The sequence below is a fragment of the Sceloporus occidentalis genome, unplaced genomic scaffold, assembly GCF_023333645.1.
Source record: "Sceloporus occidentalis isolate IW3139 unplaced genomic scaffold, rSceOcc1.0.p SCAF_4, whole genome shotgun sequence".
Classification (NCBI taxonomy): domain Eukaryota; kingdom Metazoa; phylum Chordata; class Lepidosauria; order Squamata; family Phrynosomatidae; genus Sceloporus; species Sceloporus occidentalis.
The window spans coordinates 62,637,686-62,698,633 of NW_028316984.1; the positions used below are offsets into that span (position 1 = coordinate 62,637,686).

At 38.7% G+C, this 60,948-nt stretch overlaps 1 protein-coding gene across 3 annotated transcripts; it reads right to left on the reverse strand.

Moving 5' to 3' along the window:
• Positions 1–13,382: 13,382 nt before the first annotated feature.
• Positions 13,383–60,307, reverse strand: LOC149313918 (solute carrier family 35 member F5). 3 transcript variants are annotated; one of them, XM_089520154.1, is made up of 18 exons: positions 60,263–60,307; positions 53,883–53,936; positions 50,580–50,653; positions 49,447–49,527; positions 45,539–45,680; positions 42,004–42,147; positions 39,167–39,229; positions 37,714–37,795; positions 35,459–35,649; positions 33,536–33,617; positions 31,826–31,913; positions 28,818–28,882; positions 28,383–28,487; positions 25,015–25,174; positions 23,509–23,599; positions 18,870–19,024; positions 18,035–18,126; positions 13,383–17,163 (listed from the first exon to the last, which is right to left on the reverse strand). In XM_089520154.1, exons 5-17 carry the CDS (start codon positions 45,671–45,673, stop codon positions 18,042–18,044), a joined length of 1,446 nt encoding a protein of 481 aa, XP_089376280.1. In that variant the 5' UTR covers positions 45,674–45,680; positions 49,447–49,527; positions 50,580–50,653; positions 53,883–53,936; positions 60,263–60,307; the 3' UTR covers positions 13,383–17,163; positions 18,035–18,041. The 3 variants fall into 3 exon arrangements, with proteins under 3 accessions (XP_089376280.1, XP_089376281.1, XP_089376282.1); XM_089520155.1 differs by lacking the exon at positions 60,263–60,307 and adding an exon at positions 60,095–60,187; XM_089520156.1 differs by lacking the exon at positions 60,263–60,307 and adding an exon at positions 55,184–55,293.
• Between the last annotated feature and the right edge of the window lie 641 nt (positions 60,308–60,948).

Below are 60,948 nucleotides of genomic sequence, written 5' to 3' on the forward strand. Positions count from 1 at the left end.
AAAGGTTATGTAAAGAAAGATATTGTATAGCTTGCAAGTCTCACCCCAGGTAACAACAGCTGCTTCTATATCACAGCCCCCTAAAGAAAGAGCTAGTCCTCAGAAGGCCATCTGGACCATTTTTCATCATGCCCAACTGGGACCCAAGTCAGCAACACTTCATCTGGAAAAGCCTCCCTGCAATTAATAGGAAGTTAACAACTTTGGCCTTCAACATGTTATTGAACTGTAGCTTGGAAGCCACCTCCTCAGTACTGCTGTGGGCTATGTGTGTGTTTTGACATCTGCCACTTTAGGTGAGACCTTTGCCACAAGTCTGCTGTCTGCAAAGGATGTTTTACAAATAATTCAAATCACATTGAACATTCAGACTTGTGTCTAAAGGTCGGCGCACTGTGCTGATTATCTCAAGAACTAAGGTCAGAGGGGCAGATGACTCACAGTCTTGCTGTGGCTTAATGCTATTGAGGAAGGCACACAAATGTGCTGCAGTCACCCCCTCTGCTGGCTATATCGAGGGAAAACATTGAAGGCACCTAGCAAGCAGTGAGAAAAAAAATCAAGAGGGATTAACAGTGCAATCCCAACACAGGTTTATTTGGAAAGAAAATCCATTTCATTCAGTGAGACAGACACATCTGCATAAAGATTGGAGCCTAAAGGTTTTGCTTTTTGGCTTTGTGAATTCAGTCTCTCACCTGCGCCCATCTCTTTTCCATTAGCTCCTGCTGCTGCTAGGTTGCCACAGGGGTTGGCATTCAGTATAATTGGTTCAAATAGAAATATTTTAGTAGCTTCATGAAAGAAAGGGTGGTTATCAATTCAATCAAACTGGTAAAATTTATTAGAGGTGGCACAATGAAGAGATGTCAGATTGAGGATTAGTTTTAATCAGGTACACTTTTCTGGATTTTCAGAACTGGAAAGGGGTGGATCGCCTGAATCACACATAGGTTAAATGTATGAAGCTTTAAGCCCTTGACATATGGGGAACTCTATTTTTAAAACGTGTGTGTTGCCTGCTGGATTTTTAAAAAGTCAGCAGTTTACACAAAAAATACAGCAATGAAACTTGACAATTAAATTTAACATTCTAAAATTAAGAACCAAATGGAAACATTAGCAATATAAAAACCCATAACAGCTACATTTTATTTCATTTAAAACATTTGTATAATGTTGTTCATCAAAACTGTTCAAGGGGAGTAAAAAGTGAATGAAACAAATCAAGGTTAACTCCTATTAGTCCTACCTAGAGCAGACCCATTGAAATAAATGGAACTTGTTAGTCACAACTAACCCGCAAGTCTTTTTGACTTAAATAGATCTATGTTAGATAGCACTAATAATGTATTTAGCTCGGTTTTTAAAAACAGGATTAAAATATACAGAAAGGCAAAATAACAATAATAAATATCATGGGCCTGAGACTGCAAGACCTGGGCAGAGCAGTAGAGAATAGGAGGACTTGGAGATGTCTCATTCACAGGGTTCTCATGGGTTGAGATCCACTCCAGGACAGCTAACAACAAACAATAAAGTCACTGGCCATTGACAAGACACTGAGGTCAGTAGGATGAGTACCAACAGTAGCAAGATTATCTCTGTCTGTGAGTAGTTGCAGCTGATGAACAACCATAGTTGCTAATAGGTACAACATGCCATAGCTGCCAAAAGGCACACAAAGGCTGCCTCTACACTGCAGAATGAATGCAATTTGACACCGCTTTAACTGTCATAGCTCCATGCTATGGAATTCTGGGATTTGTAATTTGTGAGATATTTAGCCTTCTCTGTCAAAGCTCTAGTGCCACAACAAACTACAAACCCCAGGATTCCATAGGTTAGAGCCATGACAGTTAAAGTGTTGTCAAACTGCATTAATTCTAGAGTGTGGCAGCACCCTAGGCCATTGGGATCTCTAAAGCTAGAACTAGGAGCACCCTTACTTTTGAGTGCCACTCTTTCAGACATTTAGCCATGTCAAAAACTGCCTGGGTAATGTCTTCTAAAAAGGGGGGGACACTATCCAGTCAAAATACACCCTGTTCAGATGGAGTTTAGGGGCTACAGTCCTCCATAAAGTTAGGCACCAAAACAACATTTACACAGCCGTACCTAACTCAGATTATTTGGAGAAGCAAAGCTGAGTGCCACCAGGATACTGCTAATATTTTACCCCAAATCCCTGGCTGTGTCCACCAAATAATGAATTACAGATGTTATGAAGGATGAAGACCAAGATGGAGTCCTGTAGGATCTCAACACAGAAATGAAACAAACCCAACATAAGTCTCCCAGAACTGCCATCTGGAACTAAATCTAAAAGGAAGACAGGAGATATGGTGATAAAATGTTTCCAAATCCTAATTTACTAAGAGAGTCTAAATTAGTTATTTTGGTGTTAAAAACAATTGAGGAAATTATAAAAATCATCAGGGTCACACTGCCTCTTCATACTCTCTCCTGAGGAAAAAACATCAACCATCAGGCTGTTTCTATACTGTATTGCAACAAGTTTGGAAACCTGATACTGATACTGTATCATGATTTATTCTCATTAAAGATCATGAATACACACATCAGTCTACTGAAAAATTGATTTTTATCAACTTGCTGTAATGGGGTAAAAAAAATTCAAGGGGGAATAAAATTTTGGAGAAATTCACATAGGCGGGTTTAGGATTTTTGTAACTTACATAACTTAGGGCTGCATGTGAATGTTCTGTCTTTTACAATGCAATCATTTCTAGGGTTTTCATCCTCCCCAATTTACCAGTTCAGTTAAAACCCAGGAGAAGACATAAAGTAACTCCTCTCACCCATGGCATCACTAAGGTTGGCATCACCCAGTGCAGTAACTCATGGTGTTGCTTCTCTAATGACCTCCTACCATACCACACTATACAGAACCCTTAGTAATTTTTTTGTACTAATGTTACTCATAAATTGTAATTCCCATGTATCACTGAATGTAATGGCAATAATTGTGACATAAATAACTGGCAAAATTAAAATTATACGTATAAATTAGAATACCATACAAACAGACTAATTGTATTTACATGTACATAGTTTCATGTGGTTAAACTGAAAACTTGCTAAGATGTGATGTTTTTTAAAGAAAATTTAAAAAGGATAAAATTTAATGCAACAAGTTTGGAAAGCTGACTGATACTGATACTGTATCTTGATATGGTTGTTCTCAATAAAAATCATGAATACATATATCAGTCTACTGAAGAATTCACTTTTATCAGCTTACTGTAATGAGAGCCATCACTTGTTTCCTAAAGACTATAACTGGATGAGCCTATAATAAAACTTACTCTCTTTTTAAAAAAAAAAAAAACTGAAGGTTTTCCTCTCTTCTTCCACTGAGCTTCATTCCACTCATCCCATCTCTTCCACTGAGCTCCAGCATTTTAAAGGGATGGCCTGTTTTTGTCCAAAGGCAGATGTTTGGGGAAACAGTGGTGTCACTCTCCATCTGGTGCTACTTGGTGTAGCCCACACTCCCCGCATCTCCTCATGATATCCATGCCTCTCACAGGTTTTTTTTTCAGGCCAAGAAGTATAGGAAGCCAGCTACAGAGTGATAAAACATACCCAGGGGTAGCCTGTTGGCCATACAGCAAAATACGACAAAATACAAAATCCACAAAAGAGTGACACCTTTATTAGCCAACAAAAATGTATACAGGAGGGGGGAAAAGATGAAGATGTCAGAGTCACAAGTCCACATTCTGTCGGCGATATTACTCTGTTGTTAGTTAAGATGGAATTGAGGGATTCAATGCAAGCAAGAGGCCACTCCTTCTTGGAGATGGGAGGACTAACTGGCCGAACCCAAAGGGTGCTCAACAATGGCTCCTTTTCATCCTGGAGAGAAGTGACCTGTGGGGTCCCACAGGGTTCTGTCCTGGGCCCAGTGCTATTCAACATCTTTATCAGTGACTTGGAGGCCAGAATTGGGGGCATACCTATCAAATTTGCAGATGACACCAAACTAGGGGGAGTAGCTAATACCCCTGATGTCAGTATCACAATTCAAAATTACCTTAATAGTTTAGAAAGCTGGGCAAAAGCTAACAAAATTAACGTCAACAGGGAGAAATGTAAGGTACTGCAACTTAGGATGGAAAAATGGCATGCACAGATATAGGATGGGGATACCTGGCTGAATGAAACAACATATGAAAGGGATCTGGGAGTCCAAGTAGACCACAAGTTGAACATGAGTCAACAGTGCGATGCGGCAGCTAACAAGGCCAATGTGATTTTAGGCTGCATCAATAAAATTATAGTGTCTATCTAGATCAAGGGAAGTAATAGTGCCACTCTATTCGGCTTTGGTCAGTCCCCACCTGGAATATTGTGTCCAGTTCTGGGCACCACAATTCAAAAAGGATGTTGAAAAACTGGAGCATGTCCAAAGGAGGGCAACTAAAATGGTGAAAGGTCTGGAAACTGTGCCCTATGAGGAACGACTTAGGGAGCCGGGAATGATTAGCCAGGAGAAAAGAGGGTTAAGAGGTGATATGATAGCCCTGTTTAAATATTTGAAGGGATGTCATACTGAAGAGGGAGCAAGCTTGTTTTCTGCTGCTCCAGAGAACAGGACCCAGAACAATGGATGCATGCTACAGGAAAAGAGATTAGGAAGAACCTCCTGACAGTAAGGGCTGTCCGACAATGGAACACACTCCCTCGGAGTGTAGTGGATTCTCCCTCCTTGGAGGTCTTTAAGCAGAGGCTGGATGGCCATCTGTCGGGGATGCTTTGATTGAGAGTTCCTGCATGGCAACGACTGGATGGCCCTTGTGGTCTCTTCCAACTCTATGATTCTATGACTACAAACAAAGGGACAAAGAACAATGAAAGATTACACAGTGATGAAGTGTGATAGAAACAAAGAAAGCAGGAGAGAGCCTTATCAACCTACACTTACAGCACTATATTCCACTTTAATTGTCATGGCCATATCCTGTGGAAGTCTGGGGTTTACAGTTTAGTGAGGCTCAATCCTTCTGGCTGAAAGCTCTAAATACGCATCCCTAAACTATAACTACAATTGAGCACTAAAGTTAGAATTGTATGAGCAATTGTTTCCCCCATTATCATGTAGGCATGCAAGAGCTGGACAGTGAAGATAACAGATAAGGAGAAAATCAATTCATTTGAGATGTGGTCTTTGAACAGATCATACCTGAACTCTCACTAGGAGCCAAGATGATTATAGCTCAAGTAATCAGAGGTTAGAGAAATGTACATATTAAAAGAAAGTTGTTCATGACACAGCCTGTGATGGTCCTGAAAGGGTTACATTGCTATTTATAGAGTAGTTAGATATACAAGGGAAAAAAGTCATGCTGGCATGGCATCCAGAAAGAGGAGGCACACTCCACACCCTACCTGGAACTGGTCTCCCACATCTCTGTTTTGCAGCCACACCCCAGCTTCCCTCAGGGCAAAGGAATGCACACATGTGCCTGGGGATATGTGGGAATCCAAGGGCATGCACCAGCTGGAGTAGGGCTCTCCACACTAAACTTAACAATGAGCTCTGTTTGCTATAAAGTACCTGCTGCGTCCATATGTCATCAAGATCTTTTTTCACTGCAGCGGCTTATATTATTCCTGGCTATGTTGTGATCTGTTGGCGAGGTCCGAGATGGATCCAGTCCAATTCAACACATTCAGCTGCCATTTTTGGTGCCCAACTCATTCTAAGACGTTCTGGGCTGAAAGAAAATTGCATATGTAGCAACATAAAGCATAAAGAATTGTGTATGTCTTCTGAACATATCATATCATACCATAACCTCTTGGGACAGATGAACAAGGAAATGGAAAATTTGTTGTCTACCTCAGAGATACAGATTAGTATTGGTAGTACAGTGAGCTTTGAAACTGGAGTTTATCAGACAAGGGAAATTGGAAGTATAATCCGATGGCAATCTGAATGCAATCATGGGGTTTAACGTTATTGCGTGATAACTCACTACACACAAATTCGGGCAATGGGAAGTCAGTCCGAATGCAATCATGTGGTTTCATGTTATTGCGTGATAGACTGCCACACGCAAATTCAGGAAATGGCATGCTATTTTTGGGCAATGGGGAGCCAGTTTGAATGCAATGCATATTCACGTAATTGTGCGAAACTAGCGACTTTAAGTGAATGCATTTTGGCCCCTTTCTTTTCATTCGAATTTAAGAGACATTCCTCCTGTTTGATAAACTTCTATCTTCTTAGTGCTCCTTTACAGCAGGCAGGGCTCGAGTTCAATGGTTTTCACAAAGAAAACCTCTGGGTTTGCTAACTGGCATTCCTAGTTGAACCATTATGTGTATAAGGGCTGGGCAAAGTCCTCGGCTGTAGACACTGGAGAACTAGCACTGTCATTTCTGGGTAAACAGGCTAATTCCTACATTGGCAGAAAGGTTGTATGTACTATGTGTGTTAACACCAAACCAGTAATAGCAAGTACATGCCCAAGTACCGAATGCCAAAACCATGTGCCATCCTTAACTGTACAGGCACAATCTGATCTATCTGCACATAAGCTTCCTTCACTGTATGTACCCAATTATATGCAGTTATGGCCAAAATTTAAATTCCTTATGTGTACTGTATATATATTTAAGTCTGATCACAGTAAAAATATAAAGTAATTATCTTGTCCTTTTTACTTTGAACTCCATCATCTCTATACTCTTCGCTGAACTAAAGTCACTATGAAAATTAATGGAAGGTGACATTAAACAATTGTCTCATGTTAAAGCCAAATTCTATTTTAAGAGCCAGTTCTTTATCATTTCAAGTGTGTATCAAAAGGCTGTAGGGAAAGAAGGGCAAGGTGGAAGTCTATGAAGACTGGGGAAGTATTTTTCCCAAGCTGGTAAGTCCATTTATTTCAAAATTACTATATCAACACTGCTATTTCCATGTTTTGGAAAACTTTGCAGGGCATCACGATCAGCCCATGATTCTCTACAGGCACGTCTTGATTAAAGAATGGAAGCCAGAAGATAACACGGCATCCTGTTCCTCATACAAATGTTTGACAAGGATTTGAGTATCACGGTTTTAGAAAATTCAGTTGTACCCTGCAATAGGGAATGGCGATTTAAAATAATGTTTGTAAAGGATTTTTAAAAATTGTATATCTGCTATACCACATAGACACATGCCCTTTTGAACCACAAACATAGAGACGTGAACAATCACATCCTGATGAAATGAATGTATCGAAAGACACCAAACTCATCCTTGTATGAATGCGCCTGCTTGTCCAAATGTCTAAAATGGGGGATCTCCCCCTGTATTTCATTGCTTTGGGCCACACCAGAGTATTGGATAGAATTTTACAAAATGAGATCCCCAAATGGATTTGTAACACTAATCAGAGCATTTGCTTTTTGAATGACTTCCTGTCTGATGTGATTTCTCCACTTCAGAAATTATTTTTAGCCATGGTAACACAATTATTGTACTCCTCTGCTTCTCACCTTGAAGGGTGGAGCTCATATGAACAAACGTCTTCCCACTTAACCTTGAATATAAAGAGTATTTCTAAAGATCAGCAGTGCAGCAAGGGCAACTATTCATTTAATGCAATTAAAATAAACAGCCAAACTATGAAATTGGAATTAATAGAGTATGCCACAATATCAAGATGAGAGTTGGATTACGTTTTCAGATCCTCAGAATCAAAGGATTAGGGGGAAATGTCCCTTAATAGAATGAAATAGACTATAAAAACCCATATAAAATTGAATGTGTAAATGGAATGGCAAGTGACTGGCAATTAATCTTCAAATCATATTGCTAAACCTAATTGATAAACTCATCATATTATACAAGACCATCCACCCTGACAGATTAAATATAAGAGTCAGCATTAATGAAGTATCAGTAGGTAGAAATATTTCATGCTAGACAGTGCATAACATGGATGATGGGACCAAGGTGAGTAACATTACTGCAGCGTCCTTTACATATCTACTCAGATATAGGTCCTACTGATTTCCATGGGGTTTACTACCAGAAAAGTATAACTAAAGTCCCAAACACACTATAGAAATAATCCAGTTTGAAACCGGCCTTAACTGCCCTGGCTCAGTGCTAGGGAATCATGGGAACTGTTGTTTATTGTGGCACCAGAGCTCTCTGACAGAGAAGGCTAAAGTTCCCAGAATTCTCTAGCACTGAACCAGGGCAGTTAAAGCAGTCTCAAACTGGATTATTTCTGCAGTGTCATTTGGACCTAAAACTGCACCTGAAGTCCAACAAAATTGATCACAATACTAAATTGGCTGTAGTTAAATTCACAGAACCGAATAGAATTGAAAGCCAGCAGGGATTAATAAATAGGTTCAAACCTACCGGCTGTGTTCTGAATCAAGACAACCACTATCACTGTCAACCAGTTTGCTCAAGACATTTATGTTACTAGCAGTTTTGCAACTGGTGATTATACGTACATCTTCATCTAAGCTTTAATGTAATTTACTGACTATATATTTTGCATTTTATTTCACCCTAACTCACACTGCTTCTCTGGAAAAAACAACCACATCCATCAGAGACAGGCAGTAGATTTTGGATTTTGACCTGCCAACTCCTATCATCTCTTACCACTGGATAATTCTCACAAGAGCTGCAGTCCAAATATATATCTCTGTGTGTGCAGATTGTCTGCCTGTATCTGAACAAATAAATGCAAACCCATATAAACTTGTGCCACAAGAGCCAGTGTAGCATACTGGCTCTGGAAGATGATGCACATAACAACAAGATGATACGGATAACCATAGAACTAGATGGAACATTTTGTGAGTCACTAGGAATCCCAGTGGTGCATATGGGGCAAAAATGAGCATCATGGAAAGTGTAAGCTGCCTTTAAGAATCTGCACAGGATTTTAGCTGATATGTACTGGCCTGTTACAGACTGCCAAAATAAAGCTGCTTTGGGTCTCTTTGGAGGTATGCTATTTAAATGATGCTTGGGTCCTAAGAATCCAGAAGCTGCACCAAAGCTGCACTCCAGTCCTTAGGAATGGAGTGTGGCTTTGGCGCGACCTCCGGACTCTTAGGACCCATGCATCATTTAAATAGAATACCTGCAAAGAGACCCGAAGCAGCTTTATTTTGGCAGTCTGTAACAGGCCACTGTTTCCAAATTTCTATATATTTCAATGATAAGGCACACTCAGCACATATATTTATCAGTCATAAAGGGAACATATAAAGGGAACATATAGTCCATATTTATTGGATTATCTTAATGTTTAAATGTGTTTTAGGGGGGAGGGTATAATTGGGATTATTATTGTATTCTATGGACTTTTATTGTAAACCGCCTCGATCTGGATGGATAAAAATAAAGTATCATCATCATCATCATCATCATCATCATCATCATCATCATCATGGCTAACAATGAAAAGACAGTAATTGCGAGGTTCATAAATATATATTTAGGGCCCAAACAGACAGCTCAAAATAAAGCTGCTTTGGGTGACTTTGGAGGTATGATGTTTAAATGCTACATGTGTCCTAAGAGGCTGGAAGCCACGCCAAAGCCACGCTCCTGTCCTAAGGACTAGAGTGTAGCTTTGACACAGCTTCTGGCCTCTTAAGATGTGCTTGTCATTTAAACAGCATACGTCCAAAGTGACCCAAAGCAGCTTTATTTTGGCCTGTCTGTTCAGGCCCATATTTAGCTTGAAAGCTGGTCTATAGATATTTCTCTTAACTCTCATTAAAAATCTCCAAGAACCTGATCAGAATTAGAATTCATCTCACCATTGAGTTATCCATACAAGTTAAAGTATTGCTGCTTAGCTTTAGCCTGATGTCTTGGAAGGATTCTTGAACAGAATCCCATAGTAAAGTTACTAAAGTTCAGGTGAAATGGATTTACCAAGTAATTTCTGAATTATGTAGATTTACACAAATGGCTCAGTGAATCCCACTATTCAATGTGTGTTCTGGTTTTTCTCTGCACTGTCAAAAAGCATACAACACTTCGAAAAACTAACTACTATGTTCCTGACAACCAAGGTGAATTTTGCACACTGTCATTTTGTTTTACCACTACATACAAATGCTGAAAGTAAATTTGTGTTAAGAGCCAGTGTGATATGGTGGTTTTAGTACAGGACTACAACTCTGAAGACCAGGGTTTGAAACACTGCATGGCCATGGAATCCCATTGGGTGACCTTGGGCATGTCACATTCTCTCAGCCTCAGAAAGGCAAAAGCAAACCCTGTCTGAACAAACCTGGCCGCGAAAACCCCATTGTCGCAAGTCAAAAACAACTTGAAGGTACACCACCAACATTTTTTTTGTTTAGCTACATTCAGGAAAGATACTGTGCCTTTTAGAGTGTCCACCTGTTTTTTTAATGTTTGATTTTTCTGATATTTTCTTGTAATGATCTACTACTCATGAAGGCCATTTAAAAGGGCAATGACCCCACTTTTTTATGGCAGGGTTGGCAAAGTGCAGTTCTCCACTGCAACTCCCAACACTCCTAGTTACTGGTTATACTAGTTATGGCTGATAACTACAGTTGAATAACATCTGGAGGAACATACATTTCACACTTCTGGGTCTGTGAGCCAACTCCAGTGTTAGCTACAACTTGAATAAACCCATTGAATCAATGGGACTTGTATGTGTTTACTTAACAAATTCTATTAACTTTGTGGGTTTATTTTAGTGGGTTTGGTCAACTGTTTTGTTTTGTTTTTGAAATTGCCAATACAAAAAACGCTACATGGCTCAAGACCAGTGCAAGTGATTCTAATTTCCTAGAAAATGGAGGTGATAAAAATGTTTCTTTTTATTATGTTTTCTTCCAAACCTGTGAATATCCAGGCATTCACCTACAATGTTTTTTTTTAAGTAAACCTTGGTCTCAGATGCTCTTACAAATGCTAATTATAACAACACAAAAAGTTCTGGCCTTGGGGAGGCCAGAAATCTTAATCAAATATGCAAACCCAGAGACAGAGGCACATATTGCAATCAAGGTCATATTCTACAGAAACACTCTGGTGTAAGAAAAAGCATGAATAAAAGAAGGCAGGTGGAGACCAGAGAAGCAATACAGATGAAACACCTATGAAGGTTTTTTTTTAACATGAGAAGCAAGTAAACAATCAAGGGGGAAAATCATTATCATATACCCAGCAAGGGAAAGAAAAAACATGGACATTCCCCTTGCTAAGTTACTGCTCTTGGGAGGCATCTCTCAACTTGGCAGTCAGCTTGTTAAAACTTTGATCCAATCTGTTTTAACCTGGGAAAGACCAATGTGAAATACTTGAGGTATGAGTGAATCTTTAAAAAGTTGACTTCCTTTTATATTTTATAGAAACTATTTTCTATAAATGGCTTGGGCCCAGGGTACTTGGAGGACCGCCTCTCTCCATACAATCCGTCCCGCACACTCAGGTCAGCTGGGAAGCAACTGCTGAGAGTTCCAGAAGCTAGATATTCTACCACAGCACAGAGGGCCTTTTCCATCTCGGCCCCTAAGCTCTGGAACTCGCTTCCCGGCGAGCTCCGCTCGGCCTCCTCCCTTGACCAATTTAAAAAGGGGCTAAAAACATATCTTTTTCAGCAGGCATACCTCTAATGCAGGGGTAGGCAACCTTTTTGAGCCGGGGGCCGGGTTGCTGTCCCTCAGACAACTGGGGGGCCGAAGCCAAAAAATAAATAATTAAATATATATTTTTTAAAAATTAAATAAGTAAATAAACCGGGACAAATGTAGGACAAAATTTTCAAATGGAGGACACTGTTTTTTTAAAAATGGAGGGCACGCTAAAAATTTGCTGATTTTTAAAAAAATGTTAATATAAATGCATGTTTTGGAGGCTTCTATAGACAATTGCTCCCCTTGCCCACCGCTTGCCCCCCTTGCCTGCTGCTTGCCCCCCCTTGCCCACCTCCTCCTGATATGCCAAAGGCCCCACACCCTCACGTGAGAGGCCAAAGGCTCTGGCAGCAATCGGCAGCAGGACTGGGCGGGGGCCGGTCCCAAGGCCTTGCCGGGCCGCATTCGGCCCGCGGGCCGCAGGTTGCCTACCCCTGCTCTAATGCCCCGATGTAGCTTCTTCTCTCCCCTTCTGCTGCTTTACTAGTGGTAATTGGATATTGCTATGTGTATTTTTAATCTGTATAATTGTACTTTGTTTGCTGCTTTTATTATGTGTTATGTGACTGCATAACTTATTTATTGGAACCCGCCTTGATCTTTGGAAAGGCGGGCTAGAAATAAAGTTTTTATTTTATTATTATTATAGAGACAAGGAAACACAGAACAGAAAGGGTCCATAGCTGCTCCATCCACAAATAAAAGGCTTCTTTTGCAAACAGAATTGCCACTCTTCATTTAGGACAAGATTCTTGCAGGAGAAAGGAAGAAATCCAGTCCAAAGTGTTGCAAGGCTCTGGCACAACCTCTCCAGATGTGTTAGTCCCAGGAAACTTTTGTGCACAGTCTTCTGGTTGTAGCCATTGCACAATCTCTTGCACATCTTAAGACATGTGGTTAGCCCTTGGATGAGAGACCACGAAGGAATATTAGGGGTCTCTGTGGAAGGCTAGGAGAAATTTTTATCTGAAACTGTGGAAAACCAATTAGAGTTCACAATACTGAGCGCCATCAGTGTGGGACCACTAGCGGGCACAGGACAGCCTTTCACTATGTTTTTGGTCCTTCCCCAGGCCATTTGAGGCCAAGGAGACCTTTTATTTATAACAGGAAATGATGCTAGAAGTCACCTCCTGTTTTTTGAGACCACTAACTGCCCTGGCTCAATGCTAGGGAATTCTGGGAACTGTAGTTTTGTGAGACCTTTAGCCTTCTCTGCCAGTGTTCTAGTGGCACAATAAACTACAATTTCCAAGATTCCATAGCATTGAGCCAGGGCAATTAAAGCGGTTTCAAAATGGATGATTTCTGCAGTCTGCTTTGGACCTAAGTCGACATCGTGCAAAGTCCTTTCACCAGTTCTTATACAACTGTAAGAACACTACTGCAAGGATTTCTTCTAGTTCCATTTTTCCAAATCCAACCCTCTAATAAAGGATGAACATTTTTTCAATTACAACAAATAATACAAGGACTTAAAAACGAGAAATTAGGACAAATAAATAAGAATCTGAGACAAGGAGGCACTAAACAATTTGATTTTCAGGTGTTTTTTTCCTTTTCTCATAGTTTTTGTTAATAAGTGAGCCCTGAGAGGATGTTCAACAAATCACTCAGGTTTGCCAAGATTATATAAAACTAAATGTTATGAACTGCACTTTTCCCAGGAGTAAGACATGACAATTTTGTTTTGAAAACCCATATTTAATGTAGAAAAATCTCATCACATTTTATCCAGTTGGTTGCAGGATATATATTGCATATGTTCAAAGATTCATACTTTATAACACGAACATGTTAAAAACTGGAAGTCACCATTTATAATTTATGTTTAAATTTGTTTCTATTGCTGCTAAACAACGGTCAGAAAAATAATCCCAAAGCCTGCTTTTTTCAGTGTTTGCCTGCTGACCTTTCTGAGCACTTTCCCATTCATAATGAGACCTAGAAATGTTTGCCTAAACATTCATCTCTTAGCAGTACTGCTGGACAGTAGTGAGCCAGAGCATGTAGGAAATGTTTTTAACCTTGTAAAAATAAGATTTTTTTTTTTTTTTAAAAAAATCTATCCCCTATTAGGATGGCAAAATGTAAGATTATGCAGTTTAAGAGGAAGAAAGAGGTAAGGACTGTAAAAGACGCTTGATTGTAACAAGAGGCACCCCTCTCTTTTATACCACCAATTTCACCCCCCATATTGGTAGGCACAAGGCGAGCAATGCAAGGGTAGGACTAATCTGTTTCTGTTCTGGCAAACAAACACCATGAACTTTACCAGGTGGTAACGTTTAACTGAGTACTATATTTCGTACACCTTCAGTTGTTGAAAACAGAAAAAGCATTTTTCTTCCCAACCAACACTGCAACTAGCTTACTTGAAAGCAGAATTAGACATGGGAGACACACTACTATACCCACCACCAAATTACTGCTCCAATTGCTATGAAAATGTAATTCTGGCAGGATACAGACCACCCCCTGTCATGCTTTTTTTACTGACCAAGTTTGATTGACACCCTCAATCAAAAAGCATAACAGTAATGAAGCAAATAATTATTATTTGCCTGCTTTCTCACCTGCTCCAGAGCCATCTTCTTTTTTAACCTCCAGAGGGGCTCAAATGTAGAATCTTTCAAGCAAATTCACCTCCATAAAGCAATTTTGTTAATTTGCTGAAGAAAAAAAACTTGTTTTTGCCAATGGTCAGAATTTTATCCAAAGCCAAGTCACAAATCATTCCAATTGGAAGATCAGAAATGACTTACTTCTCCAGTGAAGCCTGCATGATAGTAGCAATGGCTGACAGCCCCCCCCCCCCCCCATATAGGATTTTTTTAAAGTCTGCATGTGATGCCATCCTAATATGGCCAGTCACAACTAGAAACACTTTATTTGGTGAAGGATACAAAAATAAATTCAAACAATTTTCTGAATTAACACAACTGTTACCTTTTGTTCTTACTTTCACTATCTTTATTGCACTCAGAAACTCCACTCTTTGGGCATTTTCAGTCTCAACAGCAGCAATTACTCTTAGTATAGGGCTGGTTACTGTACAACACTCAGGGAGCTGTTAGACCGCATCTCCCAGCAGACCTAGACAGTACTGCCACTAGTGACAAATCTTGGAAGCTGCAGATCAAAAAAAGATTTGTAGGACTGCACACATCCCACCCTAGCTCAAGTAGAAAGGGCTGGATGTGAAGTTCCTTTTTGAGGAATTCTGTCCAAAGGCAGTACCCATAAGCAGATGTAGAAGGGCCATTTTAACCATTTCACTCCTTCCTGGCAACTCTGTTGAAAAGGCTGGGAATTCTTTGGACCAGGGAAGGAAACAACCTGGGGGCACTGGTTAAACAACTCTCCTCTTTTCACTGGTAAAAACCTGCTACAGGAAAGATTCCCTTCCTTTTAAAGTATAATAAACACTCAAGCTTAGAATTAATTCCATAATTTCTAAATTTCCAAGCCACACTGCTTTTATAGTCCCAATGAACTTTAATTTAACAGTGGTGTTAAATTAATAAAGAAAATTACCATATTTAACCATTGTATTTGTCATGGGCTCTGGACCAGAACAATAAACTCATGGATTGAATCTCTATGTTTAACTACGCTCAAAGGCTTTTGTGAGCTGCGCAGCACTGCTTTTGTGTCAACATTTTAAATATGCAGTGTATCTTGAGAATGTGTTTTTTTAGAAGTTAAACTTTCTTCCACAGAGCTTATTTCCAAGTAAGTATGCAAAAGAGTATAGCTTAAGCACTGGATTCAGCAGTGCCCTTCGACTATCAGGTCTGGTCTGTATTTTGATTTATTTCACAAGAACCTCCTGCTGGATCAGAACAAATTGCTGTCTAGTTCAGCATCCTAGTGATGCTGAGAAATCCACAAGTAGGACAGAAGGGTAAAGGCCCTCTACCACTATTATTTCCCAGCAAATAGCATTCAGAGACATGCTGCCTCTGATTTTGAAAGTAATGTCAAGCCCACATGACTGGTAGTTATTTCCCTAAACTGAAAGCCATCAGATAGAATTTCCTCCCTCACTAGGAAACCAATGGATATCAAACTTCTTTTGCTGCTGTGGAATTTTGTGTTATATATGCCACCATCCATTGACAAACAGAACTTGGAAAAACATTATTTGCAATAAAACATTGTCATTTTAAGTTATTTTATAACGTACAGAGTAGTAGCAGATTATATCTATAGATACTGGAAATCCTATTCTCTCCTGGAATGTATCCCTTTGTACGACATTTTTCCATTTTCAAACCAGTACCTCAATTATTCCAAAGGAGCAAAGATTCATTTAGGAACAGAAGGATTTTGGCCCTCACCTTTCAAATACTAACTGTCCTACTATAGTCTTCATTTAAAAATCCCCATAATTATAAAACTCAGCTGTCAGGCAGACAGAGTGCTTTGGTTGAGAGGAAAAACTTTACCTCAAAAGATCCCAGCGTATGTGGAATTCTTTGGCCCCAGGGCTGACCTGTAAGAGATCCTGTATACTTTCCTCTTCAGAAGATCAAGCGGTTGGGGGGGGGGGGGAGCAGATAAAACAATGAAAAGGTGATGCAGTTCTTTCCTATCCAGTAATTCATTGCCAGTTCAGTCTATTATGGCTGGTTTTTGTTTTTATAATGCATTTCAGTTGATAAAAAAATAAAACCATTTCCTCTGCATATAATTCAGCCCACTTTACTGATGCAAGCTTAGAAACTTTTTTCTCCTTTTCTGACTTGACCATTTAAAACCAGAGCATTCTTTTTTTTAGTTCCTACATGAAATAATTTGGTCCTGTATCAACTGTTACTGAATTCTAACACTCTTTAGAGGATATTATTTCTTTTTTACATTAATAGATCTTTAATGTCTTTAATTTATTGGGATGTGACTGGTATTTAAAATAGCAGACACCTTCAATATTGATTAGACAGAATGTGTAATATTGGGGAACCATAATAAATTTGGCAATAATGAAGTTATTCGATAAATTAAAATAATTTTCCTTTCTTTTGTTATTTTTCAAATAGAGCCTATACATCATACAATGGTGATTTGTACCATTACATGTCACTGGTGCATTTTGGATTTTCATTTTAAAGTTTGTACAAAATTATGATTCATACTTTTTACAGATTTTGAAAAGTATTTGTAAAAATATCCAGCATTTAACAAAAATAGGAAAGCTTTAAAAAGTCACTAGAACAGCATTCATTTTTTTGATTGTGTCAAGTAATTTCACCAGCTGAGTTCTATAAGGCAGGCTGGTTTTGTAAAAAGACTGGAATTTCCTGCAGTAATGTAGCTCATTAATAAAACCGATTCAAGACTGGGAATAGAGAGAGTGAGAGTATATTTTAAGTTTCAAAAGAACTGAAACATTTAAAGATTCAGAAGAGGCACTGAAACATGATTCCATAAGGACTTTCCAGGCGATTGTCTCTTCGCTGAATTATCATTCCATCATATATACTGTGAAGAAAAGGGAGAAAATATTATTATCATTACCATATCACAATCTGCATTTGATTGGATTTCCTAATCTATGTGAACTAATCATGTTACTGAAGATTAAACGTATTAAGGCTATGGGTGCACAGCACCCTTTTCAGGATTTTAGACATAATGGAAAGAAGTAGAGAACAAAGGTATCCTTTCTCTATTGTATTACAGTTAAACAAATATATCTAGAAGAGTTGTTATGAATCCTGAATCAGTAGCAATTGTTGGTATAAAGATAGACTTGTTCTTACTGAATTATTGAAAAAATTGCATAATGCAGTTTGAAAAACTTTAAAACTTAAACTAAAGTCAGTTCTGATCCACATAGTTCTCTGAATTGCTCCTGAACAGGCTTTCAACTAGTATATACAATCAACAGTAGATATCAAGTAAAAATAGAGTAGTCATTCGATTTTGGTAATTTAGGGGCTCTACAGACTGCCCCTAAGGGGCGGTGGGACACCACCCCTTTCCCGGCTGGATTGGGGCCACAGCAACCTCATGCCCTGGCCCTGATCCTGCTTTTGGAGGGTGGAAAAAGGAGCCACCAAAAGCGGCTCCTTTTTGCACCCTCCAAAAGAGGCTATAGCCATGGCAGCGCAGCTGTATGGTGTCCCTTTGGCACTGTGTCATCTGCACACAGCGCCAGAGGTGCGCCATGATGCCATATGCTGTGTGGAGTGGTGCACGGCATCATGGTACACTGGGGCGGAATCAGGGCATCCTTTGTCAGGACGCTGCACCCTGTCTCCGCCCACAGGCTGGCCTTTTGGGCTGGTCTTTATAGGGCCTTAGCAAGCTTTTCTTTTACATTGTAGATATTAAGTCCATTTATACACACCTGTTGTCTAAGAACAACCACTGTCGCCATCTTCTTGAGAAACACTGTGCATTGCAATAAGACTTTCACATTGCTCATTTTCTTCAGATGTTCTACAAAATGAGAGAGCACTGTGTAATTATTTTTTGAATGTATGCATAGTCTCATGGAAACTAGGTAAAATGTGTTTTTAGGATAGTTATTATCTTAACTTTGTGTGAGAGATTACCATGTGCAAACAGCATTCTCTCCATAATTTACAAAAAACAAGAGCAATTATCAGTGCTTCTGTCTCTGTACTGTTCTCATGTTAAGTCTCTGGGCTCTAAAGCAAAGGACTGGAACAGAGCTATCCAGAATAATGTCAAGGAAAGAATGTTTCCTTGAATCAGAAAACTATTAGAAAGATGCTAGTAAATAGGATATTTAAACTTTAAAAACTGGGGGCAGTTTAGCAGGGGTATAATCTTCAACTAATCTCAAACCAGATCACCAAACTGCACAGCCCTATAGATTTAGTTGTATAGATTACATATGTGGGAAAAGTTAGGATTAATAGAGATGTACATGTAACGGAGGCCTAAATACCCTCAAGGCACCAGATCCTGTCTGATCTTCAATGATAAGCAAGGCCACCCCTGGTTAGTATTTGGATGGGAGACCACTAAGGAATATCAGGTGGTGAGGGCTATATTTTAGAGAATGGCAATGGCAAACCACCTGAGTATTCCTTGACTAAGAAAACCCTATAAAATTCAAGACAGGCAACTTGAAAGCATGTAAAACACACACAGGAATCCAGGTAAAATGGGGGTGGGTGAGGAGGTGGAATAAAGATTGAAAGAATTTACACCACCTCTGGATACGATGTCTTCTGCAGATGAATACAAAAACTCTTCTGATTCCCACCATTACTGGATCCCAGTTGTTGTAGTGGCATAAGAGCGTTGCAATGAAAAATGAAAAAAAGACAGGGATTGCTCCAGCAAAAAATAACCAAGAAAACTGGACCTGAAATTAGAACAAGGGACAATAGCTTGTAATTTCAATAAAAGCAGAAGAAAAAGACAGACAATTATTTCCCATATTTGGACAGGATACAGAGGACGCCTCAGGTCTGGCAAAGCCCTGCAGGGAGGAGGAGGAGTCCACATGCGACCCCTTCTCCTCTCTGGCGGGGTTTGCCAGACCTGAGGTGTCCTTCCAGGGACTCAAGTCTGGCAAAGCCCTGCAGAGAGGAGGAGGAGTCTGCCCGTGAGCTCTTCTCCTACCCACTGCGGTTTGAAGTTTGCCAGACTTGAGGCATCCTTCCAGGGACACCTCAAGTCTGGCAAAACCTGGCAGAGCAGATGAGGAGTCCACCCTCCCTCTCCTTCCTGGGCCTTTCTTCAACTTGAAAGGACTCAGAGTCAGGAGTCCATTCAGGGTGAAAAAAGTCAAGCTCTCTAGAGATCTTTGAGGGAAAGGGAAGGCAAGCAGGGAGGAAGAAGACTGGGCTTGTGGCCCATCCCTCTTCCCCAGAGACCTTTCCCTGCCCCAGTGCCACCAGCTCTCTCTCTGGATATAACTGGAAGCCAGAAAAGGTCTCTGGGGAGGAGCAACTGGCACGCACCAGTCGCTGCTCTCCCACCACCCTTTTCCCAGCCTCCAGCTGTCTCGGAGAGGCTGGGAGAGGGCTGGCACACTCGTGACATAAGTGATGTGCAGCCTGTCTGTCCCAGGCCAAAGTTAAAAATGTAAAGATGAAATTCAGAAAAGGACCCATTTAGCACTGGGGAAAATAGAGACCGATCCCTACATGGTTTCTGTTTATCATATATGTTGATGATGAGTGAATATGCTTTGAACACATCAGTTGTTTTATTTTTGTTTTGTACTTAAGCACAACCATATAGCATTCCTTAACTTTTACCAACTGAATAACTTTAAAGCCTCTAACTTCTCCTATAGCTTTACAGACTACTATAATACCACCCTCTTTCATTTTTAATTTTTGGATTTCTAATATGAATGATTCTATAATAATCTAATATCAACAGTAAAAAAGACAAGTATCTAGACACTAGACACAATATGCATGAAAACACAAAATAATTTACAAAAAGGAAACCTCACTAACGAAAACATCTGAGTATTAGCCATTAGAGTGTAAATATATCTCCTAGTTGCTCCAGGTAAGGTTTCTCTCAACTATCACCCCAAGGCTGCTGAGGAAGCATCTTCCTGAAAAGAGAGCTATAAGAGCGTGGCAAACTGCCTACTATCTGGCAGCAGTTATTTCTAGCTCAGGTGTCACCTCAGGGCAACTGAAGAAATAACCTGCCCTGAGGCATAAGGAGAAAGAATATGCTGAGAACTCAGTTGAAGAAAGGTAGAGTGGAAAGAGAAAAGCAGTCAAGTTGCAAGAAACACAGAGAAGTAAATGATAAGAGACCAAATCAAACATCTAAGAGCATGTCCTTATTTACATATGACACCAACCTGCAAGAAAAAGAATTATTCTTTCTGAGTCCTCTCTTCCAATAGCTGGAACCTCACAAGTATACTTGAACACATCTAAGAATAAGATAGTATTCCTAACTTTATACCCGTATTGCTTTTATTCAGTTTATTAGGGAGAGGGAGTGGAGATCTGGTCCTAGACCCACACTTGTTAAAGTAAGGATAGTTTTGCCATTGATTCCATTGGGTTCTGCTTGCCTTTTCTTTACATATATTCATTTCCTTGTGCAACATGTGCAGCCTGTATAAATAAACAACCGTTCTTAATCTTTTTCGCCCTAGAGGAATTCTTGAAATAAATCTCAGGTCTCAGGAAATCCCTGCATAAAAATTATTATTTTACCATTCAAAAATGCTACCCCCTGACCCAGTCACTTGCAGAATCCTGGGGGTCCAGGGAAACCCTGCTATTTAATCAAGTCTTTACAAGTAATATACTCTTTTTATTTATCCCTGGTGGCCACACTCATTATATTCAGGCTTCCTCAACTCAAAATTTCTATACTTCTTTTTTTAAATGAACTGATTTTTTTTAATACACAGATATATTTTAAGAAATGCAGTCATATCAAGTCACAGGAGCTGCTGAATAGGAATGAGCATGTTCAGAGGAGGGCAACCAAAATGGTAAAAGGTCTGGAAATCATGCCCTATGAGAAGCGGCTTAGGGAAATGAGTATGTTTAGCCTGGAGAAGAGAAGACTAAAAGGCATGCTTAAATATTTGAAGGAATGTCATATTGAAGATAGAGCAAGCTTGTTTTCTGCTGCTCCAGAGACCAGGACATGGAGCAATGGATTCAAACTACAACAAAAGAGATTCCACCTAAACATTAGGAAGAATTTCTTGGTGGCAAGAGCTGTTCAACAGTGGAATACACTGCCTCACAGAGTGGTGGCCATCTGTTAGGAGTACTTTGCGTATTCCTGCATGGCAGGGGGTTGGACTAGATGGCCCTTGTGGTCTCTTCCAACTCTATGATTCTACACTGTACCTGGATTTGCAAAAAAAAAAAAAAAAAAAAAGGGGGGGGGGAGGGAAATGATGCTTTACCACTATAAGAATGAGCCTTAGTGCCATTTTGAATGAACCACAATTTAGGATTCAATTGCTGAACTGCAGTTAATCGTAACTATGGTTTGTTGAAACAGATTAACCTCATGGTACATTCTGTCAAATGCAGGATAGAAAGCTTTCTATCTACTCTTTGCAGGTACACCAAATGAGGTGGAATGGAGAACTGTGCAAGCCGAAGGGTTTCTGTAGTTATTTTCTATAATGTAATCTTTTAAACCTGACTGCAGCCATTGTAGAGAAGTGGGAGTTTTGCGCCATTAGTAATTTTTCTTTGGTGGTGCTTCCTTCTTGTGAGATGCATATTGAAGCCAGGATGCTGCTACCTCTAGCCAATTCCTTATAGTATTAAGTGGAAAATATGTTTTGTAGTTCATGGACCTTAAAGATGAGGAAGGAGGAACTATAAGGTACTAACGGGTATATAAACGTAAAATAGGTATCAGAAGCTTTTCTGCAAGAGATACAGCAGAATGAAGTGTGAACCTTTTAATTTGAGGATCTGAATTCTCTGTGTTACAAGGACATCAATCCAAAGCCTTTGTAGGCTGTTAAAACAGGAAGCTTTTTTAAATGCTAATCTTGCTCTACATCTGAAAAATCTCACTTCAGAATAGAGTGCAAAGCAGGTCAAATTCTGCCAGCATTAAAAATTATTATTAAGCAGGTGCAACACTTGTACTAGGAGATACTAAGATATATATGCTATATACTTCACCCACTTAGGAATTTCTAATGTGGTTGTCTGTTTAAATAGTTCTTCAGCAGAAACTTGAATATACTGATTCAGTAATTTCACTTTCTCAAAGTATCCACATACCTGTCTGTTTTTTTTTTTTTTTTGCATCTCTATTTGAACAGAAGATCTAAATTCAATAAAATCTTTGCTACTTGAGAAGAAAACCCAAACTATATTGAATTAATTTTCATTACAGTGAGCCCATCATATTGGCAGGCTAGCCATCCGCAGACTGGAGCTCCCACAGATCACCCCTCCCCATATTAGCAAATGGTGGTTTGCACTCAGGGGTATGTTGACATGGGCATGGGCACACTGACAGCCACTGACTAAATTGAGATTGAGTTCCCATCTGTGTGCGCGTGGGGCAAAATCAAACCTACATGGATCGGAAGGACCCATTGTCTATGAGAGCTGGAAGTCTAGCTTAATGCCAATTTAGCATCTATAGACAAATAAGTGTATACACTATACCACCTTTCCTTCTGCTTATAAAGAGCTTCCTGTGATGAGGACTAAATTCAAGGTATTTAATTAATTAATTAATTTCTATGTCGCCTTCCTCCCAGAAAGGGATCCAAGGTGGCGCACAGATAAAACTGTTTTAAAATTTTACAATAAAGATTTAAAAAAAAAACAATTAAAATTAACTAAAAAAGAAGTAGAAATTCAATAAATATACAAAGGTTGTTTTTTTTAAAAAAACCCTAAAGTGCACACCCTGTATAAAAGCCACCCTCTCACGGTTATATATTAAAAGGTATGTTTGCAAAAATAGTTTTCATCATCCTAGACATCAAAAGTGTGCATAAATCCATTGTAATGGAATGATAGTTAAGCATGATTAAGATACACTGCAATGAGAGAGGTAACAGTCCAAGACCATGTCCACAGAAACATTCACTTACATAATGAACCCATAATGTACTTAAACCCCAACATCTGGTGTGTTCTATTAAAAGTCATATTTCTGAAGACATTAAAAGCTTCCCCAAAACTGTCATTTAACTAAGGAGCCTTCAGTTTTTGCACACTCATTAAACAATTAAATTGTACAAATGCCACCACTATATCTACCTGGCCCAAATCCCTGCACTTTTAACTCTTCCTGTTGCCCTCAATCAATCTATTTAGGATTCTTAGCAGAATTTGCCATTGTCATCAATAAAATTTGCATTACCTTTTGCATGCACATGTCGGCTATTATGGACAGAGGTATTGTAAGGCTCAGGGCAAGTGTGCCTATCAGTGATGAGGTAAGAAAGCAGCCCCTAGGAAGACATTAAAACTAAATTTAGAACAGCTATAGCACTACTGAAATGTAGAAGTAATTTTCACAAAAGTATACGAAAGGCAGACTTTGCAGGACTGGTGCTGTCTGTTAACACACTGGTTAAGCACAAGGTATAAAGGAAACTTGGTAAGATTTTATTCTTGTATATATTATACTAAATGTTTCTAGCCTTACTTCATAGCAGAGAGAGTGGTAATACAGACAGCATGACAATCAGAGAACAAAAACTGAAAAATAACAGTTGATTAATTTCACAAATCCTTTTCCCTTGAAACTCATGATTTTCAAACCCAATTAATGATTTATAGTTTTCACATTTGGAATGATCAAAAACCAAAAAAAATGACTGCCAACTATAAATCATGCTAGTATATCTGGTATATTTTCTATGAATATTTGCCCTTGGGCTCAAGAAAAAAAATTACTTGAGCCCCTAAAATGCAACCTCTTATCTATCTTAGATGTTATACCCACTGATTTTATTCATCTTTGCGGTTCACAAATATATTTTCCTCATCCAGTAATGTATCATATAATGACCTGGGTGTCTTAATGATCCATCATAGATTAAATAGCAGATCTAGCTACTATTAATTTGTATGATGTCGAAGCAAATAAAATCCTCAGTGAAGACTGTGCAAACTTTTGGCAGTGAGTCATAAAGTAATTAATCAGTCAGTGAGAGGCTAAGTGATTTTCATGGATGGCAACATTTACACTGGCATCTAGATTCTCCTGATCTGATTATAAGGAATCAATACTAGCTAATGAAAAAGTATTTGTCAGGTAAGTCCTCTGGCTTATGGGTTGATGAGTTTCTCTGCATCCATGCATAGCTTTGAGAATCCATGTTGCCTGCTGACTATATGCAAACAATTTATGATTAAAAAATAATAGTTTCCATTTATTAAAGCTTCAGTCTGGGAAGAAGGGCAACACATAAATCAAATCAAATGAAGAACTAAGGTAATCTTCACTACTGTTATTGTTGTGGCCACTAGTTTCATTTACTCCCAGCCAAGGACAAGAAATGAGAATAGAGCTGCGCATGGTACTGGCACAGAGCTGTTTACAGCATTTTTGTTCAAAGTGTTCCTCCTGTCTTAAATGGCCCTTGCTTTGTAAAAAGTTCTTAGTGTTGTGCTAATGGACCACACTTGGCCAGGACAAGTAACTACTTGAATGCAATCCCACAGACATTCTAGCTTTGTTGCATTTAATAGGCAACACTTGCTTCTTGTTGATGACAACAGGTGGTGACATCCTTCACTAGTGCTAGCTGTAACCACTGCTTTGCAAACATAGTCCTGTTAGCTCTTTAATTAAACAAAAACATTTTATTAAACCAAAAAGAAGTCTAACAGAAAAGAATAATCAGAACAAAGCACATACCACAACCAGAGAAATTCAGACAGAACAGTTCCAACAAGGCCATTGATGACAATGCACATAAGAACTAATTTACTGGGAAATTCAAAGTCCTCAAATCCAGTATAGTGTAGTAGGAAGAAACCTGGCCATAGCAGCAGCAAATTAAACAAACCCACGAAACCTGCAAAATCCCAGAATAATAACAGTGTTAACAAAAGAAAAACAATTTACTATATCTTTACATGTTCCATTTATCTGGAAATACTTTGTTATTTTACAATATATATTGATTCTAAGCTCCTTGAAAAAAATGTATTTTGTTCCAAGTTAAGTGAGACATGCCATTTCCAAAATTACAATGACATCTCATTTCAGAGATTAAAAATAAGACATACTGTATTACTAACATATTTACAATCTCCTAATCTAGGATTACTGACAGATATATTCTACTGTTTAATTAAACAGTGTTAAATATGTATACGACACTATTCAATTAAATCACTCATTTTTAAAATCTTATGTACGCCTTTACAGATGGCTCATATGTTCAAAGGAGCCTTAGCTTTTAGTAAGATATTTTGGACTGCAATCTCAGACAGCTAGCAAATAAGTCAGAAAATCACAAATCAGAATAAAGCAAGTATACAAGATAATAAAAACAGCAAGTACAATAGATCATCATAACACCATTTACAGTAATAAGTAACAAACATAGACAATCACATAGACCAAATGCTTGTTAAAAAGGTGTTTTGCTGCTGAGAGCCTAATAAGCAACAGAAAAGGACAGAGGGTGAGCATTATCTTAGCACTACCACTGAAAAGCACCAATAGCACATAGCTACCCACTTACTTCAGATGGTGATGGCTTGTAAAACATACTCTTCGGATGGTGATAGCATGTAAGGCATGTAAAGATGGTGATGGCATATGTTGTTGTATGCCTCCAAGTTATTTTTTTTTACTTATGGCAACCCTAAGGCAAACCTATCATAGGGTTTTCTTGGAAAGTTTCTTCCTCTGAGGCTGAGAGAATGTGATTTGCCCAAGTCACCCAGAGTTTTTTTTTTATAATGTTTAAGATGGAAATTGAAAACTGATCTCCAGAGACATAGTCCAACATTCATACCACTACACCACATTGGTTCTCAAAGGCAGATGTTATTGTGACATCTGAACAAGATCATTAAGATTCTCACCAAGATCATTAAGATTCTCACCAGTCTCAATGACTCTGTTCACTTGTCATAGTAAACCAGGGTTCCTAGGAAATCCTGATTTTTTCAAATTTTCTGTCATTCCGGCTGCAAACAGTTGATCAACGAACCATTGAAATCAATACTTTGCTTCTATGATGTTTGAAAGCACTCTGCTTTGTTGGCTAGCCAAAGAAACAAGCCAACAACAAAGCAAGGGTTATTTCTCTGACTTGTTAAGAGAAAGAAAAGCCTGGGTAGTGTCTAAATGCCAAAGGAATCATGGTTTGTTTAGCCTCTTTGACTTGCTTACATAGTATGTTCCTATTTATTTATTTATTTATTTATTTATTTTGATTTTGGCTTCTTGTGACATCCAAATAGGTCCATCAGGCGGGTTATGTCTATCTATTTTACTAGTTAGAAATATGAGTGTTTAAGTAAAAGACATGTGCACATCATTTCAAAATTATCCTTGTTGCATCACCAGAGCCTAGTGATAAAAAAATAAGCAAACTGTTGATTTTAAAATGTGTTTATTTTTACCTAAAGCAAAATGAAAACAATCCAAATCTAAGCTCTGATCAGAAACATAGGGACTGGTTGTTTAATTGTACAGATTTGTATACTGGGCTTTGAAAACATATCCAGTTAAAAGAATTAAAGGAAGGGAAGGGTAAAAATGAATGTGACAGCACCTTTAATTGATAACTGATTTTATTTTATTTAAAATAATTGATTTTATTTTAGCATGAGCTTTCATGCATATAAAGCCACTTCTTCAGATGCAGTACAGAATGATATTAAAGCTTCAAGTTATAAAGGGGCAGTACACACGGCCTGCAAAACGCCACACCTCTTTATTGTGCAGCATTGCCGCAGCAACCAAACAGGGCGGCAAAAAAGGAGCCGCCTAGAACGGCTTGTTTTTGTGGCGCGATGAGGGTGCATTGCAGCCTTTATGATGCCGCTTCTGCCCAGAGGTGTATGGGCACTCCAGTGCCCTTATGTCACGAGGCTGCGCCCCGTGTGGACAGGACTGCAGCCTTGTGATGTAGCGGCGTCAATATTAGGGCTCAGCGCATATAGATGCTGTGCCGTAGCGAGCCCTAATTTTGGCGTCAGGGCATCACAAAGCAGCTGTGTGTACCACCCCAAAGTGTATTTATACAGTAGTGGGAGTAAGTTAGAACGCAATATTATGGCACATAACAAAAAGAATATTCTCAAAGAGGGTTTTTTTAAAGCCATGGAAACTTACTTTTGGTAAACAGATTTATTGCTTTCACACATCAACACTAACTGACCACTGTAAAGATCTGAAAGACTTGTATCATCTTGCCCAGCTTTTACAAAATTTAGGGCAAGGGATATGATTTGCACCTTCCTTAATCCTATTACATTCTATCCTTCTTCCACAGTTGTATAAATATGCTTTATAACCTGAGGTTTTCACATCACTTTTACTGTATCTGAAGAAGTCCAAAGCTCATGCTAAAATGCAAACCAGTTAATCTTAAAGGTCCTTTTTTCTCTCTCCTTCACTTCCTCCTTTTCATGCTGCAAGAGATTAACATGGTTACGTCACTGAAAACTACTATACAATGAAATTATCCAGGCTAGTTTACAAAAACAAAAACAAAAAAACCCCAAAACACATCTTCCAAAAATAAAAAAATCAGTAACAGAGAAAAACCCATAGAGTTGAAATAGTTAAATAAGGGTTTTACCTGGCACTAAGAGTATATCGGTGTAGTCGGCCCTCCACATTTCTGGCTTTGACTTTTGTGGATTTGATTATCTGTGGTTTTGATTAATGTGTTCTCTCTAGGAATCTCTAAGTCCTCCAGCGCAATTCTGCCAGAAGCTGACCATAGAGTTGTGTTGGAGAACATATAAATTCCTAGAGAAAATTCCTAGGCATTTGCAGGTCCTCTAGCATGATTCTATGATCAACTTCTGCCCAATGCTGACCATGGACTGCACTGGAGGAGCTGGAGACTCCTCGAGAAGTGTTCTCTTAGGTCAAAGGAATGGTGTTTTGTTATTTGCAGTTTTTCCACATTCACAGGGGTCCTTCACTCCTAACCCCAACGAATGTGGAGGTACTACTCTACTTCCCTCCTGAGGAAAAATCCTTAGAGGGGGCATTACACAGGAGAAAGTCTTCTCTCTAGGCTATTTTCTTACCAAAAAACATTGGGATATCCAGCTTGTCTTCTCTGTCTACTTTTCGTTTTATCATAACTATGTAGATTGCATACAGCATAGCTCCCACAAGAGACCACAAGGACCCTGTAAATGGGGAAAACCGCAAACTATGTTAAAGTAACAGATTTCACTACTGTATTGTAGATTTAATTTCTTACCACTGTGTTATACATTTAATTTCTTACAGGTTAATATACTGTTAAGATCTTGTTCTATTTAATTACATGAAACAAAAAGGAAAAAATAATCACACAGCACTGCTTCTAAAATGACAATCTGTTGTAAAATGTAAATTCTACAAAAATGTGCTTTGTTATAGTTACTGATGAGTTTCTCAATAGTGTACAATACACAAATAGGCATTTCAATTCACAAATCTAAAACTTCGTGGGGGGGGGGGGGGGAGAGATATACCTATTGTATCTCTTCCAGCAGATTTCTCAGAGCCAGACAGATTAACAAGGACAACACCTCCAATGCTGTTGGGGAAAAAAGATCCATAGAAGTATTATATTACACCAAGTTGAACTAAGCATTCTGTATGGAAATCAGCAAACAGTAATGCCCAACTATTTATCATTATAATATTTTGTAGTGTATTTTGCACTTCTTTACAATATTTCTCAAAACTGGATAAAATAAACTATGATAAACTGCTCTGAAAGGCTCAGATAACCACCATCACATATAATTTAAAGTTAAGGGGAAAAGAAGGCAACAATCTCCCTTTCCTTTTTATCACTAGAATGCCATTGTACAAATAGGAAAGGAGATAAATCAGCAATAGCGTTTGCAATAAAAATACATAGTAGTTTTTCTACAAAAAAATGTATCAATCAACAACACAGGCTACATTTGGGATTGGATTCTTCACAGTAAACTCATCCACACTTGGCTCTCGGCTGAAGTAGTGGTCTTCTTTCTAAGCAAACCTTTGTACAGTAGTTCTCTTTTTAACCATGTATAGCTTTTGTACATTAACAGCTCACATTTTACATCTCTGGCTCCACTGTATCAGAGGTCAAGAAAAGCAAATCACATATGACATTTCCATCTCCACCCTCATGATCCACACGGATCAGAGCAGGTGACAGAGATGTCCTGTTTTCTACAGACTTATGCCAAGCATATGGGAGGAGAATCAGAGTGAACTGAAACATTTGCTGTTGGTAAATTTACATGCTTTCTCACAGTTGCACCTTTTAATTTCCAACAATGGTTTAATCACTAAATTTCAGTTCCACATGAATAAGCCCTGGTTTAGAATTCAGAGATATGGCCATGTTAATCTGGAATAATCCAGATTGCAGAAATAATCCAGGCTGATATGACTTTAACTCCCATGGCTCAGTTCTATGGAACTCTGGGAACTGTAGTTTTGTGAGACATTTAACCTTCTCTGTCAGGGAGCTCTGGCATCACAACAAACTGCAAATCTCAGAATTCCATAACATTGAGGAATTGTAAAGTGGTGTAAATCCAGATTATTTCTGCAGTGAGGATGCAGCCTTTGTTTATTTTCCCAGATGCATGGTGTGAATTGGTGCCCAGGAAAGACCTTTATAATCAATGAGTAGCCATAGAAATGCAAAACTTGTGGGTATTATGGTGAAGTGACAAGGTTCAGTTTTAAAGATATTTAAAGGAAGAAGAAAGATGTTGCCAAAGGCCAGAATGGCTGGATGACCATATGAACTGAATGACATGTCACTTCACCACCATACCCACAGGCTTTGTATTTCTATGGCTATGCATACAGCCTAATTATAAAGGTCCTTCCTGGGCACCAGTTCACGCCATGCATCTGAGAAAGTAGACAAGGTCTACGAAAGCTTTTGCTGCAACTTCTTTCACTCAATCTCAAAGATGCTACAAGATGCTTTTGCGAGCCATGGATTAATGTGCTCTCCTTCTATACTTTCCTCATTTAACATTTTACTGAGAAGACTGTTATCATTTGCTTTTCATTTTTCTTATGTCTTCAATGTGATAAACTGTGGTTAGTTTTAATTACAGTTGCTCCAAACAAGCCATCTTCACTCCATGATTTACAATCTTGGCATATTTTCATAAACTACTGTTAACACTAACCAAAGTTTTTAGTTCAGGCATAAGGAAAACCACAAAGAGAAACAAATGCTTCCAATCTTCTCATGAGGGATATTCCAGAGCCAGAAATGTGAGAGTAATGTGTACAGCTGAAATCCAATTGTCAGTCCCAGCAGGAGCAGATCTACTGAATCAAAAGGGCTTATGAAAATGATGACTTAAATTCAGCAATTGATTTGATGGGTCTCTTGTTGGCAAATGGATTTAGGCCCATGATGACAAGACACTAAATGACTATAGTCTTCCAGATGTTTTAAGACATCAATTCTCAGCACCCCTAGCTAACAAATAGGGAGATATGATGCAAAGTGCAATTCAGAAATGTCCAGAGAGCCACAAATTTCCCACTTCTCTACTAAAACATAGTTGTATCTGAACACAGTTAGTTTGGCCAATATTGCATGTGCTTAATGCCTATGTTATACCTGTTTAAACTGTGCAAAATGTACCCGAGGATATCAGCATTAATTTTCCTGCAACAAGGTTACTGAAACATAGCACCAAAATTTAAAATGTCCACCTCTTAATATCTAGAAAATCTAAGGAAGGCCACAAAGGTAGAATAATGTCAGTCTCTGGGATGAAACAAACACATGGCATACTAGAAACCAATCACAATTCAAAGAGTGACTTATGTTACAATATACAGTAACCACATGAGCAAAAAAAAAATAAGAATGGGGCAGAGAGAAAAGAATGAAATATTTTACATTAACTGATTTTTATATTTAAAAAAAAATCAAAGTTGGAATCTGTCTTGAAGGGTGCTATTAGATTTCTTTTTTCTCTCTCCCACTACCAACCACATACTAGGTGTTGTTGAACTGGTTCTCAGGTTAAGAAATATACTTTCCAAATCAAACATAATATGACACTACAGAATTTAACTAGGCAAGAAGTTTGTTTATTGGCAGTACAAAAAATGAGAATAAAGGAGCCACTGCTGTGAAATCTAAACTATCTGTACTGTTTGTGAAAAACTTAATTTTCAATGAGGTCACAAAGTTTTCTAGCTTAAAAGATTCATGTGGTTATATACTAACGTAAGTAGCTCAGGTTAGGACTAATGAAAACTCTGATTTTGGGTTGCTTATAGTAAAATGGTCAATTATGGGCACAGCAATGGATAGAACAGGTACAACCACTTTAGCAATATTCTGAAAATGTGTTTCCCGTTTAGCGTTGGCTGATCTGCTGCCTCTAAAAATAGTGCCAAAGCCTTCACCACTAAATCCAGCTATCTAAAGAGTATAAGAAAACCCAAACTGGTAGGAAGAGAAGAAAATTGGAGATTGAGCAGTCTATATTCTTACCTTAAAATGACAGCTAACAATTTTGAAAGGGTAAATCTGTCTCCACTGTTACTTGGAAACACTGCAGCTAGGATTAAGGTAAATAATCCTGTAAAGAGAGAAAAACCGACAACTTTTATTGTGTTACTTGAATTCATGATAATAATACTAATAACAATAATGAAGCACATAATATGATGAAAAATAATGATTAAAATAATTGTTTCCATTTTTTAAAGCTTCAGTCTGGGAAGAAGAGCAACACATAAATCAAATCAAATGAAGAACTAAGGTAATCTCACTTAGTCACTATTGAAATTAATATCAAAAATTAGTTACAGCTAGGCTGTGTTTCATTTATTTTAGGAGAATGTAAATGTTATTAACTTAGTCAGTATCCAATCCAAAATTTTCAAAGCATTAAGAGTATGTAATTTTTACTACACATGAAATAAAAATGCATTTTAAAAATTGAAGTTTTAAAGAGCACTATGAAGAGCACTATGTTTAGTAATTTATAAATAAAAATATTTATATAGTGCTTATTAATACCAGAAGCATTTATTCCTCCTTCCCCAGAGGGCAATAACTTTGGTCCAAAACACACTGCAGAAATAATCCAGTTTGGCTGAATGCTAGGGAATTCTAGGAACTGTAGTTTTGAGACATTTAGCCTTCTCTGTCAAAGAGCTCTGAGGCCACAGTAAACTACAGTTCCTGGGATTCCCTTACACTGAGCTAGGTCAATTAAAATGGTCTCAAACTGGAATATTTCTGCAGTGTGTTTTGGACCTTTGTTTTAAACTCTCATGATGTGACAATGTTTTCCCTATAAACAAAATTACTGATGGAATCCTGTATTTGACTGCAGTCAGCCTTCCATATCCACAAATTCTTTATCCACTGATTCAACCATTCATGGTTTGAAAATATTCCAAAAAATAAAAAATTCCCCAATGCAAACCTTGATTTTGCCATTTTATATAAGGCATTTTATAAATACAATGCCACTTGAGCATGGGACTTGAGCATCCACGGATTTTAATACCCATTGGCAGTCTTGGAACAAACCCCCAGTAGTTACCAAGGATCCACTGTACTGAGAAATAAGCCCCACTGAATTCACTTAGGCTTACAACCAGATACGTGTGTATATGACTGCAACCAAATTATTTAATGCAGAATTGTTTGACTTCATAAAATGGTTTCTAATTCCTATTTAATCCTTTATCTACCAGGCTCATCTTTATTGTAAGACTAGAGATGACCTGCTTTTGGTATCCCATGTTCATGGTACAATTCCTCTTTTTCATCATGAGCCAACATTGATTCAACAGGGAGAGGCGGGATACAAATAAATATTTTATTATTATATTTTTATTCACAAAAAAAGAAAAAAACAACTATTGAGATCTGAACTGATATTCCATGTGTATCTCACTTTTGAATAAAATACTCATAACAGCTTTTTAAACAAAGCCACTGAGATAAACTACTACAGGTGGTATAGATTATGCTGCTTATTTGATTAGGGCTTCAGACAAATACGTCTTTCCTCCTGCCATCTTTCTGAATAAAAAAGGATGTGAAAAGTTCCAATCATTAAACCCCCTCGTTACATACAAAGACATAACTATTTTTTAAAAAACATGCAATTAGTGAGGGGGTTTAAGCATCTACAATAAGTTTCAGGTGTGTTAACAGTCTCTGCATACATGTTTCATTTCTTACCAGAGGTTGAAGACAGAATATTAACTATGGCCACCTGGGTGTCTGAAAGAGCTTCTTGATAAGAGAAGTTTGCCAAGAACCACTAGGATATTAAAGGATAAGTGTTTTAATTCCTGTGATTTTTAGTTTCCATTCTATGTTTTTAAAAGTTATGAAAACAACAACAAAATATAATTCCCACAATAAAAATGTAATCCAGTCTTTGGATATGATAAAAGCATGCTCAGAAACAAACAAATTTTTACATGAATAAGAAATTAAAGGATTAGACAATTAGAACAAACAATAACTTGGTTCGTTAATACAGTAATGTACTGCAGATGTTATGAAGTTAAAAGGAGGTGTTTTTTAAAAAGAAATTTTGATTTGATTTTAAATTTTACACAAAGAGACAACTATTTTGTCCTGTTTGGTGAAACACTTAAATACTGTGACCATAAAATTTTATGAGTCCATTAAAATGGCAAAACTGAGATAATCATAAAGAATTAAGTCCATTTAAAACTTTAATGCAATTAATCCGTAGGTCCAATTAAATCAAATTCATTTAACAAGACAAGTTAAATGGAACTAATTCCCTCCGGACTGGAGTCTATATTTTCATTAAATGAAAGATATTGTTTGAAAGGTGAATCTCTTTAATAAATTAGATTCAACCCCCCCCCCCAAAAAAAAAACAAACCCCAAAACCCATGCTGTTTGTTAAAACATCCTGAATTGCTCAGGTCCCTCTTTGGAAACGGGGGGGCACATTTTCTGGCATTATCATGAGATTACCAAATTCAGTTATACAAGGTCACTTAAGTTTCCAATACTACATCCTAACCTTATAAAATCACTATGTGCAATTAACGTCTGCTAAAATCAATGGAATGTACATGCGTAAAAATGACCAATTCATATCAAAGTTTGAAAATGTATACTGCCCCAACCAAAAAGGTCATATAGACTTAAGATGAGTATGGTCAATCTCCTATGTGCTGGAATCATTAATCACAGTTAATGACTGTTTCAACTGCCTATCTTTTTGGATACTCAAATGTTTCCACATTGTATATCATTCTCAGTTGCCACTGAGAGAGCATCCATATCTGATGAAATGCCAAACACACAATTTTGTAGAAATTTTGAGTGAACTCTAGAGCCTACTCGATGTGAACTGTATGTACACCAAATAGGGTACATTGTAAGTCAGGCAATCCCAAATATTACCCTCCAAATATCACCCTCCAAATATCAAGAACATCTGTTCAGCCAGTTTCATATAATATGGTAACAGACAGAAACTTAGTTTTATTTCTATGAATGACTTTTCATAGATTCCAGCCTAATCAAGGTGACAGATAGTCTATGAAAGCTCATGATATCATATTTTTGAGTTTGTATTTACAGTGTCACAGGACTTTGTTATCTTTGCCGCAACTGAAACTTGCTAAAACAAATTTGGAAATTATTAAAGGACTACTGCATTTTACATTCACACGCAAGATATAGGTAATAGTTTTATATGTTAGCCTTATACTGTGTTGTCAGTGGTGGCATATTTTAACCAGAATGGGTACATTTCAACCAGTGGAACTGAGTGTGAAGTGCACACATTTATTATTTATTATTATTTATTATTACACATTACTGAAGTTCTGTTCATTCTACTGACGTACTGTAACACAGAACAGTGAAGGTGACACACTGTTCCAATAATGAATATTAAAACAGAACACTTCCTGCAGTGTGTCATAAAGATACCAATGTTCCCTTAACCATGTTTAAATGTGATCAAAAGACAAAAAAGTAATTAGTAGAGAACTTTACATGGGGCTCATTATGTGATCTGACCAATAACCAAGGCAGTGACAAAGGTCTTAAAATACAACTGATTTTTCAGTATTATATATTAAAAACAATAAAGTACTGGCAACATACCACAAAACAGAAGAAAAAGCTTATTTTGGCAACTTGAGATGCCGTAAGCTTCCCTACAGCTTTTAATATTGAATCCTGCTCCTTTACTGTTGGGTAAGACATACGAGACAGCTTTGCTTCCAATGCATGACTGGATGGGAGTTGTCGAATTTCCATAATATTACTGAATCGTACCCGAGGCTTTTTAAGAGCTTTAAAGGAGGAAAAGAGATGCAGGTCATAATAAGTATTAGATGGGGGAAAAATAATCTAGGAGATGAAGCCAAGACTTCCACAGAATTATAATTCAGCATTATCTATTCATGTTCTACTATTTACATACTTCATTTAACCACAACAACAAGATTTTCACGAGAAGTATTTTATGAAAAAGACAAGGTGTAACTGCAAATTATACTGTTTCTACCTCAGTTTAATGTATTCATGGAACCAGATGTCCTGATTGTCTTTTCAGAAAAACCATACCCTTCCCTGTTCTTAGTCCCTTGATGAAAATCAAGGCTAATTATTTGATATTACATCCTTGTCACTGATTTAGCTCAGGCAGAGTCATTACACCATCTTGTGGTTAATCCAAAAGAAGATTTAAATATATCATTATACAGAGCCTTCCATGCTTGTTGGGGTTAGGGATACAGGACCCCCGGGAAAGTGTGTGTGTGGGGGGGCGCAAATAACAAACCACAATTTTTTACCCTGAGAGAACACTTCTCTAGGAATCTCTGGGTCCTCAAGATCAGTTCTACACTCAGCAGCCATTGGAAATTGACCACAGAATTGTGTTAGAGGGTCTAAAATGCTTAGAGAAGTTTTCTCTAGCAATCTCTAGATCCCCAGTGCAGACTCTGGCAAAAACTGGCCACAGAGTCACTCTGGAAGACCAAGAGATTTCTAGAGAGAACATATTAATAAAATCTGTGAATAATCAAATGTACAAAAGTCAAACCCACAAATGTGGAGGATTACTGTACTAAGTTAAAAAAATGCCTTTACGTTATTAAACTTTCTAGTCCTACAGACTGGTTTCCTGAAGAAATAAAGCAATACCAACGGAACCCCAAATATACAACATACGGTTTGACTTTTATTCCTGAAGTACAGATAAACAATGGTAAAAAGAAACTCATGGAACCTAAGAACTATTGGTAGAATATGTGCTGCAATTACCATGGTATTTTATGGAAGCAGAAAAACCGTTTGAGTAACTGGATGAATGTGTGTTGTATCACGAATGCTCTCACAAACACAGAAAGGTGGGGTTAATTTGCCATAAAAGCAAGCTCAAACTGTGTAATGTAACAGCGATACTGTTTTAACTGCCCTGGCTCAGTGCTAGGCAATCCTGGAAATTCTAGTTTATTGTGGCACCAGAACTCTCTGACAGAGAAGGCTAAATGTCTCACAAAACTATAGTTCCTACAATTTCCTAGCACTGGGCCAGGGCAGTTAAAGCGGTCTCAAACTGGATTATTTCTGCAGTGTGTTTTGGACCAGTGTTTCCTTGGTATGTATTTATTTTTTTATATTTGTTCAATTTGTGTCCAGGCTTTGCTCAAGACAGTGCTAATTCAACAAGCTGTGTTTTCTTAGTAGTTTTTCACAATTATAACATGCTATGTGTCTTGAATATCAATGAATACTCTTGAACTAAATACACTGGCTGACACTAAACTTAGGCTCTGTTTTGCATGTTCACTAATTCAACATGCCAGAGAAAAATTTTATTGCATCATTTGCCTTGAGAACCAAGTTCAAACTGAGACAATATAAAGTTATGCACTGTAATGTCAATTTTCTGTCTAAAGACATTTATTCAATATTTGAATTACAGTGAGACATGTAGGGGAGACACAAAAGAAGTCTTAGGTACAAAGTTAAGGTCAGTGACCCAAATAAAATTATGTATGTTGGGAAAAAAGAAATCTACGGTCTGTTACAGACTGCCAAAATAAAGCTGCTTCGGGTCTCTTTGGAGGTATGCTGTTTAAATGATGCATGCATCCTAAGAATCCGGAAGCTGCACCAAAGCTGCTTTCCAGTGCTTAGGAATGGAGTGTGGCTTTGGTGCGACCTCCGGACTCTTAGGACCCATGCATCATTTAAATAGCATACCTCCAAAGAGACCCGAAGCAGCTTTATTTTGGCAGTCTGTAACAGGCCATTATCTACTTTAGACTTTCATACTATCAGCACTAACATGAATGTAACAAAGATTGCATAAAAATAGAAAACTGGATTTTGAAGTAATCACTCACTTTTTTCGTTATCACTATTAGTGTTGCTACTTTTTTCAGTTGGAAAGTCATGAAACTTTACCGGAACATACAAAGGTTCACTCTGAAATGCAGCATAACAAGTTCCTAGTTATGGATCAAAGTTGCCAAGAAACAAAAGCAAAAATCTACTTACATTGCAATGCTGTAAATGTTTACACCTAAGTCCACTTAAAGACATAAAGTGACTGAATTAAAAAGCTCCATAATATCAAAACAAACAAATTCCCAGGTTACTATACAGGATTGCTAGCATGGTTTGTTAGCTTGAAATGTAACTATTAACTAAATACAGCAGAACTCATCCACATTAATGCTTTGGAAAAGGAGAATTTAGTTTCTAGAACATTTTTCAAGTACAATATAATGGTTATATCTTTAAAAAATGATGCATAGCTTCCTTTAAATTCTTCTACAAATTTAAACTTATGGGATAACAGTAAACTTTCTGTTTATTAAAATATTTCTAGCTTCTTTCAGCTCTACTGGGATGCCCATGCACCTTCCTTTCAGATGTCATTTTAACATTTCTTTAGCTTAGTTCTGGCTTCTACTTGTCGAAAGCAGAGATCGGCAACTTGGGGATCTCCAAATCTTCCATGACTGTAACTTCCATCATTCCTAGCCAACATAGCAACCTCAAAACTGGAAATATGCAAAGGGCTAAATGGAAGAAATATTAATGAATATTATCACTGGACATAATGTTGGATATTTTTCATTAATAGATTTGTTTATTTCCTTTCTGATCTAAAACTCAATCACTCTAGTAGGATGAATTCCTGGATTGAATTAAACTATGCTCAGGCAATAATATTAATGTTTGCTAATAATTACTGAAAGAGCCAGTTTGTTGTAATGGTTTGAGTATTGGACTACAATTCTGGAGACCAGGGTTTGAATTCCATGAAAACCCACTGGGCGACCTTAGGCAAATCACACTCACTCAACCTCTAAGGAAAGCAATGGCAAACCACCTCTGAACAAATATTGTGAAGAAATCCCTGTGAAGTTGCACAACCACAGCAACAAATACTTGCTAAAATAAGTTCTTCATAAATATGTTAGCAATGTTCTTCTTTCTTTCATTATTGATATCTGCTACTGAGTTTCAGATACCATGCATAATGGAAGTTGTAGTCTTTTAACCACTTTCATAAGATTAAGGCCCACTGAATCTAATAGGACATAGGCCCAAAACACACTGCAGGGAATTCTAGGAACTGTAGTTTTGTGAGGCATTTAGCCTTCTCTGTCAGAGGCCTCTGCTGCCACAACAAACTACAGTTCCCAAAATTCCCTAGCACTGAGCCAGGGCAGTGAAAGAGGTCTCCAACTGGATTATTTCTGCAGTGTGTTCTGGACCTTACTTTTGAACAAAACTGTACTTTTACATATTTCAAAAGCAGGGTTAAAGATTCTACTTAAAACTTACCAAAGAACTATTCACAGAATTATCAGTTGTACAAGCAGCAAAATAACCTTCAGCATCTGCAAACTAATAAAAGATTTAACATTTAAACATTTAACTAAGACACTACTAGCAATCTTTAGATTTTTTTTGAAAAAATGTGTACAGAACTTATTTAAAGAAAAATATGCTCACAGAACAATGTTGTTGTTATTAATGTTATTAAAGTTTATTTCTATAGTGGTGTAAATTTGCTATGTACAATGCCATGATTAAAACATTGTTATAAATATCTTCAGGTGAGACCAAGACTCAGTAAGGCTGGTGCACTGATCAAGAACAGATCATTCTCATTCCTGCCACATGACTCAGTGCTGGGTTCCTTTTAGCTGTTTGTTTGTTTGTTTATTTATTTATTTATTATATTTATTTGTATCCTGCTCTTTTCCCAGAACTGGGACTCAGGAGCGGCTTCACAACATTAAAAAACAGTACAATTAAAAACATAGAAAAAAGTACATTAAAAAGGAATTAAATTATTACAATATTAAAACAGATAGTTATTAAAAGAATACAACACATTTTCAAAAGATAAAACTATATATAAAAAAATTGTATCAATTTTTTTGAAATGGTACAACATCCCAGCCTGTGCTTATAACAATTTCTTAAAAGCCTGTGTGAACAAGTAGGTCCTAACCTGCCAGAGGAAGGCGATGAAGGGGGGAGCCATTCTGATCTCCCTGGGCAGGGAGTTCCAGACTCTAGGGGCACCTACAGAAAAGGACCTCTCTTGCGTCCTCACCAACTGTGCTTGTGACGGTGTTGGGATGAAGAGAAGGGCCTCTCCAGAGAATCTCAGAGTCTGGGCCGGTTCATACAAGGCGACACGATCTGCCAAATAGTGTGGACCTGAGGCATATAAGGCTTTATAGGTAATAACCAGCACCTTGAATTGTGCCGAGAAACAAACTGGCAGCCAATGAAGCTGTTTCAACAGGGGCCTTGTATGATCTCTGTAATCTGCCCCTGTTAGCAGCCTGGCAGCAGCTCTTTGAATCAGCTGAATTTTCCAAACACTCTTCAAACACCCCACGTAGAGCCCATTACAGTAGTCTAAACAGGATGTAACCAAGACATATACCACTGTGGCCAGATCTGGTGTCTCAAGGAACAGGCACAGCTGGCATACAAGTATTAAATGTGTGAAAGCACTCCTGGTCACAGCAGAGACCTGGGCCTCCAGATTCAAAGCTGAGTCCAAGAGTATCCCCAAACTGCGAACCTGTGTCTTCAGGGGGAGTGTGACCCCATCTAACACAGGCTGAATCCCTATTCCCTGATCTGCCTCTTGACTGACCAGGAGCATCTCTGTCTTGTCTGGTTGTTCTAGTTTCCAAGTCAAGACCCTAGTGATAAACTACCTATTCTAAGACAACAACAGGGAATCCCATTGCTGCTACATAGCCATTCCAACAGAGAACAAATGACAGGATGACTGCAAACCAATGCCTACAATATTTTCTCAAGAATACGCTTTTCTGAAATAAGCCTAAAACTCTGGAGTCAGTTTTCCTGGTCATCCATAATATAGAGAGGGGGGGATGCCTATGATTTACTAGGCACTAGCCATGAAGCTCTATTAACTTTACTCACTAATCATTATCTTAACTATAACAAAACTGCAGTGCGCCTGCACCATACATGGGCGCGCTTTAGGCAGCTTTCAGCATACGCTGAAAGCCGTGCAGCGAGAAAGGGGCAGCGTGTCCTGTTCAGAGTAGTGGGGTGTGCGCCTGCTGCCGCGTGCACAAACTCCATTCATTTAAATGGGGCTCAAGCATGCCCGGAATTTGCTTTACGCGGGGGAGTCCAGAACGGATCCCCGCATAAAGCAAGGGCACACTGTACTCCTTTTAAAGAAATAAATATCTGAACAGTTCCTCTACATAGGCCAGTCTTTACCACCACGGACCCCTAAAAGTATTTAGACTTTTACTCCCATCATCTCTTCCACTTTTCTGTCTTGGCTGGGAATGAAAGGAACTATTGCCCAATGTCTCCTGGAAAGCCTTTAAACTTTTCATAAGATTTTTCATAAGGATCACTTATGCAAAGGAAAAAGATAGAAAAGGAAGACAAATTCCTCATCTACAAAATATCCTACACAACACACTGGATGTCAGTTATCCCTCTGATGGAGGACTATAATGTTATCACTCTAGATTTCCATCTCTAAACTTTATTCAGTTCCCTATTTGTTAAGAACCTCTTCTTCAGCCAAGACAGAAAGCCAACCAGCTCACTTGTAGGATACAAATCCCATGGTGCACATATGTTCTGTTAAGACAAACTGATTAGATAACCTATTCCCAATGTCTAAAACAATATGGGAAGCATGTGAATCAGGTGGAAAAGGGTTTTTTTTATCAATAAGAAAATTTATTCAGAATATTTGTACCGCAATTCAAGAACAATCATCTCAAAAAAGGGAGATACATACAGACATTTTCTCTTTAATGGGCTAATAAGAACCTTTAAAAAGGGAAGCAAAATAGAGCAAAGAATATAAATCACATGTCTCAGTAATGATTCCAAGGATATATTAAATTTAAAATCATTTATTCCGTTCCAATTCCAGTACAAAGAATCACCACTGTGCAATTACCAGTTCTGTTTATGCAGTGATTCAATCTTAAATGTGAGACTAATGGAAGAATTATTTTATTCAAGGAACATCTGGAGCTTTAACTTACGTTAGTTTATGCAGTCTTTTCTCTCTAACATATGCTCTGATTTTATTAGTTTATAGAAGCCACAATGTTTATATCATTATTAAACTGAAAGATAAAGACACTTACAAAAGCTGCATGCCTGTTACGAAGCCCACGTGTGCACTGTTGCCTCCACGGTTTCCAAACAATAAATCCCAGGAGGTAAAGAACAAACATGGATGTTTTTGCAAATGTACTGAAGAACGGCTTCTTATACATAGTAAAAACATACTAGAAAATGGGGAGAAAAGAAGGAAAAGTTACTACGACTGTCAAATCATAACACGTTACACAAAATAACTCTAACTTTACTGTTCTTCATTTATCTCCCGAGTGCTGTAGCAAGGAGATAATAATTCGTAAATGCAAAGTGCAAAATTCAAATAAGGAAAGGCTACATATATTTAGAGAAAAGAGAACAAATGCACCCGAGTCCCCCATACAAACAAATTCAACTCATTCCACAAGTTAATAGGGCTAACAACAGTAAAGGTAAAAAAATATGCTTCTTAGCTACCTTATGTAGGGCATAATCAATATTTTTTTCTAATAAATCAGGGACAGGTACCATATTTGTGTCTCCTGGCTATACCTGTTTTTCCTTTCTACCACGGACTGGCAACCATTGACCTGCATCTGTCCACAGACCACCATTTGAATAGTACCATTCTAGAACATAACACTATGGCAGGGCTGGGAAATCTCAAGCTTGAGACCAAACCTATAATTATCATCACCATTATTATTTTATTCATTTACCGTATATACTTGTTTGTACATTGAAAAACTTATGCCCTAAAACTGACCCCAAAATCCATGGTCGACTTTAATATGTTAATATGGCAGTGCTGCTCAGAAAAATGGCAAGGGCAGCTTTTTCAGATTTCTCTGCTCTCGGTGGAGAGAGCAGAGGGTGTCCTTTAAAAAGTGCCAGTCTTTCTCTGTCTCCCTCTCTCTCTCTCCCTTCCTCAGCAGTGAACTCCGAAAGAGCCATTGCTGAAGCAAAGAGAGTGTAAGATGATCACTGCTTCTTTTAACCATAAAAGAAGATCCAGTCACACACACACACTCACACACAGTCTCTCCCTCAGCTTCTTTTACTGTTGGCTCTTCCCGAATGGACTTGTCCTCCCAGGCACTGTGTGATTATCTATCTGATTTTTGATTGGATAGTTGATGTTGTTGTTTTTAATTGTTGCCTACTTATTTTAACCAATTCTATTTTATATTATTACCTGTTGTTTTACACGTATTTTGTAGATTGTACGCCATTGGGAGGTTTCATTTTTATTGATTTGATCATTTGTATGTGCAGCGCTGTGTACATTTACAGTACTATAAAAATAAACTATAACAACAACAACAACAACAACAACTGAGGATGGGCAGGCAGTGAAGAGTCCATCTGGGGAGAGCCTAATGTAAAAGTAGGCTTCTTGGCAGAATTGAAGAGGCAAAGGGCACTGTGCCTGTTAAATCCCAATCCAAGGGAAAATAGCTGCAACAGGGGTTCTTTGGCGCTTCCCTGTTGCAACAGAGAAGCAACCTCTATCTGCTGTCATAGGTAAATGCCGAAGAGCCACTATGGACAAGTTTTACCCTTGACTTATCTATGGGTCATACCAAAATCCATAATTTTAGCCACAAAACCTGCCCTTCACTTGTACATGAGATCGACTTATAGTTGGGTATATGCGGTATATCCCACCTTTCTCCTAATAATGGGACTCAAGGTGGCTAACAACAAGTTTAAAACAATACAAATTAAACACTATACTAAACCACTAAGAAAAGTATAAATATAAGATTTTAAAAAGCAACTGGCAATTTCTAAAGTTAAAACATTAGACATTACAAATATTAAAATTAATTTTAAAATTACATTGTTGTTATAGTCTTTTCCCCCCAGGAAGAAACTCTACTAGAACATGGCCACATAGCCTGAAAAACCCACAAAAAACTATGGATGCCAGCCATGAAGGCCTTCAACTTCACATTATATTGTTGTTGTTAACTGCCATCCAGTTGGCCTTGACTCATGAAGACCCTGTAGATAAAACATCTCCAAGATCTCTTATCCTCCACTGCTCTGCTTAGATCTTGTAGATTCCTGACTGTGATCTCCCTAATTGAGTTTAGACATCTGGTGTATGGTCTTCCTCTCTTTCTACTGCCCACCACCTTTCCTAATATTATTGTCTTTTGAAATGCCTTCTCATGGTGTAGCCAAAGTACAACCTCAGTTTCATCATGGCTTCCAAGGTGAGTTCTGGTTTGTTCTTTTCTAGAAACCATTTGTTTGGGGGTTTTGTTTTGTTTTTTTTTTTGGCTGTCCACTGTATCCTCAGCACTCTTCTCCAGCACCACACCACATGAATTGATTTTTTTTCTTATTTGCTTTTTTTTTTTTTTTTAACTGTCCAGCTCTCACATCTGTAGGTGGTGATGGAGAATACTATGGCTTGGAGAATTGTGACTTCAGTGCTCAGGTGCACGTCTTACTTTTTAGGATTTTATCTAGTTCTTCCATTGGTGCCTTTCCCGTTCCTAGTCTTCTTATTTCTTAGCTGCAATTACCATTCCGATTGATGTTTGTTCCTAACTATGGGAACTTTTTAACTCAGTGATTTCCAAAGTGTCCTCAGAAGTGCAAGTATCCAAAGGTTCCTTAGAAACTAAATGCAAGAATTTGCAACTGGGAAGCTTACTGTTCTGCTTCTAAACCTGAACTGCTAGGAAGAGAGCTACAAAACAGCAGACTCTTCCCTACACCTTGGGACAGAAGATCATGTGCTCTTTAAATGAGGAGCAACTCAAGAGACCTTTTGGAGCCATGAAGCACTTTCAGTAATGGTTGACAGTGGATGTGAGATACTACTACCTTGGTAAACCATTGTCAACTTCATCCTGAGATTACTATGTCTTACTTGCTTTTTATCATGAGATCAAGGGAAGCAGAAAAAAAAATGACATATGCAACTTTTAGAAGTCATTGTATGGGATTAGAATGAATCCCATCTAATATTCGACAAGGCACAGAGTGTTGGACAGGGCAAATAAATTCTTTCCAAATCAAGACAAAGTGATTGTCTGGATTTGTTTTCTCATTTTGTCTCTCATAGTTGAGGTCTACCTATGATGTCAATTACAGGCCCCTCTCATCTTTTTAAGTGGGAGAACGTGCACAATTGGTGGCTGACTAAATACTTTTTTGCCCCACTGTATAGGAATCCCTGGGAACTAAACTATGTTTCCTTCACCCATTTTATGCATCTTATACTGGGGGGAGGGGATTGGATTTTGCTAATCTGTGAAAGACAATAAAGTTTTGTATTTTAAAGGTATATTTCTACAGCACAGTCAATGAAACAAAACTGGAAAGATTAATTGTATTTAAGTATTATTTAATACAATGTAAGAGCTGGGAAAGGCTGAATCAGAAAATGCAGTCAATCAGGTTATAAAAACCTGTCTATCCAGCACTGGTTCAAGCAAGCATGTACTAAGGTTACTGTACATATTAATGAAGTGAACACGAACAGCTTTCTCTTAGTGTGGAATATAGCTACTATAAGGTCAGAATTCCTGACGCAATAGTACTGAAGACCAATCAAACACTTACTGAAGTGAGTTCAGAAGAAGCAACCCATATGATATCAACTAGGAGAAGAATGACAATTCCGAGAGCCATTCGTCTACGCTGACTGGGAGAACTGCCCTGTGGGTTCATCCGGTTCATGATAAAAATCCACACCATTTGTAATCTGTTGGGGAAACAGCAGTTTAAAAAATAGTTCTGAAATTATATCACAATAGGCTTTGTGCTTCATGAACTAGGTGGGATAGAAATTCAAAGCATGAAATGCAGGATGTAAGCAAGCCTAACTCTACTTCTGTTAAAAAACATCAAGTCAAGACATACATTATTGCTACTAAAGTTGAGCAATTATCTCCATGATATATTTATGTAGAAAATGTATATCCTATACAGTGGTACCCCGGGATACGAATTGATCGCGTTACGAAATTTCCGGGGTACGAAAAAGTTAGATTGAAAAAAACTGTTCCGGGTTACGAAAGATTTTTCGGGTTACGAAATTCATTTCGGCGCGAAATTCAAATCCGAAGCGCGGCTAGCGGCTTTCCAGCGCTAACGGAAAGCCTTTTCGGGTTGCGAAATGTATCGGGTTACGAACGGCGCCGCGGAACGAATTAATTTCGTAACCCGAGGTAGCACTGTATTTCAATCTTTATTTTTCATGGCAGAGGCATTTACAGAAGGACAAAAGCAGGGAAGCACAGGGGCAGGAGTTTGTTCAAGATAACTACTTGTGCCTTTACGGCAGTGCCAGGATTACAAGCAATCCCATTAATTCCATTGTCTATGCCATGATAGAATTGGTTTGTTCAAAACATAGTTCCAAACAATAATATAATATAAATCAGCACAACAATAATAAAATATGTATATATCAAAATGGTATCAGCACATTTGTATAAAAATATACCAAAAAGAGATATAGGACTACACTTTAGTATGTAACCAACTAACTTAGGAAAAATACTATTGATTTTCCCAACTAAAGTAGACCAGCTGAATCAATTTTTAAATGGTGAGTCAATATATACATAAATCCTATTGATCCAATGAGACTATTATGGATTCAGTCCAAAAGATATCAACATAGAAGTCATAAAGTCATTAAGGGTATTGATCAACATACTGAATTTAACAGAATAAATCATTTCTAGTTAGTTGATGCTTTATACAACAGTAATATACTGTATTGCAAATTGGAACAGAAGCAGAAATGATATAGCTATATTAACAATTCATGGGCAGATGCATGCAGATACATTAAAGGAATCCAAGTAGTACTCCATTTCATGGAAGATCTTCTTCAAGTTTGAGACTGCCCAAACAAGAAAAACAAAAAGACCTGTGTATATATTTGGTGTCAACAACAGGCATATTGCTAACCATATAAAGATTGATAAGAAGCTTCCTGTTATCAAAAGAAAACCGGTTACTAATTAAAATTTTTCTTTTGAATCCAGATAGCACTATTGGCTACAATGATCACAAATATATGTTATCTTTCTGGAATTGCAATGGACCATAAACACAATTATTTATTTATTTGTGTTTTGAAATAAATAAATAGGCTTCCAAAAAGCCTGTTAACACACTATAAGCCCAGAGTCACAATATCTGGTCTCAGGTTCACTTGTCTAGAAGTCAGCAGTATTGCTTTCTCATAGTGGACAGGTGGCTTGCTTCTCCACCAAGCTGACCCCTTTATAATGAGTAACATACAGACAGCACATCATCACATCACCAACTGGGCTTTACATATGGAAACTAATTAAGAGCAGAAATAATTAGATCCAGGCGGAAATATGTACAGGTTTTAAATAACAACTAGAAACCAAGTTCAAATTCAAACTCAATGACATTTAGTAAGAAATTGTTAAAGACATTTAATAAGGTAATACTTGATGCTGTTATCACTAGCAGGCAGCTTCTTATCTTCCCTCCCCACATCTTTATGGTCTTTTGGAAAAGATTAAACTTGTTAAAAAGGCAATAGGAATATAAACTATCCAAAAATGAAAATCTGCAAAAGCACTGAACAAACAATGCTTGCTTAACAAGTAAAAGTGATAATGAATTGTAGTGGTGGTAAGTCACATCTCTCAAGTTGTTCTGCATCTCATGTAGAACTGGTAAAAGAAGTCTGCCTCAGTTACAGCCCTGCTATATTTCTGATGACAATGAGAGATGAAGATGAATTAAGTTATCCAGAAGCTTGAATAAAAAGATGTTTCTTGAAATATTCTGGTTGCAGGTGGCTCAGACCTTTAAAAGTCAAAAGAGCACCCTGAATTATTAAGCAGTGGAGCTGGAAGATTGGTGTAATCAACCACCTTCAGTCAGAAATTGAAATCTGGAGCCAACTGAAACTTCCAAATTAGGTTTAAATGTAGCTGTCAAAGGCTACATCCACACTGGAAAGATTATTATTATTATTATTATTATTATTATTATTATTATTAACCTTTATTTATAAAGCACTGTAAATTTACACAGCGCTGTACATACAATCTTTTTAATTGGACGGTTCCCTGCCCTCAGGCTTACAATCTAAAAAGACACAACACAAAAGGAGAAGGGAAAGGTGGTGGGGAAGGGGCCTCTCTAGTAGGATAATACATATAAAATACATAGCAATACAGGAAATGATTCAATAAAACAGACAACAAAAGAACAACAAAAAGCAAGTGACAATTATGCAATGCCTGGGAACGCTTCTCTGAACAGGATGGTCTTCAGCTCCGTTTTGAAGCTGGTTAAAGAAGAGATGGCTCTTGTTTGCGGGGGAAGAAGGTTCCAGGAGTGAGGGGCAGCGAGTGAAAAGGGACGAATCCGGGATGGGGCAGAGGAAATCCTGGGCTGAGACAGCAGACCTTGACTACCAGAATGGAGGGCCCTAGTGGGAAGGTGAGGGGAAATAAGGTCTGATAAGTAAGGAGGGGCCAGTCCATGGAGGGCTTTAAACGTGGACAGCAGGAGCTTATACTGAATACGAAAAGGGAGGGGGAGCCAGTGAAGGGATGCCAACACAGGAGAGATGTGGTCAGAGCGGTGGGCAGATGTGATAATGCGTGCAGCTGAATGCTGGACAGAAATTAAAGGACGGAGGTGAGAAAGAGGCTCAAAGCTATGGAATTCTGGGAGTTGGAGTTTGTTGTAGAGTTTGTTTAGGCTGGTTCTGAGAGTTGGAATTCTGGGAGTTTGAGTTTGCCCCATAACAAACTCCAACTTACAGAATTCCATAGCCTTGAGCCAGACAACAAGTTAAAGCGGTGCCAAACCGGGGTTATCTCTCCAGTGTGGATGCAACTAATGATAAAAAAATGGTCTAATCTAGCAGTTATTAAAGAATTCTGGGAACTGTAGTTTTGTGACACATTAGCCTTCTCTGTCAGAGAGCTTTAACAGTATATTATAATTCCCAGGATTCCCTTGCACTGAGCCAGGGTAGTTAAAGTTGTCTCAAACTGGATTATTTCTGCAGTGTGTTTTAGACCTCAGTGAGATTAAGCAGCTTTGTGGATTTCAACCCAAACATATATTTTTAAACAATTGTACCCAAGGACCATGATGGCTATGATGCAGGGGTTGGCTGAAAGTTAATCTTTTTTTTTTTTTTAAGACAAACCAAATACTCCTCCTATAGAAACATAATGCAGCTATTAGTAGTGGGTGATCCTTAATGTGGCACAATAGCATGTTTAATAGCATACACATAAATCATCACTGTTCAGCCAGAACATGGAGCCCCCAGAAGTTCACTTTAAAGAAGAAAAGAGAGAAAGAAAAACATCAGCATACATATAATTCTTCTTCTGTTTCACATACATTTTGAATAGGGGAAAAAGGAAGTTAATATATTTTGATTTATAAAATTGATATTTGGATAAGAGACTGCATGGTGTACCTGCTATTTCAAAGGGAGAAAACCATACCTGCTCAGTAACTTTTTAAAGTTAAAATAATGGTTGGGCACTGATCAGCTTCATGGCATCTATTATGATAAAGATCAATTCCTGAAAAGAGAGGGAAGAGTTTCAATAAGTACTGCAGAACATGCTTTACTTCAGGGCTTCTGAGTATGGCACACATGCTCTTCCCCACACCTTTCTATGTGATCAAGATATTCTCCAAAGTTTGCACTGAAAGTAAGCAGCATACCCAGCGGGCTGAATATGGTCCAAAACACATTGCAGAAATAATCCAATTTGAGACTCCTTTAACTGCCCTTGCTCAATGTTAGGGAATTCTGGGAACTGTAGTGTGACATTTAGCCTTCTCTGTAAGAGAGCTCTGGTATCACAATAAACTAAAATTCCCAGGATTCCCTAGCACTGAGGCCGGGCAATTAAAGCCATCTCAGACTGGATTATTTCTGCAAGGTGTTTTGGACCTTAGTTTACAAATGTTGCTAGAAAAGAAGCTCTCTTTTCTCTTCAGTTCAGCCATGTGAAATATACTTTGTGGGATGAATTAAGCTGCCAAACATTTACTGTTCTATGAGGTGAGACTGAAACTTGCAGAACAGGACTAGTTAACTGTATATAGAAACAGAAGTTGAAAAAAATTAAAATAATATTCCAATCAGCCTAAATAAATCAATTGCAGATTTTCCCCCTGCTAAAAATGGTTTGTGACTCCCCTGGAAAAGTGTCCACCCTCATATGAAAGGGACCCAAAACAACACGAATGGAATCAGCTTTTCTGCTCTAGCATCACAAAAAGATTGTTTGCAAGAGTATCACCCCATTAAATATAAGGGGCTATCATCAAAAGAACCATTAGCAACTTATGCTTGGGTACATAAGTCAACAGATGAATTGAAGGCAAATATACACACACACTGAGTGCATTTAAATGTGCATCACGTTTGCTAATGAATCCAGCCATAGTTACCTAGGGCAGGGGATAAACAAAAATTAATCTGATTTAAAAAATACCACATCCTACTATCTTGCCATGGCAATCATAAAATTTTGACATTCTACTTACTTAATTTTTGAAGACATACATTAAATAACAAAAGCACATCCTAAAAACATGCATGGCATAATTCAGCTTTTCTTACCTTTTGGATTTTTACTGGTGTCAAGCAGACATTTTGAATGGTACACATACTTTATCTACATGTTTGGACATTTTCTGCAAAAATTCAAAAGAAAATCAAGCCTTAACAACCATGCAGCTAAGTTTTATAAGAGCTGATTTGCTACTTTGTCCCTTTCATTATAGGTCAGTTCTACTTAGATCTGAATCTTGGTGTGTAAAGAAAGTGGTTGTATGACAACATTAGTGGGTTTTGCTTGTCATTTAACTGCTTCTGCCTGTTTTTTCAAGTGCAGAGTATACACAACAGGAGGGTTTCACAGAATGAACCACAACTCTAACATATATACAACAATCACTACACATAAATATATGATATAAATGTATGATCATTGCTTACATGCTAGAGTTGTGATTTTATTCCTTTGGTACACTGTTGTAATATAGTTCATTATATTGTCAGTTTCTCCCTGCTATTCTTTCTATGTTTTTTTCAAATGGCTTGTTATTTTGCAAAGAAGCTACTTTCAGTCAAAGCATACATGGTAATGTTTTCAACTGAAGTAATATGGACATGCCAGTTCTATTGCCTCAGTTTGTTTTCTTTATTCCACCAGGAGTCCTATTACAGTAACATTATATACTTGTCTATAAGTCTAAAAATTTATGTCCAAAAATTGACCCCAAAATCCCAGGTTGACTTATTTATGAGTCACTATGGAAACGTGACAGTAGCTCTCTCAGATTTCCCCATGCCGTGCAGAGAGGAGTTTGGCAAGAAAGAGCGAAGCAGAAAGAGTCCTGGATGACTGATTAATATTACTGTTTATTTAAGAGTCCCCCTCCCACCCATGGGCCTGGCTGAAACGAAAGATGAAATGATGAAGAAAAGTCGCTCTTCCCATATGTACACATACACACACTATTTTACCCTCAACTTATCCACGAGTCATGGCAAAATCCATAATTTTGGCCCCAAAACCTGACCTCGACTTATACATGAGGTAGACTTATAGTTTAGTATATATAGCATATTTAAAGGAAGTGAGATTAATAAAGCGCTGGGGGAAAACTACACTTGACCCTCAATGTCCACTGATTTCCTCTCTGCCCCCACGGATTCAACTGTACACAGCTTGAAAACATTCCAAAAAACAAACAAACATGAATTCCAAAAAGCAAACCTTGATTTTTGCCATTTTATATAAGGGACATCATTTTATTATGTCATGGTATATACCGCTAATGGGACTTGAGTATCCATGGGGGGTCTTGGAACCAAATCCCAACAGATACCAAAGGCCTACTGTAATTTCATAACAAAGTAAAACAAGATAAAACAGAGCAAAAGGATGATGATGATTATATTTATTTATAATCAATCTTTTTCCTAGCACACCTAAGCACATATATTTTAAATTCCAGCTGAATATTCACCAAAACTAATATCAGCAACTTCTCTATTTAGTTAATAGAGCTTAGCATCAGGTACTGATAAGGCCAGCCCACAACCCTGAGCACATGCAGATGTTGAATCGTTTTTGCCAGTAATCCCTGTTTATACTGTATGGTGAAGTGACTTCACAAAGAGAGAATGTACACAGTCAAGTCACTGCCAAAGCAACTGGCTGAAGAATTCTGCTGCTTAAAAAGATCCTGTTAAACTTAAATGAATAAAATTGTCTCCATGCTACTCAATAAAGGTTTCCACCATCCTATAATCCAGTGGTTCTCAAACTGTGTGATGGGACCCCTGGGAGGGATGCAAGAGTTGCTCAAAGAGTTGCAAGCCTTGGCAGCCCTGATCCCTTCCTCTCAAATGTTTTCTGACCTGGAGCAGAATTTGAAACCTCTGCCTTGCGGAGGAGAAGAAAGAGAGCTATTTCCTTATAAGATGTTAAAATACAGTATGAATATACAGTACATGAATCTATGAATGAAAATGCACACACTAAACAAACAAAACATTTTTATTCATATACAGACTTCCCTCCACATTCACTGGGAATAGAGGTATAGGACCACTGGCAAAGTGGAAAAAATGTGAATAAGTCTATAAGGCTGCTCCAAACCATATTGAACACACACGAAAAGCACAATCTGCAGATTCAACCCACCATGGATGCCTCTGAGGATGTGGGTTTCCTTTACAAGGTAGAATCAGGCAGTTTGTGGGCTTGCTGTTGCTTCCACTGCTGCCCTATGTAATTTTTAATAGGGACTTACAGGACTTTCGTTCGCAGTCTCTCAGTCTCACAAGGCTTGTAGTCCCTATTAAAAATGGCATAGGGCAGCAGCGGAAGCAACAACAGATAATCTGTGAATAATCAAATCTGCAAAAGTCAAAGTTACAAATATGGAGGGCTGACTGTACTGGATCAAATGAGAGCGGACCCCAGCATCTGGATATAGTTGTAAAGGGAGTCATAAGGGTCCAAAGTTTGAGAACCACTGCTATACTCTATCAAATGTTCAAGACAAGAATTAAGATTATACAGAACAATAGCTCAATGGTAGAGTTCAGAGCTTGTATGCAAAAGGATCCCAGGTTCAGCCTCTATAGCTTAGGTCTACAACATCTGAAAATAATGTATCTCCCTATATGAACCTGCTGGATTCTTAAGATCCACCGGAGGACTTTCTCTTGGCCCCACCACAAATACAGGTGCCACCAGCTGTGTAAATAGGTACCTACCTCATTTTGACACTTCCAACATTTATTTTTTTATTTTTCTTATATATTTTAGATAGCTTATAAATTAATTCTACAGAACTACAACCATTTAAAATATTTCTTTAGTCTCATCACAGTTTTGTTAATTTGAGCAACCAGGCAATCTGGATTTTTACAAAGTCTATAGTCCTTTTTGCTTCATAGAGATGAAGACATGGTTTTCTACAATAACAGCTACTATAACTCAGACTATCTATTCTAAATATTATGTGTGTATGTGCCTTCATGTCACTAGTCAACGTATGGCAACCCCATTCATTTCATAAGAGTTTTCTTAGGCAAGAAATATTAAGAGGTGGTTTTGCCAGTCCCTTCCTTTGAAATATATCCTATAGCACCTGGTATTTGTTGACAGTCTTGGATCTCAATACTAATTGGGGCTAAGCCTGCTTAGCTTCCAAGATCAGACAGGATCTGGTGCTTTTAGGGTATCTATGGACACAGGAGTATACAAAAATTGCTCCTTTTTGCAAAAGCCTTAAATGTCAATGCTCAAACCATGTTATGTCTACCCAAATAAAGTAACAGATCACAGTGTACTGACTATTATAAATATGATGTATTTAGACACATCTATGTTTTGATACTTACCTAGATATGTTTTTATCACAACACTGGTGTAGTCGTATAACTAGTTCAGAATATCTATGAAGTAAGAATATTTAGCATTAATACAGAAGTTCTCAGTATTCAAACAATAACATTTCCCCATTTTTTTAAAAGAAGGATACATTCTCTCCCTATATGTGTGTGTGTGTGTGTGTCAAGTTTTTACTATGCTCATGCTCACCTTGTAATTAAATAAAAGCCAGTTTTTCTAGGCCCTAAATCACTACACATCTGCATGAAACACTTGATCATGATTCACTGAGGAAAGGCCTCTCAAACTTGATTAACAAGGGAATCCTTGCCAATCCCACTAATCATACTGCAGTCAAGAATTGTGGACACACACACACACACAGAGTATATTTGAATGCTTTTAATATGTATCGATCTTAATATTTTATAAGTCCCTGTACTGAGCAAAGGGTGGGATATAAATGAATAAAATAACCACTGCTCAATGTTCCAATAGCTGAACTACAATCACTACAGTCATTTGTTGATGGAAAGAGAGCAAAAAGGTAGCCATCTTATCCTTTTTAGGGAGGGGTCTCAAATCATGGGAGCAGCGCTCCAAACATGCCTAGGATGTTGATGGGACTAAGAAAGGCCTCTGTGACACTGGCTATATTGTATACCTGTCATGGCGGACAGAAATAGTATCTAATGTGCAGTGAATCTGAGTTGAAACTTCACCTATACAGGCCATAAACTTGTTCATGTTCTAGTACACAACAACCGAAACAGTAAAACTAATCTGGCTGAGATATTTATGGGAATTAAAACAAAATATAATACACTGTTAAACCATACAAAAATTAAGAACATAAATAGGTAACATTTAAAAGGAAAAAAAACAGTAACCAGCTTTACATTCTTATACTGAAACTGCCTTCACCGGTCCTCCCCAAACCACTACTATCAGCCATTCATTAATTGCAATCTCTAGCAGAAGCAATATACAGTATTTTGTTTTTTGTGAATTCTCCTTGACAGCAACAGAACAATTTGGCTTTATATGAAGAGTAGTTAGAATGACATATGCTTTGAGTATTTTGCCATGATCGGTAGCTTGAGGCTTGGAACATTACCTTGACAACAGGGGTCACAGCTCAGTGCTTATGCATGGGGAATCTCTGGTTACAAAAAGACCTCTGGTAGCAACACATGTGCTGCACTATTGTCTGAGAATGACCTCTAACTGATACCTTGCAAAGTAACTGCCAGTTACTGATTTCCTGTACCTTTCAGATGTTCGGGAAAACTTGCATCAACGTTAAGCCTACCTGTTTTTATTATAGGACTGGCTAAAGGTAATAGAGCCAGCAGTGGTTTGAGTGCTGGACTAGCACTCTGGAGACCAGGATTTGAATCCTGGCTTAGTCATGTAAACCCGCTGGGTGCCCTTGGGCAAGTCACACTCTCAGAGCCACAGAGGATGGCCATGGCAAACCTGCTCTGAAGCAACTTGCTGAGAAAATCCCATGGTAGGTTCGCCTTAGGATTGCTATAAGTCAGAAATGACTTGAAGGTATACAATAACAACAGCAAAGTTAAGGGATACCCAACACTGTCTGGGTCTGTACCTTACACACCAAAGGGATCTAAGGGCCATTCATTTTCCCACTACTGTACTGGTAAGATTCATGAAGTAAAAGGGAGCAGGTAGTGGGAAAACAGAAGGCCCCTTAGACCCATTTGGTGTGTAATATACAAGCCCCCTCCTGTTTTCCTATCTTTAAAATACTCTTACTCTCTCTCTCTCTCTCTCTCTCTCTCTCTCCATAGATAGATAGATAGAAGATTATAGCACTGGGGTTAAAACGTTCCCCAGTGCGTTCTAACGGGGGCGAGCACGGAGCATGATGGGAACCCAATGGGGCCCAGAATGCTAGTTTACTGCACGGCAGAATGCCACCACCGCCACCGAGCGTTCCCATCAGGTTCCAGGGGATGCCATTTCTGGGTACGCTTTGAAACCGTCCCCAGCAATGGCGTCCCCTGGAATCCGATGGGAACACTCGGTGGAGGAGGCGGCATTCCGCCGTGCAGTAAACTAGTGTTCTGGGCCCCATCGGGTTCCCGTCACGCTCTGTGCTCGCCCCCGTTAGAATGCACTGGGGAACGTTTTAACCCCAGTGCGATAATCTTCATAGATAGAGATATACACATACACACATGCACACACACCAGGAATGTTAGAATCAGTATCTCTGTCCTCTTCCATTTTTCTGTCTTTTTTCCTGTCTGGGGAATCTCACCAATTGTGCCTTAAAGAGCCTCTCCTTGTTTTTTAGCTGTTAAAATTTTTCTCACTGATTAATGGAAAGCACTCAATTCTTACTTCTAGAAAGCTGCCTCTTTAGAATGTTGACATGAAACTGGCCACTGCAATTTGGGCAACAAAAAATCCCAAACACTATTACACTTTGAACTGTCTAGTGCATCATCCTAATGAATTGTGGCAGAGGCCCTTTTTTCTTCTAGGAAGCCTGCTTTTTGGAATTTCAGCTTAGAAATGGTTCTTGGATTTTGGACAAAAACTCCTTCAATTCCCTGATGAGTTGTGCGGTTGTCATAGACATTTTCTCCTTTTATTTTTATTTTATTTTTTGTAGCCAGTATGGTGTCGTGGTTTGAGGGTCGGACTAGGACTCTGGAGACCAGGATTCGAATCCCCTCTTGGCTATGAAAACCCACTGAATGGCCTTGGGCAAGTCACATGCTCTCAGCCTTGGAGGAAGGCACTGGCAAACCTGCTCTGAAGCAATCCTGCCAAGAAAACCCTGTGACAGATTTGCATTAGTGTTCCCTTAAGTCAGATAATGGTGTGAAGGCACACAACAACAACTTTACTTAAAGAGACAGGCCCAGTTCTCAAGGAACCACACTCCAAAACAAACAGATGGGGAAACAGTACAATGTAAGAAGACATTTTCTCAGACCAAATGTGTACCTGGTCAAACATCTTGATTCCTACAGTGGCCTTGGTGAAGGCCAAAAGCAAGTCAGGAATGTGGTATTTTCTAGCAGCTAGCATTCAGCAACATAATGCCTTTCACCCCAGAGGTTCTTTAGAGTCAACATGGCCACAGATAGAGTGATCCTCAATGCATTTCTATAGAGTCAACATGGGTAAATAGCCACAGATAGAGTGATCCTCAATGCATTTGAGCAATCCTGTTTTCAAAGCAACCAAACTGAGAGCCATTTTGTGTAAGTGGCTGCATCTGCACTGGAGAAATAATCCAGTTCAACCTCATTTTAAGTGCCGTGACTTCATGCTATGGATTTCTGGGAATGGTAGTTCGTTGGGGCACCTTTCCTCAAACTATTTATTTCTCCAGTGCAGATCCTGCCAGTGAAAACAATATTGGACTGGAGCGGCCTTTGGTCTGATCCAGCCCCACTTTTCTGCAGTGTGAATGACCCCAGACTTATGACTCTGGAGACCAGGAATCGGTTCCCAGCTCAGCCTGGAAACTCACTGGGTAACCTTGGGCAAGTCACTCTCTCTCAGCCTCAAGGGAAGGCAATGGCAAAACTTCTCTGACCAAATCTTGTCAAGAAAACCCTGTGATAGCTTGGAAATGACTTGAAGGTACACAACACACACACACACACACACACGAGAGAGAGAGAGAGAGATTTTGATTGAACATTAGAAGGAATATCTTGACAGTACAAGTGATTCCACAATGGAACCGATTGCCTAGAGACATTGAGGTCTCTTTCTCTTGATGGCTTCAAAAAGAGGCATCCGCACTTCAGAAATAATCCCATTTGATACCACTTTAACTGCTGTGGCTCAATGCTATGGAATTCTAGTTTTGTGAAACATTTAATCTTCTCTTTCTGGTACCAAAATAAACTACAGTTCCCATGATTCCATAGCACTGAGCCATGGCAGTTAAAGCGGTCTCAAAGTGGATTATTTCTGCAGTGTGTGTGTGTGTGTTTTAAACCACAAAATTGATCTCACCCAAGTTCGTCATCTGCCCTCCTTGAATACACTAAACAGGGGAGAGGAAAGGGCTTCTCCCAGTAGCATTGCCAGGTTTTTGGAAATGGAAATAAGGCAATAAGACACGCAAGGTGAGCAAGTCAGGAAGTGGCGATGAAGAAGGCAGCGTCCTACCTAAATAGCAAAGGAAAGTACTGAGTTCAATTAGCCCCAGCCATGCATTTCTCTGCAAAATTAACATAATGTTTATAGTCACCAATTACACATTTCTGTCTACATGGAGGGCACGTGCCCCAAAATATGAAGTTTTTCAGGGGAGGACTGAATTGGGGTGTTTGTGTGTGTGAATTATATACTGAATTTCCTCCTTCAGTTTGTATATAAGGAAAAGCTTCCCAACATTAACATATTGTCCATAGTAACAAATTACACATGCTTTTGTCTGCATGAAGGGCCCACGCCCCAAAATATCAACTTTTGGTGGGAGCATGAATTATAGACTGAATTTCCTCCTTCAGTCCCTCTCTCTCTCTCTCTCTCTCTCTCTATATATATATATATATATATATATATGAGGAAATTAACATATTGACTATAGTAACAAATTACACATGTTTTTGTCTACATGATGGGCCCATGCCCCAAAATATGAACTTTTTTTGCAGGGGGATGTGTGACTTACAGACTGAATTTTCTCCTTCAGTCACTCTATATAAGGAAAAGCTTCCCAACCCTCAAATGAGGGGGAAATACTGCTTATAAAAAGGGGCACCTGGCATGAAGCAATCCTACTCTATGCCACCCACACAGAAACTGCGAAGGCGGTGGAAGTGGAAGTGAAGAGAGATTTAAAGTGCACACACAATCTCAGATATACAGTCTAAAACATGCTCACACACGTCGCTACATCAAAACTAACTTAGCCTGACTATGGCCCCCCATGACACATAGCGAGGCAGCAACACTTAACAGTAATAATGACAGCCAGCGTGGTGTAGTGCTGGGAGTGTTGGAGTAGGACTCTGGAGACCAGGGTTCGAATGCACACTCAGCCATGGGTGCTCAGCCTTGGGCAAGTCACACTCTCTCAGCCTCAGAGCAAGGCAATGGCACACCTCCTCTGAACCAACCTTGCAAAGGGAAGTGATAGTTTTGCCTCAGGGTTGCCATAAGTCAGAAAATGACCTGAAAGCACACAGCAAGAGTAATACTAGAAATAGGGAGCAGCCTGGTGTAGCGGTTGGACTAAGGAGTTTATCACATGGGGGACAATTGGAAGTATAAACGCTGATTAACCCGTGATAATAATGCAGCAATTGTGCTAATGGTTTTCACACAACATCATGCTCAAAGTAATATTATCCCATGAATAACTGGTTATTATTATTATCGTGAAATTGCGCTAATGGTTTTCACACAATGTCAAGGTGAAATGTGATTAAACATGAATAACCAGATTTTCCCATGAATGACTTTTTGCTGTTTATTGCCTGTTTATTCCGTGGTTATCCACAGGATAATGGCTCTTGTGTTAAACTTATTTTAATCACGTTTTAATGTCAACTGCACAATTTTCTCGGCTTAATCGTTGTCTAAAACCCCAATTCCCCCCCCCCATGTGATAAACTCCTGACTCCAAAGACCAGGGTTCAAATCACCGCTCAGGCATGGAAAGTGACTGGGTGACCCAGAGCAAGTCACACTCTCTCAGCCTCACAGGAGACAACTTGTTGGTTTTTTTGTTGTTGCGCGGTTCAAGTTGTTTCTGACTTATGGCGACCTTATCAAGGGGTTTTCTAAGCAAGATTTGTCCAGAGGTGTTCCTAATAATAGTTAATAGGGAGCAGCCTGGAGTGGTGGTTTGAGCGTCGAGCTGTGACTCTAGAGACCGGGGTCCGAATCCTTACTCAGCCATGTAAACCCACTGGCTGACCCTGGGCAAGTCACACTCTCTCAGCCTCAGAGGGTGGCCAGGGCCAAACCTCTGACGAAATCCTGCCAAAAAAAGCCCCAAAATGAACCCGTGACAGGTTCAGGGTCGCCATGAAGGCGCACAAAACACACACACACGAGTCATATATATATATATAAATATATATATAGAGAGAGAGAGAGAGAGAGAGAGAGGGCGGCAGAGGTTTTATTGTAAGGCGCTTTGATTGTTTGGCAACAGAAAAACCGGGTATAAATAAAGTGTTGTTATTATTATTATTATTATTATTTATTTATTTGCCTGCTTGGCGGGGCTCTGCCCCAGCGCCGAGAGGAGGGCGAGGGAGAGGCGCCTTCCCCTTCGCCTTCCCCTATGGCACTGAGGGGCTCTGCGGAGGGAGACTGACAGCTAACCGCCACTGCTCCGACCAGACCCACTTTTCTGCAACGGGGAGGGGGACTAACATACCTGGCACGAGAGCACCCCGTCCGCCCCCCCCCCCTTTCTCAAACGAATGGTTCCGACCAGCCGCCGCCGCTGCCGCCGTCGGGGCTCTGCTCCTCCACTCTCACAGCTGACGCGTTCGAAGATCCTCCGCTTCGCCTGGGCCGGAGTGAATCCACTGCCGATAGGAAAAGGCCCCGCCCCATCGACCAATCGATGCCCTCGGAGCTCTGCGCGTTGACCTAGTCCTTGTCGGCTCCTGCCCTATACACTCTTATAGCGCTGCCTCCTCCTGTTGCATTCTGGGATTTGCAGTTTAAGGAGGGGGCGTTTAGAATTCCCAGTCAGAGAGCTCTTAGGCCTTGCTAGACTACAAATCCCAAAATGCAACAGGAAGCAGGCAGACCAGTTAAAGTGGGATAGCTGCACTATAAGAATGTAGTGCGGTATGGTGACCAAATGAGGGGAAATTAGGGGCTTGTTGTTTTTATTGTGTGCCTTCAAGTCATTTCAGACCCTAAGGCGAATCTATAATGTTTCATGGCAAGATTGGTTCAGAGGGGATTTGCCTTTTCCTTCCTCTGAGGCTGAGAGAGTGTGACTTGCCCAAGGGCACCCAGTCAAGCCCAAGCAGGGAATCAAACCCTGGTCTCCAGAGTCATAGTCCAACGCTTAAACCAGTATGCTACACTGGCTGCCTTGGTGCAACT

Coding starts and splice junctions, on each gene's coding strand:
- LOC149313918 (XM_089520154.1), bottom strand. CDS start 45,673: ATGGTGTGGATTTTTATCATGAACCGGATGAACCCACAGGGCAGTTCT. Junction 42,148..45,538: donor CTTCTTCTGAACTCACTTCA/GTAAGTGTTTGA, acceptor CCCATTTTCTAG/TATGTTTTTACTATGTATAA. Junction 19,025..23,508: donor CCGACATGTGCATGCAAAAG/GTAATGCAAATT, acceptor TTCTAATTTCAG/GTCCAGTTTTCTTGGTTATT.